Source organism: Lathyrus oleraceus, chromosome 6 (genome assembly GCF_024323335.1).
Source record: "Lathyrus oleraceus cultivar Zhongwan6 chromosome 6, CAAS_Psat_ZW6_1.0, whole genome shotgun sequence".
Taxonomy (NCBI): domain Eukaryota; kingdom Viridiplantae; phylum Streptophyta; class Magnoliopsida; order Fabales; family Fabaceae; genus Lathyrus; species Lathyrus oleraceus.
This window is the reverse complement of record NC_066584.1, coordinates 519,292,621-519,364,709: the sequence shown is the minus strand read 5'-3', so window position 1 is coordinate 519,364,709 and position 72,089 is coordinate 519,292,621. Positions and strand designations below refer to the sequence as shown.

Here is a 72,089-nt window from a genome sequence, read left to right as displayed (position 1 = left end):
CATTCCTAGGTTTTAAAGCTTGCATGAGTTCCATAGGTAAGTACCCTCCCCACTGAAGTTTGGTTGGTTCAACCTGTCCTAAAATAGTAACCGGGTTCTAGAAGGATCTCAAATCATCGACCTTTCTTTAAATCCACTTCAGTGCAACACCAAGTGGTTGACCGAAGCTTCCCTAAAGTCCAATCTCAAAGAGTGTAGTATCGAGTCTCAACCAACTCCAGTCGGAACCGAAGCCAGTTATCTCACTACTTTCTAATGGCCAGGATAAGTCAATTAGGGTTCTAAAGGTCTGGTTAATGCTTTTATGACACCACGCGAATGCCAAATATTTCCTCAACTAACATGAGGAACATCAGGACATCCAAAGTGCCACATTAACCGTAGCCATCATTTTAACCATTCCAGTATACGCCGGATAGTCGCGATGATCTATTGCTACTTACCTAAGGTACACTAGATCCGGGTGTAGGATCTTTCACTCAAGAATACCCAAGCAATCCCTTAAAAGTAAATCAGACAATTTTAAATAAGTGATCTTGTTTTTTAAGGTAACCTCTCTTTTTATACTCCCCAGCAGAGTCGCCAGTTCTGTCATACGGTGAACTGACTTGGGGTGTTTTGCTTTTTATCGCAATGTCGCGGATAGCAAGAGTCGCCACCGACTTTTCTTTTATCCAATAAGGAAAGGTGGAAAAGAACAGGAAAGACCTCAATAGATTTTGGGTTCGGGAGGTACATTATACAGAGGGAAGGTGTTAGCACCCTTTGTATCCATGGTTATCCATGGGCTCTTAATTGCTGGATCACTTATATTTTTGTCTGAAAAAGTGTTGGTGAATTGCTTGAAAATGTTTGAAAGAGAGTTTAACTTTGTAATGATTCTCGTATGAATGTATACAAAGTATTTATCTCGTTTGATTTTGAAAGCGGTTTAGAAAAGGTTTTGAAAAGAGAATTTAACTTTGTAATGATTCTTGTATGAATGTATACAAAGTGGTTATCCCGTTTAGTTTTGCAATTGTTTAGAAAAATAGTTTGGAAAGGTGTGAGGTGCAAAAAATATTTTAGGTTATGATCCAGTAATTGAGAGTTATACCTTCCTAAGGTCGTTTCGAGCATTTCCTATCCTTATGAGGGTAAAACTGTCCTTACTATTGAGAAGTAAGTAATTTTACCCTTTGGATGTTTAAGGGTCATCGTAGGGTCACCGATAGGTCATTGAAGGCAACAGTTGTAAGGATACCTTAGCATTCGAAGGGACGATCATCATTTAACCGTAGGCTACACCGAAGGGTCATCGAGGGACAAAATTGTAGTTCGAAGGCAACATCCGAGGGACTATGATTTATTTTATGATGATTTAACCGAAGGGTCTTTGCTAAGTGTATCCCCACATTCGCGGGACATGACCATTATACCGTAATACCGTAAGGCAGCAAAGAGAGGTCCAAGATCACTTATTTAAAGGTCATATTTTAAAGTCAATTAAATAATTAAGTCCATATTAAGATCAATACATTAAAATTAATACATTAAAATTAATACATTAAAATTAACACATAAAAATTAATTAGGCCACTTAGGATGAGTCTCCACGAGGGTATCCCACAAACAAAGTGGAAGACCTAAACAGCAATCTTTTCCTGGGACATATGAACCTTTGCAAAATTCAGCAAACGGGTTAGAATACCAAATCGGGGTGTAATCGAAGATTACACCAAAGCAGTAATAGTATCAGGTAAGCAAAGCATAGTTATAGTAAAACAGGTCAGGTGGGCAAGGATCAAAACAGAGCGAAGAAACAGCGGCATCCATTATAACAATTCAAAGTATCCAGGCATACTTAAGTCCACATGCAAACCTCAAATATATTTATGAATTAAATTATGATATCACATGCAAGTTAAGAACATAAAGCGATATCGCATGCAAATTGAGAAAATGAAGCTGTAATAATAATGCAAACCTGTTTGCAATCGAATTGCAACCTTGAGTGGGCGAGCCGGATTGAATTGGACGGAGGTAGCTTTGCGGCCGCCGGCTTTTCCTTCAGGGTTTCCTTTAGGGTTACCCGGGGTAAGTTAAACAGTAGTCTTGTAAAACACAATGCCTAAGCTGTTGGAAAAGTAAATGTGCAAAAGCGGAAACGACCACGGAAAAAGGAATCTGAAAAAGCCCCCCTTTTAGGTTTTCAAGGTGGCTATTTATGTTGGTGTCATTAGGTCATGCATGCGGCCCAAAAAGTCTTCAACGTGCGCATGGATATAGTGGATGCAGGGCCCAACATTCCTCAACGGATCTTCAAGTCTCCGAAGCGTTACCTGCGCCTACAAAGTAGGGGAATGGTGTGACGTTCGTCACACCATGTGTGACGCCCGTCACAGGGGTGTGTTGCGTGACGGTCGTCACGCCTTCTGTGACGTCCGTCACAAGGCTGTGTTGCGTGACGCTCGTCACGCCCTCTGTGACGTCCGTCACAGGCACAACATTTGTGTCTTGCGCTTTGGGCTGGGCTTTGCTATTTGGTTCGTTTTTCTCTCCTTTTTGCACCTCTTTCCCTCCATTTTTACTTGTGCTTCCAACTAAGCCACTTAGGCGAGCGTGCAGCGAACAGGCCGGTTTGGGTCATTCGTGAGCTGAGCCTTCGTTCCTTTAAGTGTCATAAAAATGATTCGGAATGCCTTGAAAGATGTCTTGAAATATGAATGGGCAAATTTTGGGGTATGACAATTGCGATTCAAAGCAAAAACACAAAAGTCCAGTTCACCGTATGACAGAACTGGAGACTCTGCTGGGGACGAACAAAGAGAGGTCACCTTAAAAAAAAAAGAAAAAAAAAGATCACTTATTCGGGATTGCTTGGGTATTTTTGAGTGAAAGATCCTACACCCGGATCTAGTGTACCTTAGGTAAGTAGCAATAGATCATCGCGACTATCCGGCGTATACTGGAATGGTTAAAATGATGGCTACGGTTAATGTGACACTTTGGATGTCCTGATGTTCCTCATGTTTACTTGAGGAGAAATTTGGCGTCTGCGTGGTGTCACCAAAGCATTAACCAGACCTTTAGAACCCTAATTGACTCATCCTGGCCATTAGAAAGTAGTGAGATAACTGACTTCGGTTCCGACTGGGGTTGGTTGAGACTCGATACTACACTCTTTGAGATTGGACTTTAGGGAAGCTTTGGTCAACCACTTGGTGTTGCACTGAAGTGGACTTAAAGAAAAGTCGATGATTGGAGATCCTTTTAGAACCCAGTTGCTATTCTAGGACAGGTTGAACCAACCAAACTTCAGTGGGGAGGGTATTTACCTATGGAACTCATGCAAGCCTTAAAACTTAGGGATGATTGTTGTGTGACTTGCTTGTGCTTGTTATTTACTTAACATCATAACATCATAACATCATAACATCATGACATCATGGCATTGTACTAACCATTTCAAGGACTTTAAACATTGAAAACATTTCATACATTGCATAGCATAACATAACATTGCATAACAGGTATTCTAAGGGATCAATGTTCTCACGGTTTTCCTCCAAACAGAAAAATGGTCCTCGAACAAATTGTCAAAGATCTCCAGGCTCAGAATGCTCAACTCCAGGAGATGATCTTGAACTTATCCAAGGGGCAGGAGGAGCTGAAGGCACTCTTGCTCGAGAAGAAGAAAGACAGGAAATCTGTGAGTTACATCAACCCGGGAAGAAGGCAGTTTACGAAGATCAATATGACTTTAGCACAAGCGCTGCAGGGTATGCTAAAGGCAAATTTGATTACCCTCAGAGTTCCTCCTGCAAATCCCAACACTACTTCTCCTAGTTATAATCCCAACGCCAGGTGTGCATATCACTCCGATAGCCCCGGGCATGATACAAACGATTGCTGGTTGTTGAATAACAAGATTCAGGATATGATCGACACTGGGGAATTTGAATTTGATCCTCCAGAGACTCCTAATGTCATCACTACTCCTCTGTCAAATCTTGACAAGACTGTCAATGCTGTAAAAGATGTTGATAGCGATTGTGACTTGGATAGCTGGGTCTTCCCAACAATGGGTGACGGACTCGACAATTGGAAGGCTGAAGACACTATCCCAATTTCCTTTAGTCAGGAGTAATTGTTATTGCTATTTTAGTGTTTTAAAGCATTGTGTCTATGCCCGGGGCACAATAGCTAACTTTTCAAAGGGTTTTGTCATTTTCATGAGCATATTCACATTCAATGAATCAATGGACTTTTTGCATTCAAATATTGCGCTCTTTATCTTTCCTGTCATTTTTCAAACAAGCGATGTTTTCTTACACACACTCACGTAACAAATTGCATATCCATATCCACTCTGGATCCTGTTGATAATAATCCTGCTACTGTTCATTATGACTTTGAAAATCCGATCTACCAAGCCGAGGATGGAAGTGAGGAAGATTGTGAAGTACCTGGATAGTTTGCCAGACTGTTACTGAAAGAAGAAAAGACTATACAGCCGCATGAGGAGTCAATTGAAACTGTCGGTCTGAGTACTAGAGTGGACAAGAAAGAAGTCAGAAGCTTCTTGGGACACTTGAATTACATTGCCCAATTTATCTCCCATTTGACTGCTACCTGCAAACCCATCTTCAAATTACTGAGAACAGTCAAGAGATGATGAATGTCAGGAAGCTTTTGACAAAATCAAGAAGTATCTCCAAGAACCTCCGATGCTGATACCACCAGCTGAAGGAAAACCTCCAATCATGTATTTGACCGTGTTAGAAAATTCAATAGGGTGTGCTGGGGCAACATGACGAGTTTGGTCGAAAAGAGCATGCCATATACTACCTTAGCAAAAGGTACCGACTGTGAAACAAGATACTCACAGCTCGAGAAAGCTTGCTGTGCTTGGGCTTGGGCTGTTCGCCGACTAAGACAGTATATGTTGAATCATACCACTTTATTGATTTCTAAGATGGATCCTATCAGATATCTATTTGAGAAACCGACTGTCTCCTGAAAGAGCTATCACTGATAATGGTGCTAATTTGAACAACAAGATGATTACTGAACTCTGCACGCAGTTCAAAAGGACACACCATAATTCCGAAGTGGCGACTTGGTAATAAAGCGTATCATTCTACCACAAGGTGATTCTAGAGGCAAATGGACTCCCACATACGAAGGGCCATTTGTGGTTAAGAAGGTATTCTCTGGTGGAGCCGTGATGCTTGCTACAATGGATGACGAAGAGTCCCCGCATCCCGTGAACACAACCATAGTTAAAAAAAATACTACGCATGTACACCCGGCAAGTCGAAAACTTGAAAAGGCGGCTTGGGCAAAAAAGGGTATCCTGGTGGACTGAAAACCTGAAAAGGCGGTCCAGGCAAAAATTAGGGATTAAAAGCGTATGACTATGTCCCGTTCTCGGTCAGCTTCATCCAAGTCAAAGGGACTGAACAAGCCAATCACTTCCATCCGACAACAGGAGATGAGATGCTTGAAGACATAATGACAATAGCGGAGCTAATATCAATAGGACTTTTTCTGCATAGCTTTCTCCTTGTTTTCTTGACAATTTCCTCTTACTAGGATTTCTGTCTCCTTGTACTCAAATTGCCTGTTTATAAGCCCTCTTTCAAAATCAATACAATTTTATTTCGGAAAAAAAATGCTGTTGTTTTACTTCCTCTGTTTTGTTTGCGTAAACGTCCATTGATTTAATTTGAATTAATATATGCATTTGAATATGATTGATGTTTACCGAAAATACATGCATAAAATAGCAACAACAGTTACTAAAAGACTTTAGGATCGTGGATAAGGTCTAACCATGCTTTCCGATGAATCCGGCTGCTAATCATATTCCCCAGCCAAGCTCTGTTGAATGTTTCCACCATCAGATAGAAATCAAATACCCCCAGCTAATAAAGGGTCATCAATACAAATATCTCCAACCAGAATATGGGGATTTATTTTTCCCTGGCAAAACTTTTCAGACGCACAATTCATTCATGCATCATTTCACATCATATACATGCATATGATGTTCGCATTTATTCTCGAAAGCATAACACATCCCATGCATCATGACATGGCATGAGGCTAACTTCTTTTTTCAGGTTAATTATCCTCCCGATATAATCAAAATAAAGGTTCAGACAGACATACACCCTCATCGGTTACATTCGAGGTTCAGATACATCTTTCAGATATACTCCATGTCAACATTCATTCTGACATCCTCCTAATGATGGCATCTCTAAGCTCATCCCAGACATTTATTGCGGATACAACATATACAAATATCATCGGGTATAGCCTAACGTACGGCTCATTCTGATTCAGCCTAACGTACGGTTCATTCTGATTCAGCCCAACATATGATTCCTTCAACTATTTCAATACGATCTAGCGTACGACCCATTTGGATGTTCATCCCCTCAGATGCTACCTAGCGTACGGTACATTCTGAAGTGTAGTCTAGCGTATGACTACCCCTTACATCATCAGATGCAGCCTAACGGACGGCTCATTCTGCTGCTCAGAGACGGTCTAGCGTACGACCCATTTGGATGTTCATCCCCTCAGATGCTACCTAGCATACGGTACATTCTGAAGTGTAGTCTAGCGTATGACTACCCCTTACATCATCAGATGCAGCCTAACGGACGGCTCATTCTGCTGCTCAGAGACGGTCTAGCGTACGACCCATTTGGATGTTCATCCCCTCAGATGCTACCTAGCGTACGGTACATTCTGAAGGGTAGTCTAGCATATGACTACCCCTTTCATCATCAGATGCAGCCTAACGGACGACTCATTCTGCTGCTCAGAGACGGTCTAGCGTACGACCCATTTGGATGTTCATCCCCTCAGATGCTACCTAGCGTACGGTACATTCTGAAGGGTAGTCTAGCATATGACTACCCCTTTCATCATCAGATGCAGCCTAACGGACGACTCATTCTGCTGCTCAGAGACGGTCTAGCGTACGACCCATTTGGATGTTCATCCCCTCAGATGCTACCTAGCGTACGGTACATTCTGAAGTGTAGTCTAGCATATGACTACCCCTTTCATCATTAGATGCAGCCTAACGGACGACTCATTCTACTGCTCAGATGCTACCTAGCATACGGTACATTCTGAAGTGTAGTCTGGCGTATGACTACCCCTTTCATCATCAGATGCAGCCTAACGGACGGCTCATTCTGCTGCTCAGATGCTACCTAGCGTACGGTACATTCTGAAGTGTAGTATGGCGTATGACTACCCCTTTCATCATCAGATTCAGCCTAACGGACGGCTCATTCTGCTGCTCAGATGCTACCTAGCGTACGGTACATTCTGAAGTGTAGTCTGGCGTACGACTACCCCTTTCATCATCAGATTCAGCCTAACGGACAGCTCATTCTTCTACTCAGATACGATCTAGCGTACGATCCGGTCTGACCTTTATTTCTCCAGATACAGCCTAACGGACGGCTCCTTCTGCTACTCAGATACGATCTAGCGTACGAACCGGTCTGATCTTCCATCCCCAGTGAAGTCACCCGCTTAATGGACGACTCATTCTGTTACTCAGATACGATCTAGCGTACGATCCATTCTGATCTTTACCTCTCCAGATACCGCCTAAGGGACGGCTCATTCTGCAATTCAGATACGATCCAGCGTATGATCCATTCTGATCCTTTATCCCCAGCAGCGCATGACCCATTCTGATCCTTATCTCATCAGGTTCAGCGCACCTTATTATCACCTAATATATAGTCTAACGTACGACTCGGTATGGCACCTATGTCTTCAAATGTGGTCTGATGTACGACGCACTCTGAAGCTCTCATCATCAAACTTCCTGGATGGCATCTTTGAGCCCATCTCCATCAAGACTAATTGTTGATTAACAAGTGCAAATTTTTGGGGCATTCTAGTGTTCAATAATCTTCCACCTCCAGACCACGAATGGCATACATACCATTCTAACTCTCTCGGTTCAAGAATATTGAACAGGGACAGCTGTCATACCCCAAAATTTGCCCGTTAATATTACAAGGCATTTTTCAAGGCACTCTAACTCATTTTTCAAGGCATTGATCTTAAAGGAACAAAGGCCCAGCACACAGGTGGCCCAATCCAGAAAAAGACTTAAACTGGCTTGCTCGCTAGGCGAGCAAATCCTTCGCCTAGCGAACCCTTCGCTACACCACTCGCCTAGCGAAGCGTGCGAATACCAAAATTTTTGGGCTTCATTCTGAGCCCATTAGGTCACAAAAATTCATTATAAATACCACAACTTCAGTCAGAACCAGGGAGGAAAAAAAAAGAGACGGACGGACGGAGAACAAAAAGGGGGAGAGGCAGACAGACAGAAACCCTAGCCAGGAAACCCTAACAGAAGCAACACAGCAAACCTTGGAGGCTAACCCAAAAAGTTCAGAGCAACCCTAAAGGAAACCCCGAAGGAAACTCATCTGCACCAAGGTTGTCTCCGCCCAACTCAATCCGGCGCCAACCCTCAGAGTGACTTGCCAATTCAAGGTTGCAATTCAATTGCAAACAGGTTTGCATTATTATTACCGCCTTATGTTCTTAATTTGCATATGGCATTATGATTGAATTTATAAAAATATTTCAAGTTTCGCATGTGAACTTAAGTATGTATGATTACCTTGAACATTTAACCTTGTAATTTCTGTGATGGATGCCATAGGGTATAGAGCTTCTTGGAACTGTACTGTTATTAAAACCGGAACCCGCAGCCGCTCGCTAGTACATCGCTAAGCGAGCATGTAGCGAGCATTCGCTAAGCCTTCGCTAGGCGAGGCAGGAGCGAACGCGGCAGTCGCTGATTTTTCTGTTTTGTTCTATGCTTATCTGATCTGTTTTATTCTAACCATGCGTTATTTTGCTTGACATTCCTGCCGCTATGTTCCTTTTGTTTGGTGCAATTCTCGATTGCACCCTGATTTGGTATTCTGACTTGTTTGCTGAATTTTGTAAGGGCTCACGTATTCCCAAAAAGGTAGCTTGCTAGGTATTCCACTTTATTTGTGGGATACCCTCGGGGAGATTCACCCTAATCACCTAATTGATTTTAATGTGGACCTAATTACCTAATTGATTACAACTACCTAATTGATTGTAAAATACTGCCTTTGAATATGTGATCTTGGACCTCTCTTTGTTGCCTTACGGTATCACGGCATTACGGTCATGTCCCGCGAATGTGAGGATACACTTAGCAAAGACCCTTCGAGTAAATCATCATGTCCCTATAAGATAAATCATAGTCCCTCGGATGTTGCCTGCGAATATATGATTTTGTCCCTCGATGACCCGTCGTTGTAGCCTACGGTTAAATGATGATCGTCCCTTCGAATGCTAAGGTATCCTTACAAATGTTGCCTTCAATGACCAATCGATGACCCTACGATGTCCCTTTTACATCCAAAGGATAAAACTACTTGCTTCTCAATAGTAAGGACAGTTTTACCCTCATAAGGATAGGAAATGCCCATAAAGACCTTGGGTAGGTATAACTCCTAAATGCTTGCTCACAATTTAAACTATTTTTCACACCTCACACTTTTCAAAACCTCTATTAAAAAATCACCACTTGGTATACATTCGTACTAGAATCATTGCCAAGTTATATTTTTCTAAATCGCTTTCAAAATTAAACGAGATAAATACTTTGTATACATTCATACAAGAATCATTACAAAGTTAAACTCTCTTTTCAAAATATTTTTAAGCAATTCACAAACGCTTTTTCCAGACAAACATAAGTGATCAAGCAATTAAGAGCCCATGGATAACCATGGATACAAAGGGTGCTAACACCTTCCCTTTATATAATGTACCTCCCGAACCCAAAATCTAATTAAGGTCTTTCCTGTTCTTTTCCGCCTTTCCTTATTGGATAAAAGAAAAGTCGGTGGCGACTCTTGCTATCCGCGACATTGCGATTCAAAGCAAAAACACAAAAGTCCAGTTCACCGTATGACATATGGCAGTGAAGATCAAAGAGGAAGTGAAGAAACATATTGATGCCGGTTTTCTTGTTACCGTCGAGTATCCACATTGGATAGCCAATATTGGGCATGTTTCGAAGAAGGATGGAAAAGTATGTATGTATGTTGATTATAGAGATTTAGACAAAGCTAGTCCGAAAGATGATTTCCCTCTGCCACACATTGATATGTTGGTTGACAATACAACTAAATTCAAAGTCTTTTCATTTATAGATGAATTTTCCGGTTATAATCAAATCAAGATGGCACCTGAAGATATGGAGAAGACCATATTCATTACACCCTGGGGAATATTCTGTTATAGAGTAATGCCTTTCGGTTTAAAGAATGCTAGTGCGACGTACCAGAGAGCTATGACCACTCTTTTTCATGATATGATGAATATAGAGATTGAAGTTTATGTTGATGACATGATTTCCAAATCAAGTGATGAAGAAGGACATGTTGAATATTTGTTGAAGTTATTCCAGCGTTTGAGGACGTACAAACTCCGCCTGAGTCCCAATAAGTGTACTTTTGGTGTTCGTTCTGGTAAGTTGTTGGGCTTTATTGTCAGCGAGAAGGGTATTGAAGTTGATCCTGCCAAGGTCAAAGAAATACAAGAAATGCATGCGCCCAAAACTGAGAAGTAAGTCATAGGTTTCCTCGGCCGCTTGAATTACATCTCAAGATTTATATCGCATATGACTGCCACATGTGCACCTATATTCAAGCTTCTTTAGAAAGACCAGTCTTGTGATTGGACCGAAGATTGCCAGAAAGCTTTTGATAGTATTAAAGAGTATCTATTTGAGCCTCTGATTCTGTCTTCACCTGTTGAAGAAAGACCTTTGATCATGTATTTGACTGTGTTTGATGTATGAGTTGTGTTCTTGGTCAACAAGATGAAACTGGAAAGAAAGAATATTCAATTTACTACCTCAGTAAGAAATTCACCGACTGTGAGACTTGGTATTCTATGCCTGAAAAGACTTGTTGCGCCTTGGCTTGGTCTGCTAAGTGTTTACGCCAATATATGTTGAATCATACTACTTGGTTGATATCCAAAATGGATCCAATCAAGTATATTTTTGAGAAGCTTGCTTTAACTGGGAGGATTTCCTGTTGGCAGATGTTATTATTTGAGTATGATATTGAATACCAATCTCAAAGAGCTATCAAAGGTAGTGTCTTTGCTGATCATTTGACTCACCAACCAATTGAAGATTATCAGTCAGTGCAGTACGATTTTCCTAGTGAAGAGACCTTGTACCTGAAAATGAAAGATTGTGATGAACCATTGCTTGAAGAAGGGCCAGAACCTGGTTTCCATTGGGGCATGGTATTTGATGGAGCTATTAATCAATATGGTAATGGCATTGGGGCAGTGATTATTACTCCTCAAGGCACTCATTTTCTATTTACAGCTAGATTGACTTTCAAATGTACGAACAACATCGCTGAGTATGAAGCTTGCATTATGGGGCTTGAAGAGGCCATTGATCTCAAAATCAAATATCTTGATGTCTATGGAGATTAAGCTTTGGTTGTGAATCAGATCAAAGGTGAATGGGAGACGAATCAACCCAGTTTGATATCATATAGAGATTATGCAAGGAGAATTTCAACTTTCCTTAAAAAGGTTGAGTTTCATCATATCCCTCGAGATGAAAACCGGATGGCAGATGCTCTTGCAACGTTGGCTTCAATGATTATGGTGAAGTTCTGGAATGAAGTCCCTAATCTGACTGTGATGCGTCCTGATAGGCCAACTCATCTGTTTGTTGTTGAAGAGAGCAAAGATGAAAAGTCATGGTATTATGATATTAAATGTTTTCTCTAAAGTCATATTTACCCGTCTGGGGCATTTTTGAAAGATAAGAAGACTGTGAAAAGATTAGTTGGTAACCTCTACCTGAATAGTGATGTGTTGTACAAGAGAAACTTCGATATGATTTTGCTCAGATGCGTGGATAGACACGAAGAAAACTTGTTGATGACTGAAGTCCATGAAGTTTCCTTTGGTACTCATTCCAATAGACATGTTATGGCTAAGAAGATTTTGAGAGCAGGTTACTATTGGCTGACAATGGAATCTAACTATTGCAAGTTTGTGAAGAAATGCCACAAGTGTCAAATATATGCAAATAAGATTCATGTTCCTCCGACACTGTTGAATGTCATTTCCTCTCCATGGTCATTCAACATGTGGAGAATTGATATGATTGACATGATTGAGCTTAAAGCTTCGAACGAATATCATTTCATTCTGGTGGCTATTGATTACTTCACAAAGTGGGACGAAGCAACATCGTATGCGAATGTAACCAAGAAAGTTATTGTAAGGTTTATCAAGAATCAGACTATATGCCGGTATGGTGTGCCAAGTAAGATCATTACTGATAATGGATCAAACTTGAACAATATTATGGTGGAAGCTCTTTGCAAAGACTTCAAGATTGCACATCATAATTCTTCTCCCTACAGACCTAAGATGAATGGGGTTGTTGAAGCTGCGAATAAGAATATTAAGAAGATCATTTAGAAAATGGATGTGACATACAAGGATTGGCATGAGATACTCCCATTTGCCTTGCATGGGCACCGTACATCCATCCGCACTTCAACAAGGGCAACCCCTTTATCACTTGTTTACGGTATGGAAGTTGTACTCCAAGTAGAAGTTGAGATCCCATCATTGCGTGTTTTGATGGAAGCTAAGTTGACAAAAGCTGAAAGGTGTCAGACCAGATATGATATGACCAACTGAATTTGATTGAAGAGAAGAGGTTGACTGCCATGTATCATGGTCAGTTGTACCAGCAGAGAATGAAGAAAGTATTTGATAAGAAGGTCAAGCCTCATGTGTTTAGAGAAGGTGACCTTATGCTCAAGAAGTTTCTATATTTTAAACCAGATGCTAGGGGCAAATGGACTCCTAACTACGAAGGCCCATATGTTGTAAATAGAGCCTTTTTAGGCGGTGCTTTGATTCTTACAACTATGGATGGTGAAGAGTTCACATGTCCTATGAATGTTGATGCAGTCAAGAAATACTTCGCCTAAAAATGAAAGAACAGCTCGCTAAGTTGAAAACTCGAAAGGGCGGCTTAGGCAAAAATGAGTGTCTAGGTGGATTGAAAATCCGAAAGGGCGATCCAGGCAAAAATTAGAGACATAAAACAAAAAAAATTTATCCCGATAGATTGAGTATCCCATCTTAGAGCAATTCATGTAAAAAATTAGGGATTATGGCAATTAACTACACTCGGTTGATCTCCAGTCTTGAGCAGGTCAGTCAAATCGGATTCGTCATTCTCAACCGAAGCCAAGAGCACAATGGATATTGAAATTGGTGAAAGGAATAATGATCATTGTATTCAATGTAGCCATTTTCCATGTAAATTACCATTTTTTAACTTTTGTAAAGATCTATAGAGTCCTGTCATGAACATACTACCATTCTATTAAATGAAGTTAGGCTTTTTATCAAACTGATCCTACTCTTATTTATCTTTCAGCTAAATAGAATTAAATTTTTATGATGATAATTTTAAAATATTTAAATTAATAAAAATCAAAATCATTTTTTTTCTTAAAATAATAAAAGCAAATACTTTTAAAAAGCAATAGATTTCAATAAGGAATATCAACAGTAGTTTGAGAACAGGTAAATCTTGAAAGTGCGGAACATTGTTGGTCTTTCCCAAGCAGTTGGTTTGATCATTTTTTCCTCCCCAACGACAATTCAGTCTCTTCAGCCGAGTTTCGTAATCGCCTCCCCAGCTGAGTTATAGGCGCATATTCTCAACGATATGCATAAATCCAGCAGAAGATTTTATTCCCCTCAGGTCACCAGCGGAGTTCACTCCTGATCCCTGCCAGCACTGATTCTGTAGCAGTATTTTTGGTCCTTTGATATAAAATTCTTCGCAGAGTTGATGAGTCAGATCCTCAGCAGATCTTTTCTCCTTCCTCAGCAGGATTTGGGATATTTAGAGATGGATGATTTATGTTCATCCTTAACTTTTTCTCCAGTTGATGTTGCCATCATGTCGAGATTAGCTGAGTGTTGTAGCGATTATTCAGCTCAGTGACATTTGTATCCTTTGTGATTGTTTTGTCAGCATAATCATCAATCACATATACATATACATATATAGTCATACATCAAATATGTCATTATGCATTATTATCACATTTTTTGATTCCTTATTTTTCTGATCCTCTGCTATGGTGACATTATTCTTCCCCATACAGATTTGGTACGTCTGTCCTCCCTCAATTGTAGAGTGTCATCCCCTTTAGCAGAAAGAATTTAGCCTTTCTCATTCCCCACTGAGTTATTTCCTCGTAGATGGTTATTACTTCAGCTTCCTCCCTAGTTGATTATCTGGATGGAACCACTCCGCCTGAGTTATATCCTCATTGGGTTGAGTCTTTGTTTGACCGTTTCTTTCTAGCTCTTACCTAGATAGATGCTTTGGTACCTTGAGAGCCTATTACCCGACAACTGGTAATATTCTTCTCGATTTGAGAGTACCTTACTCTTGCCCAATACCCGGTAAAAGTAATCTACTTCCTCTTATCTTTCCTAGAAGATTTGTTTTACGTTTTCCCAGAGAGTTAATCCTTGATATGTTCATCCTAACCGATGACAAATTTTCTTCTCTTTGCGGTCTTCTTCCCAGTAACCGATAGTTGTAAATCCTGCTTTCCCCTCTGAGTCTACCCTTGATATGTTCATCCTAACCGGTGACAAATATTCTCTTTTCGGTATTTTATTCAGTAGTTGATAGATATAATTCCTAGTTTTCCCCGATAATATATCCTTGATATGTTCATCCTAATCGATGACGAATATTCTTCCCTCTGAGTCTATCATGTATATGTTCACTTTAACCAGTGATGTATATTCTCTTTCTTTGGTCTTCTGCCCAATAACCGATAGTTGTAAATCATATTTGATATCTACCCTAGCAAGATGTTCTTACCCAGTAGCCGGTGACGAACATACCTTATTTCTTCAGCGAGACATCCTTGATATGTTTACCCTAACCGGTAACAGATGTCTCTCTGTCAGATTATGTTATCCTCATACGCAGTAAGTGGTAATGGATAATATACTTCTAGTACTCCTGTGTTGAAGTTCATTCTTCCTTAGTTGAGTTTAAGTGCACATTTCCTCTGTGAAGTCGCCAATCTCCTGTTTGGTTCGAGTATTTCAGTTTTGTTCTGATGTAACCGTTTCCCCTTCAAATTTTACCTTTATCCCCGACTGAGTATTTCCATTGATTTATTTTTATGGAATTACCCTCGTGTCCCCAGTAGTTTCTAAGCCGTATCTTGGCATATGCACTACTTTTTCCCCCAGAGTCTCTGCCTCCCTAGTGAGTTTTCCTTATGGAATGCGTTATACTCCTGTGGACTTTCAGTCTCTCCGGATTCTTTTCTTTTGTGGAAATATTTTCCCCACAGAGGTTATTTTTAACATTCATATCATATGCATCATGAGGTCTCTTAGGGACCAAAATTTGTTTCTATGTGTTGTTATTTAAGCCCATTCTACTGAGTCGATACAAAGATTTTAACCTTCGCCTCCTCAGCTAGAATGTATTTAAATAGGGGCAGTTGTAAGACCCCAAATTTTGACCCTAAGGTCCCTCATGTTATCCCATCATATGCATTAGCATTGGGATCACACCTTAGCATCCTCCTTACCCCTCATTCATTGGGTTTGTATTAGGAGAGATCACCAAGCACATTTGATTGTATCATACTTTGTTTTTCATTATTTACTAACCAAAATACCAAAAATATGTCAATGTATAGTTTGTTGCTTTTGTAGGTAGTGTGTGTGTTCACCCATGCTCTATCAAGCTTATATCTAGGGTTTGAGACCCTTAATGAAAGAAGTTGAATCAATAAATGGTTCACATTAGCTTTAAGCATCATACATGGATCCCTATGTTCTTCACATATCATTTTGATCAAGAAATCATCAAGAGTTTGGAGTTTGTTTGCCTTGGAAACCCTAATTCATCTGGGTATCTTGTGTGACTTCTTCAACAAGTTTCTTCAACAATTGATCAAATATTTCAAGGTATATTTCATACTAAATTATCTTATGCATATATGTTCCTCCATGAGTACCAAAAGTCAAAATAATGTCAAGCTAGCAAGTTGGTTCATGGTGGTTGACCAGAGAAAGTCAACTGGTCCAAACTGGGGTTCCTTAGACCCTATCTCCTACTTCCCAAGACCATAACTTCCTCAATTTATATGAGATGAAATCCATTGCAATTACATGATCAAATTCAAGAAGTATAATTCAACTTTGATTTTTGGAAGAAGTTCAAATTCAACTTGAAAATGCATGTGCCAAGAGGAAACATTATAGGTCATTTTGGGTCAATACCATTGAACAAGTGATTTTCCTCAACTTCTAAAATGCATAACTCCTTCATGCCAAATCCAAATAAGGTCACATTTATGACCAAATTTAAGCTATTTAAAATATATAAAACTTTTATGAAGGCAATTTTTTCATTTGAAGTCCATAGAAAAAGTTATTCAAGGTGGAAGAAGTGAACATTTGACTTGGGACTTAGAAATTTTCAAATATGTTTGATTTCCCAAACCTCCACCTCAAAATTCATCATGATCCAAGCTTAAAATGAAAACAAATTCAACATGAAAGTTGTTTACCTTGATCTCGCCTTTCCAAAAAGTCCAAAATCACCTCATTTGACAAAATAATGAAGGAGTTGCGCATGGGTGCAATGTGTGGTACCATTTGGATGATTTTCACTTCCACATTTCATACACAAATGCATGGCCACATGACATGATTTCAGCATGATTCTCACACATTTTTGGACCTAAATACATCACTTGATGGGCCTATCACACGCCCATGCAAGAATGCAAATGGAATTACTAAAATTGGCAATTTTTGGAAGTGTGTGGAAATGAATACCTTTGGCTATAAATACAACCCTCATTAAAGGATAATCTTGAAGGTTTTCATTTGAAAATCGAGCTTCAAATCTCCATCTATTTTGAGATTGAAACTCCAAGAGTTCAGGCCATTTCTTGATCCTAATCATTTCCTACAAGCTTCTGAAACAAAGCCAAGCACAATTGGAATCAAGATCAAGCAAGTTTGAAGCTCCCTCGAAGGTAATTTTCCAGAATTTTCATCTCTTCAATTCTCCCTTAATTATTCACTATTCTTTGTGATTTTTCATTGGCTGAAGTCCTACCAATGTAAGCAAGAAGATTAAGTTACTTTAAGGTCAAACCGAAGCAATTCAATTCATGATCCTCAAAATTCAAATCCCTGTATCTTTTTATATACTTGGAATTTGAGAAAATTGAGTCCAGATTCGAGCTCCTGAGAATTTTTTCTTTGAATCAATGTCCTTGTTGTTCATTTTGGTGATGGTTGATGGTGGACCAGTCAGGTGAGGTCCACCGGAGAAGAAGACCGGAGCCCTAGCTCTGGCAGTGTGTTGTCACACCTCTCAACCACATGATCCATTTAAATTGTTTTAATCTTAGCCTTTGGTTGTGATTACCAAGCCTGCAGCGCATTGACTAAGGACCATTGTGGAAAGCGCACGCTTGGCCATCAAATCTGCCACCTCAATTAATGAGGGAGATCTGATGGCCCTTGTTTTTTCTTATTTTCTGATTTTTCATTTAATCCATTTATTTTGATTAATTCATATTAATTTCATTTTAATCCAAAAAATATGGGACTTTTACCAAAAATCTTTAAATATTTTCCTCTTTTATTTTCGGAATTAAAATTATTTTTTGGATTAATTTTGATATTTTTCATGAATTAATTATTTTTGTGCATATTTTTAATTATTTAAAAATACTTCTGACTTTTCAAAAATTATGATTTTTTTTGTCTAAGGTCCTTTGACCCTGTTTGGCCTAGGATAAGTCTCTTGGCCATTTATTTGGGTTTTGAAGAGGATTTAGGTTTTGACCAAATTTAATTTAATTTAAATGCATTTTTAATTGATTAATTGTTAAAAAATTATGTTGATCCATTTTTATTGACTTGTGATGTTTGCCTATGTGTTTGTGCCTTGGTCAAGGTTGATTTAACTTTTGTTAAGTTAAAATCATTGGATTTAGGGGATTGATGAGATGTACATTTCATCTCCCAAAATGAATGAATAATTTTAATTTGATAAAATTCCTCCTATGACCAATTTGTGTTTCTCTCATCTCTCATCCCTCTTCATCTTCAATACCATTCTCTCTCGTCCTTTTTATTGATAAATGAAATCTCAACATCCTAAGGCTAATTAGTTCATCAATAACCTTGTGTTAGATGAACCAATAAAAGTATGGATGAGATAGGTTCATCCTTCCATCTTTTTTTTTCTTTTTGTGTGTGGTATATTTTAGGAGTTTGGTTCATTATATCATATCTCTAATATGCATTAACACCAAAATTTCTATTGCCCAGCCTCAGATAGTTGTGACTTCTACATAAGTCCAATTACAATTGCTTAACATAGAGCTAAATTTTGACCCTAAAGGCATAACATTCTAGTAAGTGAGATTGTAAGTCTCCCCCTTTCATGGTATTATGTTGAAACTTGGCTTTTTTTCCTTCCTTTGGAAGATGTCTTGGTTCAAGGATCCATGCTTGTGAATAGAGGATTGAGTGTTCTCCAAAGAATGACTTAATCAATTGAAAAGAAAAACATCACTAACCTCTAACCAACTAACATTTGACTAACTTGTATTAATATTGATTTTATTTTTCAAGTCATTTACTTTATGCAATTTAAATTCATGTCATTTACCATTTCATTTGTCATTTTACATATCATTTAACTTGTTTATGTTTATGTCATCTTCACTTTGCTCATTTGAGCCATATATTGTGATTTTATATATATATATATATATATATATATATATATATATATATATATATATATATATATATATATATATATATATATATATATATATATATATATATATATATATATATATATATATATATGCTTGTGTATTTTGTTTGTGTTTATGGTCTTAGGACCTTAAATTACTTAATAAACAACAAAAACCCTAAAAAAATATTTGTGTGGATTGTTGGGTTTGATCTGAACTTTCGAACTTAGAATTAGGCAACATTCCATATGCAAAAGGACTTGGCCAATGCCAATATTTCTAAGACCAAGTTATTGTGATTTAAGCTTTCATCTGATGCAAGTATTGGGATCCACATGAATTCATCTGCTACACGGTCTTGATGCAATTGTTACTTTGAAATTATGTCTAATGTCTTATTCTGAGTTAATCAATGAGTATTTTATCTGGTGCATAAGAAGACAAAGGAGACTGTTAGCTATGCGATTTTCTTGCTTGGATGTGACTAAATTTATTTGATGCCTTTCTCTTCATAATGCTAATTGCTTGTTGATTATAGCTTGATCCAATGTCCAGAGGGAAATGGATTTTCTATATGACATTCTTGTCTATTGGATTACATTCCATTGGTCAAATCTTTTCAACTCTTAACTTTTAAATTTTATGCTTAGGATTAGCCTCTTCATTTCCTCCCATTTCTTAAATTTTAAAAGCTCCCCCCCCCCTTTTTAAATCTTCTTTGCTTGTGATTTCAAACTTAGACCTTATTGCATATTAGAAACTTTGGCCTTATGTCATTGCTCTTTTAAACTCTTTTCTTCATCAAACTTGTAAATAAATCTAACCATATTGACTTAAAATTTCAAAAGATAAAAAGAACTAACACACATTCAAACTTTTGGGACCTTTGTGCCTCTTTTAAAGTTCAAACTTTTGTTAAAAGCAATCCACTCACTTTGAAATTGTTACCACGAACTATGAGGTTTTACTCCCTCATTTTTATGTTGGTACGTAGGCACGAGACCGAATGTCTTTTCAAACATAAAAATATAATTAATGAATTATTTTCTCATCCCCATACTCTATTTATTACAAACATCTTTTATACCAAAAACACATACACACATAAAAAAGGGCTCCCCAGGAGTACGTAGGACACTTTGACTGCTAACACCTTCCTTCTGTGTAACCAACCCCCTTACCTATAATCTCTGGCATTTTATTAGTTTTGATTTGAAAACTTCTTATCTTTGGGTTTTGTTCGTACTTTTCCATTTTCCTTTGGAAACAATAAAAACGTGGTGACGACTCTGGTTTTATTGACGTTAAGTTTATCCATAGCTTAAGGGTCATGAATTTACCGCTACACCTAACATACTACTCATATATATTTTAACCGTTAACATACTTTATTAATTTTATTTGCAATTGCTTTCATAATTTCACCAAACTATCCCAAAACCCCCAAGCTTTTGTTTAGTTGAAATTAATCTTGAACTCTCTACTATCAAGCAGTCCTTGAGATCGATACTGGACATTTCCCTTTTTTATTACTATATTGGCAGATTAGTACACTTGCTAATTTACCGATCATGTTTTTGGTGCCGTTGCTGGGGACTGCCAAAGATAATATAGTTCATAGATATATTTCAATTAAATGTTTGTTTCTTTGCAGCTAAAGTTTTTTATTTTTTACCTTTATTTTTGTGGCTATTTTTTGGTTATTACAAATCTTTGTATAATCCTTGTATACGAGGAAAGCCCTCAGCTGATTTTACTTTTGACGCAGAACTAAAAAGAACTTTACACGTCAAGCTCCGAAAAGCTAGGAAAGCGAGGTTGGCCGCCTCTGAAGCAGAATTTTTTTAGCATTCAATACAGAATCTGACAGAGAGAGAAGATCCAATTATGACTGAGCAACAAGAAAGACTTCTTGGGGATTATGGAGGAGTGAATTCCCCCATTGGGACGTTTGACTCTAGTGAACCAACCAGTGAATGTTCCAAATTTTTAGTTGCACCCAACAACTATCCGTCAGCTTGAGAAGAGGCCTTTTACAGGGAAAATAAATGAAGATGCAAATAAAAATTTGCAAAGATTTCTTACAATGAGCACTAATTTGAATATTCAGGGGCATACTGAAGGAGCAAAAAAATTGAGAATGTTCTCGTTCACTCTAGCTGAAGACGCTGAAGAATGGTCTTACTCATTACCATCTGTAAGTATTACAACGTGGGAACAAATGAAAATAACTTTTCTGAATGAGTATTTTCCTACTTTTGTTTATATTCAAAAAAGATATGATATTGTGAATTTTAAGTAGAAGGAAGGGGAATCACTGGGTGATGCTTACAAGAAATTCAAAAGGTTACTGGTTGCATGTACTACTCATAATTTGGATCAGACTGGACATGTGCATATGTTTGTAAATGGTCTCAGAATGAAGACCAAACAACTTATTGATACGATTGTCGGTGGCTCATACAATTTTACAACAGCTAATGGTATCAAGAAGATCATATACTTCATTGCTGCAAATGAAGATTTGGAGTTTTATGATCGGAGTGTGAGTAAACCAGAGGGTGTGATTGATTTGAAACTTACCAATCAGGTTATGAAAATGGAAGACCAAGTTGTTATTGAAGTTGAGAGAAGAGTTAAGGCTATGAATATAAGTACTCAACAAGTAGCCAAAGTTCAACCTATTCAAGCTATTAATTGTAAGATCTATGGAGAGGGGTCCCATTTTTCCATACAGTGTTATGTAACCATGCAATAAATTGAAGAGATAAAATTTCTGAAGTAGAACAACCCTTATTCTAACACTTACAATCCAGGCTGGAAGAATCGTCCAAATTTCTCCTGGAAAGATCAGCAAGGGAATGTTGAAAAGCAGGGTGCCATTCAATATCAGAACCAACCACAACAATATCAACGACAACAATAGTATCCTCAATAACAACATTAGTATCAACAACAAGCACCCAAAAAGGTCGATTGGGAACTTCCCATTCAAAAGATGGCAACTCAAAATTCCGAGTTCCAAGAAGAAACAAGAAATAATCAAAGGAACACTATTTCTTCTTCAAAAATATTAAAGTCCAGATGGGACAGATAACATAACAACTCACAAATCAAGCTCAAGGCACCCTTCCGAGTGCAATAATACAAATCTGAGACATCATGAGAATGTTAATATTCTCACAACAAGACGTCATAAAGTTTCTAAAGATGAAGAAGAGAAGGCAACAAAAGATGACCATGTCATAGAGGTAGATCTGGAAGTGAGGGAAAATAAGAAAGAAGAAGAACTTATACCATCAGTAAAGCCAACTGAAGAGAAAAAAGGCTAAACGAGTGATTAAGCTACCTTACCCTCAGAGAGTGACAAAGAAGGATCCAAAAGAGAAAGACTTTGAGAAATTCATCACAATTCTAAAAAAGTTAGAGGTCAATATTCCTTTCTTTGAAGCACTTGAGCAAATATCCATGTACCAAAAATTCATGAAAGAGGTAATCTCTAGAAAGAGACCAATAGAAGATGGGCTGGTAACCGTTAATGAAAAATGTAGTGCTATATCACCGAGTAGGAGAATCCCAATCAAGCAGAAGGATCATGGATCTGACACAGTCCCATGCACTATAAAAGACATAACTTTTAAGAAGGTACTTATTAATATAGGAGTTAGTGTGAGTTTGATGCCATTGTCAATCTATCAATGGCTTGGTATTGAAAAAGTCAGTGATACAGGGACAAATCTGAAATTTGTAGATCACTCCATAAAGAATGCATATGGGATAGCGAAAGATGTACTTATGACAATAAAGAATAGATTTCCTATTGATTTTGTGATCATGGACATACCTGGAGATAAAGAGACACCTAGCATTCTGGGTCGACCATTCAAGCAGACAAGTCGATGCAATTTCGACAAAGAACATGGTACACTGACTTTAAAAGTTTATGATGATGAAATAACCTTGAATGTGCTTGAAAACAGGAAGCTAGAGGTAGAAAAAGAAAATCACTATCAAGTAGGCATGATCAAGACAAATGTGAAAGGCCAAAGTAACATGTCAACATCAGAAAAACTCTTAAAAGTTCATCTTAACTAGTATCACCTCCATTAGCAACCATGAGCGGAAAACTCCTATTTCCATTCCAAAAGCCATGATAAAGAAGAGAAAGCAATATTGAGGTAATGATATGGATGTTGGAAGTGACTTGTGTCATGAAGTAGCCCATATCTCTAAAAAGGATGGTTTCTTGGTTTTGGAAAAGACAAGCAACAAGGTGTGGAAGTTGAATTACCCCCCATAATAGGTGTAAGACCCCAATTTTGACCCTAAGATCCCTCATGCTATTCTTATCATATGCATTAGCATTGGGATAACACCTTGGCATCCTCTTTACCCCTCATTCATTATGTTTTCATTGGGAGAGATCACCAAGCATATTTGATTGTATCATACTTCATTTTTCCTTTGTTTACTAACCAAAATACCAAAAATATGGCATTGTATAGTTTAACTCTTTTGTAGGTAGTGCACATGCTCACCTATGATCTATCAAGCTCATATCTAGGGTTTGAGACCCTAAATACAAGGAGCTCAATCAAGAATTGGTTTACTATGGCTCTGAGCATCATATATGGATCCCCATGGTATTCACATATCATTTTGATCAAAAATTCATCAAGAGTTTGAAGTTGGTTTGCCTTGGAAACCCTAATTCATCTAGGTATCTTATGTGACTTCTTCAACACGTTTCTTCAACATTTGATCAAATATTTCAAGGGATACTTCACATTTCATCATCTTATGCATATATGATCCTCCATGAGTCCCAAAAGTCAAGAGAATGTCAAGCTAGCAAGTTGGTTCATAGTGGTTGATCAGAGGAATTCAACTGGTCAAAACTGGGGTTCCCTAAACCCTATCTCCTACAATTTTTTTCATATGAAAATTATTCCAAGAGAAAAGTTACTTTAAATGACATTTCAAACAACTTTCATGTTTAATTAAAGAGATGTTTTTTCTTGGAAAGTCATTTTTTATGGTGAAAGATTATAGGTCATTTTGTCTAAACCCTAATTTGGAGGTTAACTTTCCAAGACCATAACTTGCTCATTTTTTATGAGATGAAATCCATTCAAATTGCATGATCAAATTCAAGATGTATACTTCAACTTTTATGTTTGAAGGAAGTGCAAATTAAACTTGACAGTACAACTGATAAGAGGAAACATTATAGGTCATTTTGGGTCAATACCATTGAACAAATGGTTTTCCTCAACTTCTAAAATGCATAACTCCTTCATTATAAATCCAAACAAGGTCAACTTTGTGACCAATTTGAAGGAAATTGGAATATATACAACTTTGATGTAGGAACTCTTCTCATTTGAAGTCCATAAAAAAAGTTACTCAAGGTGGAAGAAGTGAACATATGGCTTGACACTTAGAAAATGTTTTGATATGTTTAATTTTCCAAACTTCCACCTCAAAATTAATCATGATTCAAGATTCAAATGAAAACGTGTTTAACATGAAAGTTGTTCCTCTTGATATAACCTTTCCAAAAAGTCTAAATTCATCTCATTTGGACAAAGTATGAATGACTTTCACATGTCTTAAAGTTGAAGGATAGTTTGGATAATTTGAAGTTCCACTTTCCATACACGAATGCATGGCTTGTTAACATGATTTCAGCATTGCTTACATACAATTTTGGACATAAGTGCATCATTTGATGGGCCTGTCACACGCCAATGCAAGCATTCAAGTGAGATTTTCAACTTTGGCCAAAAATTAAAGTGCACAATTATCAATCTCCTTGGCTATAAATAGAAGCTCCCTTGCTCAGAATTAAGGACCCCTGGCATGCAAGCTTTGAATCAGCAACCTTAAACCCTCACATCCAAAGGATAAACTTGAAGATTTTCTTTGAAAGTCGAGTTTGAATCTCCCACTGTTTTTGAGATTGAAAGTCCAAGAGTCCATCCCTTTCCTTGATTCATTTCTACTCTATCAAGCATCTGAAGCAAGGCCAAGCATAATTGAGAGCAAGATCGTGCCAATCTGAAGCTACACTGAAAGTGATTTTCAGAATTTTTCATCTCTTTGATTCTCACTCAATTCTCCATTATTCTTGTTAATTTTTGGTTGTCTGAAGTCCTACCAATGTAGGCAACAAGATTGAGTTGCTTAGAGGTCAAATCGAAGCTACTCATATCATGATCCTCAAAATTCAACTCCCTGTATCTTCCTATATACATGGAGTTAGACAAAATTGAAGCCAAATTCGAGCTCTTGAGAATTTTTTCTTTAAATTCATGTCCTCCTTTTTTATTTTGGTGATGGTTGAAGGTGGACCAGTCCGGTGAGATCCACCGGAGAAGAAGACCGGAGCTCTGGCTCCAGCGGTGTGTTGGCACGCTTCTGAACCACACGATCCTTTCAAATTGTTTTAATCTGGAACGTTGGAACTGATCACCACACGTGCAGTGCGCTTGACTTGGTGTATGGTGGAATGCACGTTGTGGACCATTTGATCTGCCACCTCAATTAATGAGGGAGATCAGATGGTCCACGTATTTTTGTAATTTCTGATTTTCATTTTAATTGCTTTATTTTCATTAATTCATATCAATTTAAATATTGATCCAAAAAATATGAGACTTTCACCAAAAATTTCCAAATATTGTTCTCTTTCATTTTCTGAATTAAAATTATTTTTTGGATCAATATTAATATTTTTTTATGATTTAATTGTTTTTGTGCATACTTTTAATTGTTTAAAAATACTTTTAAGTCTCCAAAAATATTTAAAAAAATTCTCCAAGGTCCTTTGACCTTATTTTACCTACGATAAATTTCTTGATCATTTATTTGGTGTTTTGAAGATATTTTAGGTTTTTGACCAACCATAATTTAATTTAGTACATTATAATTGATTTTTTAATTTGTTTAATTGTGAATAAATTGTGTTGAGCTATTTTTATTGACTTGTTGAGTTTGACTATTGTGTTTGGGCCTTGGTCAAGGTTGATTTGACTTTGTTTGATTAAAATCATTATATTTAGGGGATTGATAAGATGTACATTTCATCTCCCAAAATGAATGAATGATTTTAATTTGATAAAAGTCCTTCCATGATCAATTTATGTTTGTCTCATTTCCCCTTCCTCTTCATCTTCAATCCCTTTCTATCTCATCCATTCCATTGATCTATGATATCTTCGTGTTCTAAGGCTAATTGGTTGATAAACCAATATAAGTATGGATGAAATTAGGTCCACCCTTTTGCCATTTTCTTCTTAAGTGCGATATGTCTTAGGAGTATGGTTCATTATACCATATCTCTAACATGCATTAAAACTAAAATTTCTATTTCCCGGCCTCAAATTGTTGTGACTTCTACATAAGTCCAATATGATTGCTTAACGTAGCGCTAAATTTTGAGCCCAAAAGCATAACATTCTAGTAAGTGAGATTGTAAGTCTCCCCCCTTTCATGGTATTATGTGGAAACTTTACCTTTTTTCCTTCCTTTGAAAGATGCCTTGGTTCAAGGATCCATGCTTGTGAATAGAGGGTTGAGTGTTCTCCAAAGAATGACTTAAAACAATAAAAAAGCAAAACTCTACTAACTTCTAATCAACTAACATTTGACTAACTTTTAATTTCAAGCCATTTACTTTTATGCACTTTAAATTTAAGCCATTTATGATTTGTCATTATCATACCATTTAACTTGTTTATTTTAATGTCATTTTCACTTTGCTCACTTGAGTCATACCTTGTGATTATATTGTGATTGTATATACTTGTTTGTGTATTTTGTTTGTGTTTGTGGTCTTTTGCCTGTAATGTACATAATAATAACAAAAACTCTTAAAAAATGTTTGTGTGGACTGTTGGATTTGATCTGAGACTTGGACTTAGAATTAGGCAGCACTCCCTATGCAAAAGGACTTGGCCAATGCCAACTTTTCTGAAGCCAAGTCATTGTGAATTGAACGTTCATCTGGTGCAAGCATTGAGATCCCTTTTGAGTTCATATGATACATTGTCTTGATGCAGATGTTACTTTGAACCTGTGTCTAATGCCTTATTCTAAGCCATTCAAGGAGTATGTCATATGATACATGGGGAAGATTATGAAGAAGACTGTGGTGTTGCTAGCTTGGATGTGGCTATCTTTATTTGATGCCTTGCTCTTCATCTTGCTATTTGTGTATTGATATTTCTTGATTCTAAAGTCCAAGGGAAAATTTAGTTTCTATATGACATTCTTGTCTATTGGATTGCATCTCATTGGTCAGATCTTTTCAACTCTTAACTTTTAATTTTTGCTTAGGATTGGTCTCTTCATCTTCTCCCACTTCTTAAATTTCAAATCTCTCCCTCCTTTCAAAAATCTTCTTTGTTTGTGATTTATAAACTTAGACTTTATTGCAAATTAGAAACTCTGGCCTTATGCCATTGCATTTTCAAACTCTTTTTCTTAATCAAACTTGTAAATGAATTTAACCATACTTGACTTAAATTTTCAAAAGACAAAAAATAACTAACACTCATTCAAACTCTTTAAGGCCTTTCGTGCCTTTTTCAAACTTAAATTTTTGTTAAAATTAATCCACTCACTTTGAAATTGATACCACGAACTACGAGGTTTTGATCCCTCATTTTTATGTTGGTACGTAGGCACAAGTTCGAAGGTCTTGTCAAACACAAAAATATGATTAATGAATTCTTTTTATCATCCCCACACTCTATTTATTGCAAATATCTTTTCCTGCCAAAACACGTGTACACACAAAAAAGGGCTCCCCAGGAGTACATAGGACACTTTGGGTGCTAACACCTTCCCTCTGTGTAACCGACCCCCTTACCTGTAATCTCTGGCATTTTATTAGTTTTGATTTGAAAAATTCTTATCTTTGAGTTTTGTTCGTACTTTTCCCTTTTCCTTTAGAAACAATAAAAGTGCGGTGGCGACTCTGGTTTTATTGACGTTAAGTTTATCCATAACTTAATGGTCATGAATTTACCGCTACAACAGGGAAAAGAGACGTCAAGCTAATGACGATAAACGAGCGTTGCTTGGGAGGCAACCCAATGAAAGTATTCATAATTTTTATGTTATAGTTTCAATTTATATTAATTTCTGAGTTTTGTTTGCTTCAAGTTGGTTTATTTACGGTTATTTACTTTCATCTATTAATGTGATAATTGTAGCTTTAATGGTTGTGCGAAAAGTACCCAAACTGAAGGCATGTGTGTCCTCTATTCATGTTAACTCCCCAAAATATTTTTTTTATATACTTCTAGATGATCTGATTGGTTTAATTGAGTTGGACTAAAACTTGAGCAGGTTTACCACAACTGATTGAGAAGCCACATCAAGCAAGAGGTACTATGAAGGTTGTCAGCTCTACCCAACATGGTGAGAGCAAAAAAAGCCAACCACAGTGTACATCATAAGAGAGCATGCAGGTATGTATTTATCATTCAGAACTTGCATACGTTCTTTTCTGATTTCAGTTGCATGATTACATACACCGAGGCGCACTTTTTCCTACCCTTGACCCTTTCTCGCCATCCTTTTTATTATTATCCAATGTTAACCCCATTTGAGCCATTACCCATTTGTTTGTTTAAAAAAACAAATAATATTAACCCATGGCCCAAATACTCCCCCATCATGTTTAGAGTATTTATGTGAGTTATCGGATCCATGTTCATTCTAAGTTTGGGGTTGTTGTTGGGATATCAACTTTTAACTTTGGGGTAGCTGTGCAACATTAGTACAAATAAGGGTACATGATGATTGAATATATATATATATATATATATATATATATATATATATATATATATATATATATATATATATATATATATATATATATATATATATATATATATATATATATATATATATATATATATATATATATATATATATATATATATATATATATATATATATATATATATATATATATATATATATATATATAAGATAAGATAAGAAAAAGAAAAGATGAAAATTTGAAAAATCAAATTGAAATGAATAATAGAAAAATAATTATCATGACACTTGAAAGAAGGAGAAGTCATTGGATATTGAAAATAAAGAGAAATTCAAAAGTTGAATCCTCGGTAATAGTTAATCCATCAGAATGAGCATAGAGAAGATAACTATCGTATTGACTCTGAACCTTAGCCCACTTTTCCCAAATTATCTCACCTTAACCCTAGCCCTGTTACAACCATAAAGACCTCAAAGAGTGAGTGTGTCATGCACCTTTACATCAAAAGAGAAGTTATTCAAGCCTATGGTATGGTATTGCATACTATGAATTTTGAGTGTAAAACACATTAACACCTGAGAGATTTGGTGAAAGTGTGAATTGATTTGATAGGTGAAGCAGTACTTTTAAGTGAAGGTGTGGTCAATCAATCGACCTCGATAATCCAACAAAAACCAAAGGTATAAATAAATGTGGCTCATGGAAGATCTTAGAGGTATAATGGTACGTGAAAAGTTTTTATTTCATTTGGGAATGACATGAGTCTTTGTACTTAAAGTTGCTTGAGGACAAGCAACAAGATAAGTTTGACGCTGTGATTAGTCACCATTTGTGTTATAGTTATTATCATTTTAACAAGTGAAAGTAGACGAGTCATTTGCACTTTTCATATAGTTTAAGTGGTTTTTACACATTCTTTTATCGTTAATGTCATTTAATCATTTAAATGTTTTTCATTATTTATTTCCATTTTTCGCGTTTTATGCTAGGGTTGTATGTGTTTACTGTTTTCAAGTTCAAATAGATCTTCAAGTCCGATCAGATGCAGAAACCAAGGAGAATCACTACAAAATTAGACAAGTTTTCCCATGCTCTAGTAGGTTTGCTACGGCCACCCGTAGCACCTGCTATGGGCCGTAGCAGAGAGGTTTGGAACAAAAGCCAAAATCCATAAGAAATAATAGTCTGCTAAGGCCACCCGTAGCACCTGCTACTGGTCGTAGCAGACATAACCCACATAACCAGTGGCCTGCTAGGGCCACCTGTAGCACCTGCTATTGGTCGTAGCAAACATAACCCCCCAGAACTAGTGGCCTGCTACGACCACCCGTAGCACCTGCTACTGGCCAAAGCAGACACAACGCCTAGAACTAGTGGCTTGTTACGACCACCCATAGCATCTGCTACTGGTCGTAGCAGATAAAAACCTCCAGCTTTAGTTGACAAGTCAAGTCCAGTGGTCTGCTATGGCCACCTGTAGCACCTGTTACAGCTATAACAGGCATACATGTGATTTTCAAAAACTTTCCTTTTTATGCCAGATTTGGAAATTATTGTGGATTGGGCTATTTTCAGACATGATCTTATAGTCCAAAAATATTTGATTGACTTGGAGAATTCGAAAAGGGGTATTTCTCTATTTAAAGGAGATTACTATCACATTTGACGGGACTTCTTTTTGAACATCAAAAATACAGACAGAAATATTAAAGAACACATAAGCTTTGGTGGAAGGCGGATTTTCATGAACGGAAGCGATTGAAGATTCAAATCAGGGACACCCCCTAGCATTTGGGGGTTTAGCTACTCACCATTATGCGATTAATCTTCAAACCCTTTTCATAGACATAAGATATTATGTCTTGTGACGATGCAAAACATTTCTTCGTCCAAAACCAATTGAGTTGAGATAAGTTTCGTTTTTCCAGTGAATGTTGATATGTGGAAATCCATTGAATATGATGCGAATGTCTGCTCCTCACCGGTTTTTGGTAAAACAGTGTTTTCTGTCGTATGCGACTAAGTATATTTTGCTAAAATCGACCAACAAACAAGCATTTTATACCCAGAACTACGTAGCTTTGAATTCTATGTTGAACCTGGAGATACGTAGGAGCGAGATTCAAAGTCTCGTCAAACACCCTAATAAAAAATAAACCTTTTTGTCCCTTTCTTTTCCCTTTTAATAATTCGAAAAGCCTAACATTTCTAAGATGACATTAACACACACAACTAACCAAATGATTCTCGTTGAGTACAATGAACGTGGGGGGTGCTAATACCTCCCCCCTTACGTAATCGACTTCTGAACCCTAATTTGGTTGCGATGATCATATCATATCCTTTCATTTAGGAGTTTTATTGATATTTTCCCTTTCCTTATTTGGGAATAAATAAAGTTCAGTGGTGACTCTATTAAGTCCATCCCGTGAGTGTGTGATTCTGCTTCGCGAAGTCGTTCTTATTTTTCGAAGTACGACACTCATGTGGCGGGAGATGGGAGGCTTAAGGCTAGGATAAAGACATGATTCTCCTAAACCTACTCCAGGCTCAATAGTTGTTGATACACCTTTGCACTTGCCTTGAAACATGGAAATAACTTGTACCTTCGTAGCCTATCTCTGCCCTAGTCTGTCGGGTATCTGCATAGATTGCCCCAGTCGCAAGTTATGAAGCAGTCTTGTCATGTGACGATCTCGATATGACTTTCCCCAATGTCTTTAAATTGTACGCCCCTGGTTAACCGTCTCTTGGAGCGGTTGACTTCTTGTGCTCTTGAGGTGTTATGCCTTAGTACGAGCCTTAAAGTGATTTTGCCCCTAGCTGGATAACCTTTGACTCATCAGTCGAAATTAGTTTTATGTGGATCTATATCAATGCATCGGTTGAGAATGATCTTTTACCTCCATCAACCCATTGGTTAAAGACGAGTATTACGAAAATTTCATATATCTCTGGTCCGTCCGGAACTTCTTCGTAATCTCTAGTTTATCCAGAACCTTTTTCAGTGTTTGGCTTGTCCGGAATTCCTCTATTATATCTGGTTCGTCCAAAACATTTCAATCATTATCTCTGGTCCATTCGGAACCTTTTCATATCTGGTCCGTCCAAAAATCTTTCCATTATCTAGTCCGTCCAGAAACCTTCCCATTAAATCTAGTCCTTTTGGAAATCATTTCATCACCTTTGGTTCGTCAAAAACCCTTCGATGATATATGACCTCGCCCATAATCATTTTATCACCTCTTGTCCGTTTGGAATCCTTCGATTATATCTCACCTCATTCAAAATCATTCCATCACCTCTGGTCCGTTTGGAACCCTTCGATTATATCTGTCTCATCCCGAATCATTTCATCACCTCTGGTCCGTCCAGAAACCTTCGATTATATCTAGCCTCATCCAGAATCATTTCATCATCTTTGGGTTGTCCGAAACGATTCGATTATATATGGCTTCAGTCATCCTCGCAGTCGAGTTCCAATAAGTAGTCCCTTGCACCAAAGGAAAACAAAAAGAGGAGTTAGAAGGAATTCGAGGCAGAAAGAGGAAAGAGAAAAAATTGTACCTTTGCTCAAACCAAGAAAATCCTCCTCCTTGTAGGTTGGTCCTCCATTCCTTTTTGCATAAAATTTTGTTGTTGTTGCGCCTTGTTGTCTTAATCTATTTGTATGATACTTGTGTGCTTTTGATGTATGTTAGTACTAAGCAATAACCTGTTTCAAAAAACATAACTATTTTCTAATCAAATTCAAACAAAAATCATATCTTTTTTTAAACTAAAATCATAAAGCAATTTAAAAAAAAAAACAATTTTTTAAACAATTTTTTAAACTAATATCATAAATCATAAATCAAAATTTTCAAAACTAATATCATAATTTTTTTTTCAAAACTAGTATCATAAATCATTTTTTTAAACTAGTATCATAAATCAAATTTCTCAAAACAAATATCATGAATGATTTTTTTAAACAAGTATCGTGAATCAAATCTTTCAAAATAAATACACATCAAAATAATACTCAATTTCAAATCAATTCAAATCATGATAATAATCAAGTTTCAAATCCTAATAATACTACTTTTCAAATCAAGAACCAATACCCATGTGAAAAATCAAAAGGATACTTTATTCACATTCCAACAATGACAAATTCAAATCAAATACAATGTTTTTTTTTTTCAAATCAAAACCCTATTAATATTCATTTTATTTTTATACTTTTTTTCCTTATGTAGTTAAATTTAGAATTAGGGTTTTCTAGACCATGGGTCATCGGGCCTTGTTCAATTTCTTTTTACACCCTCTGGTTTTTTACTAACACAACTAATAATACACACCCTTTGATTTTAACCCACTTACCATTTAATTAATTAATTTAGTTTAGTTACTCAAATTTTGATCTTATTTGGCCATCTACTTATTTTACTGGCAATTCAATTTTAACTTAACTTGATCCTTTTAGTTAATGTTTTTTCAAAATAATTCTATTTAATATTAGAAATGCAAAATACTTCTTTCTTATTTAAATTAAATAGCCAAAAACATTTTTCTTTTTTTAATAAAAAAAATATCAAGAATAAATCTTTTTTCTTATAAATAATTCTTATTTTTATCCATCATCAAATCACTTTTCACAATCAAATTAACTTAACCTTTTTCACAATTCAAAACACCTTAAAGCAATTCAACGCATCAAATGTTTTCTTTTTTCACTTCGTGCGACAAATCATTCCCTCTTCGCTCCGTGCGACAAACTAATCAACTTTTTTTTGCCCCGTGCATTCAATTCTAAATAAAGACAAATCATTTTCATAAACTAAAAACAACCAACCAACAAAACTACAACCTACGATGACTCTGATTTTCTCATTTCTCGATGAGAATACATAGGAACAAGGTTGTGAAACCAAGGCGAGACCCTTAATTTAAAACTAAGTATTTTCCCATTTTATCATTTTGTACATGCCTTTCTCTTTGTAAATAAATAAAAGCAATTAAAAATAATACATGCAAATATACCCTTTAGCAAACAATCAACCCTAGAATTAGAGAAGGTTATCATTGAGTACAACAGAGGTGAGGGGTGCCTAATAACTGCTCTCACTACGCCAAATAAGGGAAAAGAGGGCGCTTTTTTTGGCCTATAACAGCGCTTTAAAGCGCCCTCTAATCTGGCGCTGACATAGGTAAAGACAACGCTTTTTTTCCTAGTGAAAGCGCTGTCTAAAGTGGCTCTTTAAGACCTTTAAGGGCCACTTTAGAGGGCGCTTTTTCAAAAAAGCGCCCTCTAAAGTGGAAACATTTAAGGGGTTTAGAGGGCGCTTTTACTGGAAAGCGCCCTCTAAAGTGGAAACTTTTAAGGGTTTAGAGGGCGCTTTCCAGTAAAAGCGCCCTCTAAACCCTTAAATGTTTCCACTTTAGAGGGCGCTTTCAGTAAAAGTGCCCTCTAAAGTGGGTGGTTATTTAATTTTTTTTTTTAAAAAGCGCTATATTTTTTTATTTATTTTAGACAACCTGTATATTGAAGTAGTACACCCAAAACTATATAATTTGAAGTCCTTTTTCACACATTGCATTCAACAAGCCTTATATACAACAATCCATACATATACAACAATCCACTGATATATAATCGTTTAACTTCTAAAGATTCTATATACAACAAATTCATAACTTAAAAAGAAATAAAACTAAGTAGCAAAAGCATCTCTGAGATGTATGTTTTTTTTGGTAGCAGCAGTCTTCTTAGCAACAACCTCTTTTTGTTCAATATCAATAGCATGAACCTAAAATATCATAAAATTAGTTAGGTGATGTATAAGATCAAGAATTAACATTTTCTATGCATAAATATCATATAATTGTGTTTATACCTTTTTCTTTTTATGCAACTGACTCGATTTGCTGCGTAATCCCCTTATATTTTTGGTCCCTTATCTTTTGAAGATAGAATTGATATATGTTTAGATGGACATGTTCCATTGTCGTAGAGGGATACTTTCAAATATCCAGCATCATCATCTACGCGAATGAGGCTTGACGAGAATAAAGCATCTCCATCTAAACAAATATCAATTGATACTTTCGAGCATCCCTTGCCCCTTGCACGAATGATTGACTTCATAATAGCCATTTTACCTGTAAAAAAGAAAACAATTAAAATCAGATGACAAATGTAAAAACAATTAAAATCATAAATATCATATAATTGTGTTTATACCTTTTTCTTTTTATGCAACTCACTCGATTTGCTGCGTAATCCCCTTATATTTTTGGTCCCTTATCTTTTGAAGATAGAATTGATATATGTTTAGATGGACATGTTCCATTGTCGTAGAGGGATACTTTCAAATATCCAGCATCATCATCTACGCGAATGAGGCTTGACGACAATAGAGCATCTCCATCTAAACAAATATCAATTGATACTTTCGAGCATCCCTTGCCCCTTGCACGAATGATTGACTTCATAATAGCCATTTTACCTGTAAAAAAGAAAACAATTAAAATCAGATGACAAATGTAAAAACAATTAAAATCATAAAAGTCATTTTACCTGTAATAAAGAAAACAATTAAAATAAACAAAAAACAATTTCAGAAGAGTTCAAACACATTCGGACCTAGGTTTCTAATGATACTGGTGTTGACACAAAAGCATATGTTCATAGGTCGTATAACCCTAACTACTGGGTAATGTAGTCCCATTGCATGCGCTATCATGGTCACTAAAAACCAACCGTCAATTTCCTAATAAACCCAAACTATTTAAATGACTATGAATATTGAAACTTTACAGGTCGAAACAAACGTAGCATAGACAACAATAACATAAAACAGAAATTGGGCAAAGCTAAAACAAAGCAATAACATAAAACAGAAATTGGGCAAAGCGTGTACCTTTGATGGGTAGAAGGAGGAAACGCGCAGTAATAATGTAGATCTAACAGAGGTGGAAGGAAAACGCCTTAGAACCCTAACGTGAAAAAGAACGAAAATAACAGATAGTGAAATAACAAAACGCGCAGTATGTTATAATTTTAATGTTTACTAAAGGGGACATTAGAGGGCGCTTGTGGAAAAAAAGCGCCCTCTAAAGGGGGCCTAAGAGGGCGCTTATGGAAGCGCTCTCTAAGGCTTTCCAGAAGCGCTTTATAAGCTGGAAATGCACATGGACTTATAACAGCGCTTTATTCAAAGCGCCCTCTAAGGGTAACCTTAGAGGGCGCTTTATAAAAAGCGCCATGTATTGTTGTCCCTCTATCTCCTCCTTATTTTTTCGCTTCACCTTAGAGGGCGCTTTATTACAAAAGCGCCCTCTAAAGTGCGCTGTCTATTGCTCCTTATTTTTCGCTTCACTTTAGAGAGCGCTTTTGTAATAAAGCGCCCTCTAAGGTGCGCTGTCTATTCCAGTTTTTGGCGTAGTGTCTTCACTTAACCGACTCCTGAACCCTTCGATGACCACCTTATCCTTTTCCTTTAGGCTTTTATTATTATTTCTCATATTTCTTATGAATGAATAAAATATGATAGCGACTCTGTGATTTTTCCCGTTTCGACAACACTTTGGATTGGTTCAAGAACATATGACTTCCCAAGACACCAACTTCAACAACTTTGTCACATATGCCACCAATCAGTTTACTCGTATTTGTCAAGACATGGCGTTTCACCATGGTTCCACTACAATCAGAATCAACAATATGATTCGTTTTCAAAATGATAATCACCATCATTATTAACAATTTTACCGGGAGTTGTGTGACTTTCTAGATGCCGAGAATGGTAACGAAGGTGCAGCTTGGTACCGGGGTAGGAGACCATAACCCATGGGAAGAAATGAGCTAAATAGGGGTCGTAAGCATTAGTCGTATTGATTGTGGATCAAGTCTTTGGAAACTTCTTTGCATGCATTTCATTTTTTGTCTTTCATGTTATTATGTATCGTCCTTATGTTTTTCTATTATTAATAATGTTATGTGGTGTTTGTAATGAGCTCCTTATAATTGTTTTCGAACTGAATGCTTATAAATGTTTAGGCATTCTTAACTTTAACGTCATTCTAATGAAATTTGAGTTCAAGTTATTGTTGTATAATATATTTTTGCAACGCCTCTCGGTGTTATATATGTTTTTGTAAGATTCACATGATGCTTCTCACATTTTGTAGCTTTGTCTCTTTTTGATGTTATCAAAGGGGGAGAAGTTCTTACAAGAACGAAGTTTCTAAGGTGCACATATTCAGGGAGAGTTATTATCAAGACATCAAATACTTTGTACATTTTGTCATCATCAAAAAGGGGGAGTATATGAGTGCACTTTCCTTTCAGAAATATTTTGAATGATGTCAAAACTAGGACACTTAGTATTTATGTATATTGGACCTTATCCTCTATGTCTAGATGCGCATTTTCATCTTATGATACTTAAAACCAAGTTAGATATATTTTTACAAGTTAAAATTAAATTTTTATGTGAAAAATGGTCTTTAAGTCGACAAATTATAGCTTGAGGTCAACACATACTCAAAATTTTGTAAGAACCAAGGTTTTGTCCAGTATGTGTCGATGCATATGACCTTCAGGTCGACTCACGAGACCTTTAGGTCGACTGATGCATGCTAGAGGTCGACGTGTGTTAAGCCTTTGGCAAAGCCAAAGTCTCTGTCTATTTGTGGTCAATGCCTAGGTTGTCCTAGGTAGACACACAGAAGCTAAAATGCTTATATGGGTCGACACAAATAGATCTTAGGTCGACACATATTATTTTGGAAAATCCAAATACTTGTAAAATTTAAAAGTCATGTTTGTCTATTATCTCTCTCTCTCTCTCTCTCTCTCTCTCTCTCTCTCTCTCTCGCGCGCGCATGCACGCACGCACGCACACACACACACACACATACACCAATGCATGCACGTACACACACACGCACACACACACATACGCGGACGCGTTTACACACACATACACCAATGCATGCACGTACACACACGCACACGCACACATACGCGCACGCTTACACACACACACACACACACACACACACACACACACATATATATATATATATATATATATATATATATATATATATATATATATATATATATATATATATATTTCATGCATCTTTTTCACAACTTAAACCAAAGAACACACAAAGCAATGTTCATCATCTTCAATCTTTTTCTATGCATACACACAACAATTACTCATAATCAATTTTGTCGGGTGCCATCCAGAGATAAGTTTTATAAGGTCCAATTTAGGATTTGTAAATCAAATTGGGTTGAGATTACTTTGGGGGTTTCATTGATAAAACAAGTTAAGAACTTCCCTCCAAGATCAATGGTGATTTTGGGATTTTTGACTCAACATTTTGCAACGAGGATTCAACCAAGTAAACACTTTGAAGAAAGGGGTTCTTGTCAAAGAAGTAACAATATCGGAGGATTGAGTTGAAAATCTTGGGACACTTGATCTTTTATATATATATATATATATATATATATATATATATATATATATATATATATATATATATATATATATATATATATATATATATCATTCATGCATCTTTTTCACAAATGAAACCAAAGAACATATAAAGCAATGTTCATCATCTTCAATATTTTTCTATGCATACACACAACAATTACTCATAATCATTTTTGTTGGGTGCCATCTGTAACACCCTTCTAAAATACCTCAATTATTTAATTAAATATCAAAATACAACATCAGAGTAATTATGCAGTTAAGGGTGTCACACAATCACTTCACACCATGTTCCAAAATAACAGTCATGCTCTTTATTTAATCAAATAAACATTTGCATAAATCGCAGCGGATATAAATCAAATCAATCAAAACAGGTAACACATTACATGTAAAATGGTTCACAACCAACAGTAAAACATTTAAAACATCCCTTCCCGATGTTACATCTATCAGAGCATGACCCACTAAGGAACTACTCTAGACTCCAAGTACTAGCTCCTACTCAATCACTGCTCGTTACCTGAAAAACAGTTGTAAGGGTGAGTTCCTCAATCGATATAATAAGTATTATAAAATATCATGTCATGTTAAGTAATTTAACACACTTCATCACCCAAATCAAACATATATTCAGTAACGACACATCAACTCAACATAATACTCAACACCAACACAAACACACGTATAATATTGGAATACATCCATTCATATTATATGCCATACATATATTATGCAATGAGACTCCATGCATGCGGTACCGACTATTTGTGAACATATAGTTCAACCTCACCGTCCAAATCCAGGCACGGCTACCAAGCTCACTAGTCCCACTCATTTGAGACATAGTGACTCACTCACTAATTCCTCACCATGGGAATTAGCTACCACCCCAAGGGCTATGCTATGCACGCTAATCACCTAGCATGCAAACATCAACAACAATCAAAATGATTTACTCACTAATTCCTCACCATGGGAATTAGCTACCACCATAAAGGCCACAATATGCATGCTAATCACCTAGCAATGCAACAACAACAACAATTCAAGAATAGACATATGCTCACACTCTAAGCCATAAAACAGTCTATTCACAAATGCATACATAACTGATACATTCACAGCATCATGCATACCATCACACATCATCAACACATTTTATCACAAAAGCATATCATATCATGCCACATAATCAAACACAGTATTAGCACACTCTACTAATACCTATACTACTCAAAACAACGGGAAATGATCCCTACTACGTCATACATCAGCTAAGTTACATCACTCAGCCTAAACAACCAAAAACTGCACAACAACAGTTCAGAAAAACCACAAGTCTGCCCATACGCGTATTGCCTATGCCCATACGCGTATTGCCCATTCCTGACCAAGTCCATACGCGTATTGCCCACGCCCATACGCGTATTGCCCAGCGTACCACATCCTCATACGCGTACCAACAGAGACAATTTCACGTTCAAAACATCATCTCTTTCACTCATACGCGTATTGTAACACCCTTCTACCCAAACGACATATTTAAATAGATTATCAGAGTACAACATGTAGAAGAGTTTACATTTCTTACAACATAACACTTATCGCATCACAACATAAAACATATTATTTATTTTATTAAAACTTCGCAGCGGACAACAACACAAATATTATCATTCATCATATAACAATTCATAATAATGTTTCAACATTATCTCAACAAAGCATCTCAACATATTAGTCATCATAAACAACATAAATAATAACCAATTATCTATCGAATCCCATAACCCCGGTGTCACATGACCAGAGCATTTGACTCGACTCTGTAGAATAACTCTACACTTATTCTTCAAACCTCAACAATAGCTACTCCTCTTTATCTGCACATTGCTCATCATAGATGAACATAAACACATGCAGAAGGGGTGAGAATTACATTATTAAATAATAATATAACGACAGAAATATAAACATAAATCTATTTCACATATGCCAACACAGCTCATCATAATCATCATAATCAACATACTCATGAACATCAACAAAACAACATATCAAATGCAATGCACACACCCATGCATGACTCAACACGACTCGGTATACCCATTTTGTGACCAACTACAGGATCACCACTCCCAGATTCATCACCATAGAATCCGAGTTCCCCGCAAGGAACCAAGCCTCTCAACAAGCCCGGAGTCAACAACATCATTGGAACTCAGTCCGTTCATCACTAGGCATCGGCCTTTCATGAATGCATGCACACCAAACATGCATCATAATCAACATAGCAACAACAGCATCATATAGTCATGTTATCATCATCATTAATAGCATGACATACAACTCAACAAAACAACAACAACATTACAACGATATCACATCGTTACATAACACATTTATAACTAAACACGTAAATTCAACATCTCATCATCATAAACACCTCATACACAATCATATAATCATTGTTAATTGTTTATAATACAATTACAGCGACTTACTAAGAGTCTCGCAACTCAACGTACTCAAAAACTCACCAACATTAGCTTCACAGCACAGTTCGCGCCGCCAACATAGGGACGCGCCGCGAACTCCTCCATTACTCCAGAACGCGCCGCGAACGAAGGATCGCGTCGCGAACAATTAATTCGCTTCAGTACGCGCCGCGCAGCAGGGTTCGCGCCGCGAACGATGCGTTACAAAACTCCTATGAATCCTGCCCAGTTCGCGCCGCGAACTGGGCTTCGCGTCGCGAATCGCGCGCGAACAGAAGCCATCTGCTACGGAAACCAGCGCAGCTTTGCTTCTCTACTCGCCATAACTCATACCCCACAGCTAACAACCCAATATCAACATTTAACAGTCATATATACACAACATACTTCGATTATAATGCATATAACTCAACAAAACTCACAGATCGGAGAATTTCCATCAAAATCCCAACTTTCCCAATCTCCCTAAAATCCCCAAAATCCATCAACAATCCAACATATATCATGAATTTGCTCGCATATTATCGTTTAATAAGGTTCAGACCCCTTACCTCTTTGGATTGAAGGAAGTTCTGAGCAATCTTTGGCCTTTTCCTCTTCCTTCTCTTTCTCTTCAGCGTTTTTCCCCTTTCTCTGACTCTGAGGCAAAAATACGTGAAAAACACTCTGAGTTCTCACTTTGGCCTCTTTTATCAAATTCCACTTTTACCCTTCCACTCTTCATATTCCATTTATTTTATTTATTTAATTATTATTAAAATAAATAACATCTATAATAATAATAATAATTCCCAATATTATTTAATAATTCATTTTACCTTCAAATAATCATATTAAAATAATATTTAAATTAATCTAACAATATTCGGGGTGTTACAACTCTCCCCCACTTTAGAAGTTTTCGTCCTCGAAAACATACCTCAAGCAAATAGAGCCGGATACGACTCCTTCATCTGATCTTCACGCTCCCAAGTCAAGCTCTCACCAGCTGGACCTCCCCAAACAACTTTCACTAGAGCAATCTTCTTACCTCTCAGGGTCTTCTCTTCTCGGTCATCTATCCGAATTGGCAACACCTCAACAGTCAAATTATCCCTTACCTGGATATCATCCAACTGAACAACATGCGAAGGATCCGCAATATATTTTCTCAACTGAGATACATGAAACACATCATGCAGATTAGAAAGCGACGACGGTAAAGCTATCCGATACGCCACTTCCCCAACCCTCTTCAAAATCTGATACGGACCCACAAACCTCGGAGTAAGCTTTTTAGACTTTAAAGCTCTACCCACACCTGTCGTCGGAGTAACTCTCAAGAACACATGATCTCCCTCTTGGAACTCAAGTGCCTTTCTCCTCTTATCATGATAACTCTTCTGACGACTCTGAGAAACCTTCATTTTCTCCTGAATCATCTTAACCCTTTCAGTCGTCTGCTGCACAATCTCAGGTCCGAGTACAACACTCTCACCTGATTCATACCAACACAATGGAGTTCTACACCTCCTACCATACAATGCTTCATATGGAGTCATACCGATACTAGCATGAAAACTATTATTATAAGTAAACTCCACCAACGGCAAATAACTATCCCAAGAACCACTCTGCTCCAACACACAAGCTCTCAACAAATCCTCCAAGGATTGGATAGTTCTTTCAGTCTGACCATCAGTCTGAGGATGATAAGCTGAACTCAACCTCAACTTAGTCCCCAACGCTTTCTGCAAACTTTCCCAAAATCTAGAAGTAAATCTGGGATCTCTATCAGACACAATACTGGATGGAATACCATGCAGCCTCACTATCTCCTCAATATACAACTCTGCCAACTTCTCTAAAGAGTGATTAATCTTCATCGGCAAGAAATGCGCCGACTTAGTCAATCGATCCACAATCACCCAAATAGAATCATTACCTTTCACCGTCCTCGGCAATCCCGTCACAAAATCCATGGAAATGCTATCCCACTTCCATTCAGGAATCTTCAAAGGTTGCATCATACCTGCCGGTTTCTGATGTTCAATCTTTGACTTCTGACAAGTCAAACAGGCATACACAAACTTAGCAACATCTCTTTTCATACCAGCCCACCAAAACAACTTCTTCAAATCTTGATACATTTTAGTTGCACCTGGATGGATACTCAATCCACTCCTATGTGTCGCACCTCAAAAAAATGTGATAATGCGATCCCTCGCGATAGGACGCGGAAAAAAATGTTCGAAACAGAGTCGCCACCGAACTTTATTTACTCCAATGAAGGAATAGGAAAATATCGATAAAACCTTTGAAAAATAGAATAATGGTCATCGCAACCATATTCGGGTTCGGGAGTCGATTACGCAAGGGGAAGGTATTAGCACCCCTCACGTCCGTTGTACTCAACGGGAACCTTTTAGTCTAATTTGCTATTTGAATGTTAGTTAAATGTTATTTGCTTTCTTCGAGTAATTTAAAATTGATAATAAATATGGATGAAGACCTCAGGAGGGAAAAGGGGAGGTTTTTTATTAGTGTGCTCGCGAAGATACAGCAATCTCCTGCCTACGTATCCTTATGGTATAATAAGGAAATCAGAGCATTCGTAGTTCGGGAAACTACGGTTTTTGTTGGTGTCTTTTAATGAACGACTGTGGAGATCGCGTTCTAAAGGCTAAACGCTGGCTTGTATACTCTCGGCGGAGGCTTAAGCATTGGTTTGTTATGCGCGTTAGAAAGGATTAACAGTGTTCTTTTGAAAAGAATTTTTAAGTTGTTGGTCGCACGGGGGCGAGGAATTAAGTTTGATTTGTGAAGGTGTTTTGAATTTATCGATTGGTTTTGATTGGATGACGAAGATTCGAGCAATGTGGCGTACGCCAATTATTCGAATAATCGAGAGATAATGAAGCGGATGCTCACTATTTTCCTTTTCATTCAAAGATTAATTATTAAAAAAAATGGCTTTTAAAATCAATAAATAATTTGGAGGAGTGATTTTAATCTCATAGAATTTTTACAGTTTAAATTGAATGACGAAGATCCGAGCAATGTGGCGTACGCCAATTATTCGAATAATCGAGAGATAATGAAGCGGATGCTCACTATTCTCCTTTTCATTCAAAGATTAATTATTAGAATAAAGCTTTTAGAATTCATAATTAATTGAGGGAGTAATTTTAGTTTTAAGGAGTTTTGGGGTTTTAATTAAATGACAAAAATTCGAGCAATATGGCGTACGCCAATTATTCGAATAATCGAGAGATAATGGAGCGGATGCTCATTAATCTCCTTTTCATTTAAAGATTAATTTAAATAGTGCTTTTAGAATTTGTAATTAATTTGAGAAAATAATCTTAATTTTATAGAATTTTTAGGGTTTTAATTAAATGACGACAATTCGAGCAATATGGCGTACGCCAATTATTCGAATAGTCGAGAGGTAGTAAAGCGGAAGCTTACTATTCTCCTTTTCATTCAAAATTAAATTATTAAATAATTTTAAGAGAATATTAGAATAATTAAATTGGGAAAATGATTTTAATTTTATAGAGTTTTTTAAGGTTTTAATTAAATGACGACAATTCGAGCAATATGGCGTACGCCAATTATTCGAATAGTCGAGAGGTAGTAAAGCGGAAGCTTACTATTCTCCTTTTCATTCAAAATTAAATTATTAAATAATTTTAAGAGAATATTATTTAAGTATGGTGAATTAGGAGTAATATGTTTTGAGAAAGATTATTCGGTATTGGACCAACATCAAATTTATTTATTAAAAAAAATAAAGAAAATTATTTGTTGACATTAACCATTAATCCACCACTTGATTAATTAATGAGATAAAAATGAATTGACAATAATAACCAAAACCAAACTATGAACATTTCTACTATCACTATTTAGAACTAGTCATCTTAATTTTAATTAAAACATTCAAGAATAGCACATAAACCAAGTAAATCAAATTGGGATGTTGAAAAACTAAAAAAAGTGAGGCCCTAAAACGTTGGGTCAGGAAAGGCCCAAGAGAGGTTTAAGGCAATGTTATTTTCGGGATGGGCCATAAGGCCCAAACCCTCTCCTAATCAAGCCATGTTGAAACGCCAGGAAGAAGAAAAGGTTGGCATTCATTTCGGTTCTTTAAGGCCACGTATATGATGCTGTACACATGAGAAACTTAAAAGGAAATGGCAATAAGTGGCCTTAACAAACGTTATCCTAGGAAAATCCAAAGGCCCACCGCCCACTTAATTAATGCAGATCCTTATTATTAATTTTATTATTACTATTAAATAAATTTAATTATGATTAATGGCGTTGAATGAAAAGAAAAGACTAAAAGCAAATGTGACACTGATCACTTATTACTATCTGCTCCTCTCCAACGATTTCTCCTTTCTCTTTCTCGCTGAATTTTCAAAAGAAAACACACATGAAACCTCGATTTCGTCCAACCATGGCCAAACCAGAACCCAAAACATACATATTCAAATATACATACTGATTCTAAAAGAAAGTCATCATCAACCTCACGGATAAGCCAAAACAACTTCTATAGATATACAGTATCAATCGATTCTCAGTTCAAGAAATTACCCTAAATCAGCGACGAAACATTCACCAACATAATCAACAAGAAAGCAAGCGGAAAATAAACCCAGCTACAATGCATTCGAAAGTTTGAATCAGACGGTAAACAAAAATCTCGTCGGAGCATTGAAACTCCGGCCAGATTCCGGCAACCAATATTACCTCAGGTATGTGTTCTTCTCTGGTTGTATGGTAATTCCTTTTTGCTTCTTTTTCGAGTTCTCTTCCCTTTCTTCTCAAACCTCTCGCGCTCTTTGCCCTTTGTTCCGTCTCCTTTCCGTCCTCTCGCGCTCCTTGCTTCCTCTTTAACGATTTGGGTTCGTTTCGGTTTTGACAGGGGGCTTAGCTCGAGCTTGTTGAGCTTCGGTGTGAAAATCTCAACAAGTTCAAAACGGAGCTTTTTTAACTAGGGTTTTGGAGTGATTTTTCCAGAGTAACGGTGCAGAAATTCGGATGCTTACCCTAACAATGGAGGGTCCTTATATAGAGCTTTGGATGTACGAGGTTTTGAATTCCTCTCTCATGAGCTTGGCAAATTAGTGGGAGAATCATTCCGTTAGGTAGCAGAATTTCTCAGAGTTAGTGGTGCTTCAAATCGGTGTGGTCCTTCAAATGGTAAGGTTTTGTCTGTAGTGAACTTACAATAACCCTCTCTTTTTACTTTTCACTGCAGTAATTGTTCTATTTTAACCACGTATGATATCCTTATGACAAGTTTTTTACTGGTTTGAATTTTGCAGCTTTACTCTTCTCAATCTCCCACCAACGGTTCATGATGACTTGTGCATCACACTTCTGAAATGGTTATCAAGGTTGTTTCCATATCATGGGAAAGGAATTTGGTCACGTGTTGCCTATGCCCAGATTGGATCCACTGTAAATTATGTTGATTTCGCTCTTTCTTACAATTTGTGGTTGTTTTGCAGGTTGGCACATCGCATCGGTTTCATTCACTGCAGTTAGCTTAATTAATCCATAGAGTGGAGGTGAATGACCCCATGACAGGGATACCGCCATGCTATTTTTATACCATTTGTCTGCAATATTTTGGCTTGATGTAGGCTAGTATTGGCTTCTGCAGGTTTACAATATTCACGTATCGATGCGGTTTTGGCCAATGGTTGTAGGCTTGTGCTCCGTGATTCTATTACCATGAGGTTAGTCATATGCTGAAAAACCTGTTAACTTGAAATGTGATGTTGTTAGCTGTTGTGTTAGAATTTGAATGAAATTTTGCTATGGTAATGATTATTTTTGTTTTGGGTACTGAAATGAATTTCACTTTTGTAGGTTGGTGCTTTTGTAAGGATGCATTTGTGATATGCAGGTTTGGATATTGATTCCCATATCCTTGCTTGGAAATCTAATTTGACAGTCTTATTAGCCTCAAAAACTGTTTCCAATGAATTTCCCTGGAAAGCAACCAATCAACAGAGCAACACAGAAGCGCTTCAGCACTCCCAATATCAACCTTCTCAGAGTGTTTGCCCGACAATACTTCGGGGCAACCTATGCAGGGCTTTCAGCCAATCCAGTCAAGTTTTGACCTTCCCAAATTCTCATATTGAGTTCAAAATCTGTAGGCTTTAACTTTCTTGATTTTTCAGGTTTGATATCTCTGTGCACGACTCTTGCGAGTCTTTGTTGCTGCTGATGCATTGCTGGATGTTTGTTATGATGTATTTCGGCTAGTGGTTGTGGTATGCAGGTTTTTCCATGTGCGATTCTGATGAAAACCAGGTGGTTCTGCATCAAATTCTTCCTGCATTGCTTGCCGGTTATGCGCGACTAAGGACTTGTTGGCGAGGTTGCAGACCTTCACTTTTGATGTCCATTCGCCATGTTCAGAACAATTCTCACCCTATCACATTTGCTTGTAATACATAGTGCCTTAGGGTAGGTCATTCATCTGTGCTCAACCGTGTATGTACTTCATAATTCGAGGCATATACGGACTGCCCATAATTGGAATAACTGTATGCCACACTTGTTGATTTGTGAATGTAATTGTAATTTTAGCACGTGATCATGTTTTGCCACTGCATTGTTATTATAGCTTCCACCGTGAATTACAGTGGGCCAAAAGGTGAAATATGGAGGAATATCAAGAGACTTTTGGATGGTAACATGATTGTCTTGACTTTGGCTTTTGGTAACTCATTTCTTTTTAAAACTTTCATGTGTGTGGTCATAGTATTTGTAGCTCGGATCAAACGTGCATCGCATGAAATTTTTTGTAAATAAGAAGTCTTGGATTTTAACTGTATTGATGAATTTTAGTCTCTCGTGAGTCATGTGTGAGTGAAGGTACCTCTTTATTTGGGCAATACCACCATAATCTAAATGGACATTTTATGGACCAAGTACTTATGGTAATAACAATGACAAGAAGTGGATCTGAATAATCTTGAATACTCTAAACCAAATGAAAACATGCAAACACGGATCATGTGTCCTCCCTTCTTTTTAAAAACAAATGGACTAGTTCAATTATGTATTCGGAATCAAACGAAAGGACCTAATCACGTGGTACACATGTGGTAGCATGAGGTTTATACAATTAATATCAAGAAAAATCCACCAATAAGGACTTTTGTACAACAGGTTGAGCGTCACCTTCCCAAGTCACAACACTAAGTCACAATGTTGTGAAGGAAGGAATTTTTGGGCCTTTAAGAAGGCATGGAACATGATTAGGGTTTATGGACATTTGATCAAGTGAAGATCCTCTTATGGGAATTTATGCATCATGCTGTCTGGTTGTGAAATGCTAAAATCTTTTTATCATACCCGGACAAAATTGGGGTATGACAGCTGCCCCTATTTAATTACAGTGAACTAGAAAGCAGAAATGATAGTAGTCTTCATGCGTTCATAGTGAAGGGTAATTAAATACAAGAAGACCCGAATTTTGTCCTTCGAAATGGAAAGAATAAATTCATAAAGAATCGTCAGCATAGTATCTTGGATGATTACAACCAAGGTATCCCATTAATGGAATAATATCCTCACTGTATCCAAAACTGCCTGATAATAAGCATGACAATGTTTCCTAAAACTGAATGAGACTCTTCATGTTGATGAAGCAGCATCTCAAACGGTAAAGAAAAAAATATGACCCTTTGTATCGAGTCGAAGCAGCATCTCATATGATGGAACTAAGGTATTCCGAACAAGGGAGTGATACCTTAATTGAATCTGAGACTCTCCGAGGATACTAGAGTGGTATTTTAAACGAAAAACTAAAATGAGACTCCTCATATTGATGAGACAGCATCTCAAACAGCAAAAGATAAGATTCTCTGTATCGAGTCGAAGCAGCATCTCATATGATCGAATCAAGATATTCCGAACAAGGGAATGATACCTTGATTGAATCTGAGACTCTCCGAGGATACTAGAGCAGTATCTCAAAAGAAAAACTGGAATGAGACTCCTCATATTGATGAGACAGCATCTCAGACAGCAAAAGATGAGATTCTCTGTATCGAGTCGAAGCAGCATCTCATATGATCGAATCAAGATATTCCGAACAAGGGAATGATACCTTGATTGAATCTGAGACTCTCTGAGGATACTAGAGCAGTATCTCAAAAGAAAAACTGGAATGAGACTCCTCATATTGATGAGACAGCATCTCAGACAGCAAAAGATGAGATTCTCTGTATCGAGTCGAAGCAGCATCTCATATGATCGAATCAAGATATTCCGAACAAGGGAATGATACCTTGATTGAATCTGAGACTCTCCGAGGATACTAGAGCAGTATCTCAAAAGAAAAACTGGAATGAGACTCCTCATATTGATGAGACAGCATCTCAAACAGCGAAAGATGAGATTCTCTGTATCGAGTCGAAGCAGCATCTCATATGATCGAATCAAGATATTCCGAACAAGGGAATGACACCTTGATTGAATCTGAGACTCTCCGAGGATACTAGAGCAGTATCTCAAAAGAAAAACTGGAATGAGACTCCTCATATTGATGAGACAGCATCTCAAACAGCAAAAGATGAGATTCTCGGTATCGAGTCGAAGCAGCATCTCATATGATCGAATCAAGATATTCCGAACAAGGGAATGATACCTTGATTGAATCTGAGACTCTCCGAGGATACTAGAGCAGTATCTCAAAAGAAAAAATTGGAATGAGACTCCTCATATTGATGAGACAGCATCTCAAACAGCAAAAGATGAGATTCTCGGTATCGAGTCGAAGCAGCATCTCATATGATCGAATCAAGATATTCCGAACAAGGGAATGATACCTTGATTGAATCTGAGACTCTCCGAGGATACTAGAGCAGTATCTCAAAAGAAAAAATTGGAATGAGACTCCTCATATTGATGAGACAACATCTCAAACAGCAAAAGATGAGATTCTCGGTATCGAGTCGAAGCAGCATCTCATATGATCGAATCAAGATATTCCGAACAAGGGAATGATACCTTGATTGAATCTGAGACTCTCCGAGGATACTAGAGCAGTATCTCAAAAGAAAAAATTGGAATGAGACTCCTCATATTGATGAGACAACATCTCAAACAGTAACGAAAACGAGATTCTCCATATAAATGAAGTAGTATCTTAAAGAATGAAAGTCTGTTGGGGGATATTCTTAGAAAAGATTCCTTTCGAAGGAAATATGCTGAAGAAGCTCTGCAGGGGAGAAGCTCATAAGAGATTTTTATGGTAACCTCTGCTTGGGGAGCAATGGTAGTAAAGAAAATGCTGGGAATATCACTATCAACCACGAAGTTGAGAGAAATGACTGGCCAGGAAGTGATTCCATGAGCGTATGTAGGGTAATAACTTTATTTGGGAAATGAGGAAACTCTAGGATAGATGCGAATGACCTTAGATCCTTATCATATTATGTTTGATTTTCGTATGATGTTCCACTTTGGGTGGAAATGCCATGCATGGGAGGATGCCTGGGGTGTATGCGTTATGTATTTGCTGGGGATATTTAACTGTGCATATAGGAATGCGAATCGTATAAGGTTATGCATATGGATGCCAATGATTGATATGATTACTTAATGGTGAATCTTCCTATTTGGTAGGAAAATTATGTATGTACTTGATGCATATGGCGCATGTGATGCAAGCGGGTATGTGAATGGATGATTGGGATTTGCCCTGGTTAGGGCGTTTTTGCTTTAGGTGATGGTGCCAGTGGTGTGGACTTTTTGTTATGATGGAGATCAAAAATTGATGCCCCACTGGGTGATTTTGGGAATATATCTGGGGTGCCCCAAACCACTGAAGGGTTCAGACTTCTCAACACGCGATACTCCAACTACGATTTAATGTTTCTGCTGGAAAAGCATTAGAGACTTGCCCCGGTTTGGCTATACCATGAGTATATCTTTGAGAGGTGTTGATTAGCACTTGGAATGAACATAGGTGCCTACACAGTCCTACACCTTTATGAAAAACAAGAGCAAACTTGGAGACCAAGAAGTTTATCCTTTTACTATTTCAAAAGCAATTTTATTACTTCATTCAATTATGTGTTTTTTATTTATTTTTTCCAAAATTTTAAGAATGATGTTTATCAAAAATAAAGGTGCTTTGCAAACAAACAGAAAAAATGCAAAATAATTTGGGCACAACTTTTGTCGAGAAAATTTTCTCTTTTATTGATTTGACCCTTGAATGGGCGATTGTACATAAAGATGCAATTCCTTAATGAGGTAATTGCTGTGTGTAGAAACAAAATGGCAATAAGATTGAGTTCCTATTGAGTCTCCACACTGCTATGATCCTTATGTCTTTGATAGTCCGAGCACCTCGCCTTTGAGAAAAGTCGGGTAGATTGACTCTTTTGTTTTCGAGGGATATGTTAGATGCCTGAGAGTATAGTTCTTTGCCTTGGAATTAATCCCTAACTTTTGCCTAGATCGCCCTTTCGGGTTTTCGATCCACCGGGACACCCATTTTTGCCTGAGCCGCTGTTCGCTGTGAAATTTGGCGAACAACCTCTGGTTTACCAAAACTTGTAGAATTGGGTCACTTGCAGGATCAACCACACAAATCCTAGGACATGTGCAGATCTAGATGGTCTTGAAGATGTCTAAAATCACTTTCATATCTTTCATTTCTGTTCTCTAAGTGTTTTACGTCGAAATATGTTGATTACAATGTTAAGTAGATGTAAATTTGACAAGATAAAGTAAATGGCAGAAATTAACTGATGAAATGTAAAGTGTCGAAAAGTAGAAAGTGCAGAAAGATAAATGACTGGAAAACATAAAAGGAATTTGTAAAGAACTTTGAACTTTATAAAATAAACTTTGAAAGGATTGGTGTTTGTTTACACATACATTTTCCAAATATGACTCTTTTCTCTCACACGGGTACTTTGAGTGTTTTCAGGAATTTTGTATAAGTAATTTTTCACACCCTTTTTTAGATAATAGCTATCCTATTTATACATAAATAACATAACTGTCATTAACGACTAAATCCTAAAACTATGACACATGGCTCTCCTCCTTTCGCCAGATGCTTCCACGCGTCTTCTGCCAAACGTCACAACCCTTTAAAATTCAAATTTACTTTTAAGTCGAAATGACGTCTTCCCTCAGGATTTTTGTCGAATTATCAACATACTGCAATGTCTTCCGTGTCTTGTCGAAAGTGCTTTTCCTAGGTGCAAACATCTTTGTCGAAATGACGAAACCTACCTCTTGTCGAAGTGTCGAACCATACTAATCAAATCGTTCCAACCCATGTCATCATTTGTCGAAAACATCATTTCTTACACCAAATCTCATGGCGTCGAAAACGCACGTATACAAATTGCCCCCCAGCAAAGACGTTTCGACTGTTTGTTCTAGGAGAAACAGTCATTTGTTGTCAATCAGTGCTTTGATGCCATGTCATTTAAACCTCATTAAATGCAAGTCTGATAATCTCAATTTCCAATGCAGATTCATCATTACACTTTCTCCACAATGTCACGTCTAGCCCACGTTCACAGTCTACTTCCATCATTTCCTCACATCATGGTTTCTTTTCAACTTCTACCTCTTTGTCATTCCATCAGAAATGGCCACGTGTCCCACTAACACCATTACCATCTAAAACGTTTCAACATCTTCTTCCTATAAATACCCATAGACCTTTTCTTTAAACCCTTTTACGTTTCAGATTTCCTTCTTCATACCCATTTCTCTAGCTTTTCACATTTTCTGAGAAATCTTCTTCAGCTTTCTTTCAACAATGGCGCCTCAAAAACCCTCAAGCAGTAAACACTCCAAGAAGAAACAAGACTCATCTTTTCCTCCTGTGCATGATTTAAAAGGGCCAATGACCATTGGAAATCAACAGTACGTTCCGGAACCTCCAAATGAAAAGGAAAAAGACTGCATCTATAAATCTCAGGTACTAATCCCTGTTCTTATTTCTGGAAATTGTCACGCTATGTTAGGTCCCCTTCCAAACCCAGAGATTAAACCAGAGCGTTTAAGAGAGTTTTTTCCATCTTACTTTCACACAAAACCCATAGGCGCTGGAAGAAAACCTCAGCCTAAAGAGAAAGTTGTAGAACAGAAAGATTCATCGAGTTCGACGGATATTGGAGAGTTGGACTTAACCTATTTGAATTTTCCCAGGATATTTAGAACCTGCCCATGGTCGAAAGATCCTTCTGACTACGTATCTTGGTTAGACAAAATCGAAAAAGTTAAGGGGTCTTTTTGGAAAGAAGTAGGCATTTTCGACCTTATCCAGTTGTCGAGAGTAGGACCCAATATCTGTCCAAATATGCTTTTGGCTTCTCTCTACTTTTGGGATAGTACTTACAACACCTTTCACCTTCCTTGTGGGATGGTTACGCCTACTCTTTTCGACGCAGCAGCCATTGTTGGTCTTCACCCCAATGGTATAGATTTCGACCCTACTGTCTTAAGTGAAGATACCATTGCCTTCGAGACTAGCCTTGCACCCTACTCCTTATTCATGTCCTATTATCACGATAAGAGTACCACTGAAGTTTTAGATGTCGAACATATAGCCTTTCTGACACTATGGCTGTCCAAATATGTGTTCTGCTCCCGTTCTCTTCAAGTTGCCAAGAGATTTATCACCATAGCCAATCAGCTTCATGCAGGCACGAAACTATGCTTGAGCGAAATGATTCTGGCGAATCTCTATGAATCCCTGAGTGAGAGTGTACATTTCTTAAAGAACACCAAAACCCAAGGAAAAATCAACTTGTCAGGACCTTTTTGGCTCTTGCAACTATGGCTCAATGCCACCTTTGAAGCCAATCTGCCTGTAGCACCAGAAATAGATGAAGAAGAAGTAAGCGATAGGACTGTCGAATGGCCAAGATTAGTGCTACTAACGCCAACTGACGAAGGAATCAGCCTTCGACAAGCTTTTAAAAGCTATGTTATGATGTTTGCTAAAAGTCATCAATTTACTTCGACCATGGCACCTTTTGCTGATAGAAAGATTGGACCTAAGTGGTTTACCCAACAACTGCCTCTGGAGATGCAAAAGGATGAAAATACATTTCTGAATGTTTGGGAATCATTCTTAACCCCTAGGCTCCTTTTTTCTTATCGTAACACCACCAAAAACCAAATTGCTTTGATAGTTTATCAACCCAACCTTGTTTCTAGACAATTTGGTCTAATCCAAATCAAACCTCAACCTATATTTCCCAAAAAGGGATCCATCATTTTTTATAACTCCCTTCACACTGAAGACGAAGGCAAAGAGCTGTCGAAGAAACTAGCTGATGCTTCTCTCGACATTCGACCAGTTATTTTTCGACCATCATTCCTATGCACTCCTGAGTTTGATGAATGGTGGAAGGATTATTATTCCAACAAATTTTTCGACGTAGCTGCTTTTGCTACACATTTGACAAATGCTTTCGCTTTTGTGCAGGATCGGACCAAAAAAGGTATTCAACGACATATTAAGGAAATACAGAAATTTCAAAAATATTTTGAAACTGCGTATAGACCTGATGATCTTAGTCGAACCATATGCGAAGCAGCGGCTGAATTAAAACGCAAATTGACAGAGAAATTTAAAAAACTGTCATTGCCTTCCAATCTTTCACCAGAGGCGCGCTATGACCTTGCTTTCAATTGTCATCCACCAAAGTTTCCTCCCTTGCCAACTGCTGACTTTGGGGTGGCGTTTGGTTTTCCACTTCCAGACTGGTTCCTTTGTGGGGATTTTATGAAAATTCTTCGTCAAAAGTATCAAAAACCTGCTGAGCGTGTGGTTCCGACTAAGTATCATCTGGGCGAATATCCGGGACACCTTCATATTGGAATAGAACACGTTCGCGTGGAAGATACCATTCTTGAAGGTGTTCACAGAAAAATATGATTTTTCTTTCTGTTATTCTAACTGTCTTATCATGTATCTCTTATATTTGTTTCTGAATTTTATTTCTTTCCTTAGCCGTGAAGATCCCTGCTAAGAAAGTTGTTGTCGAAGCGTCGCCCAGTACTGCTAAAAAGCCTTCGACAAAGGTACAAAACTTTTTCTCTTCTTGTTATTTTCCTTCCATTATTTGGAACTAACTGGCTTTGGCCTGCATGACTAGGTAAGTCGAAAACCCCCAACAATCCAAAAGAAAAAGAATGAAGAGGAGAAAGAAGAGGATAAAGTCCCTAATGAAGAGTCTGGTGATGAATCTCCAGAGTTAATCCCTCCCCCTCAGAAGAAAAAGAAACTCACGAAGGTCTCTTCCCAAAGGTCCATTGCTAACCCAATCAGGAAGGATCCTGCCAGTGCTTCTCCTGCCAAGCCTCAGTCGAAAGATATGGGGAGTGGGAAGTCCAGTTTTAATACTGAAATTCCTGAGGTAATTTTTATTTCGACAGCATATGTTTTACCTTTCCTACATCTTTCCTTCTAAATCTTAGAATTTATTTTCAGGAACAAGTGGTTGTCGAAAAAACGCCTGAGAAAATTCTGGAGGAAATAGCCCCAGAGGAAGATGTCTCCATAAGTGACCATGATATGCAAACCGTAGGAGAGTTCGACACCACAGTGGGTGAAGCCTCTGAAGACGAATCTCCTCCTCATCCAGGATTACATGCTGCACCTCAGGGTGATGACATTGAAATGGAGGTTGTGGTCGAAGATACTCCTGAAGATGAAGCTGTCAGAGATGGGGACAATCAGTCGAAACGAACAGAGGTCGAGCATACTTCGACGCGAAACACTCCACCTGCTCCTGACCAGGTCCAAGGGAGTAGCAAATCAACTGGTTCGACCAGTTTCTCTCGCGAGGAGCTTGAAAATCTCAAAGTGCAAAGACCTTTGGAGTATCTGAAAGCCATGCTTAGCACCCGTTTCAATTTCCAGGATTCTTCTCAGAGTAGTTCGACCACTTCTGGGGCAACTTCTGAAGCACCATCACTTGGCAGCCTCCTGACCAAGATCAAAACGAAAATCCTTGATGTCGATTTGTTTAAAGTCTTGGAAGAGAATTCCCTTGCTCAAATTGGTCTTAAGAAACTCTTGAAGCAAGTGAATGTTTTGGAAACTTCTGCTGAGATTGGAAGTTTTGTGATGGAGTTGATGACTCTCATTGACTTGGCCACTGCAGATCTCCATCGTCAAAGGGATCTTACCGCTCAAATCTCCTCCAAGTCTGAAACTCAAACTGCTGAATGGGATGCCGTTTCGACTTCGAATGACAAAGTTTCAAAATTGCAAAAGCTTTCGGAAACGTATGTCGAAGAAGTTGCTGCTTGCAATGACAATATTCAAAAATGGAAAACACAGATAGCAGCACTTCAAGAAAAGATCTCTCAAGAGGAGAAACGTAAGGCATCCATTCAACAACCCAAGCAGAGCGAGATTGACGAAGAATTGAGGGTGGGTATTCGACATGCAGAGAAAGCCCATCAACTTAGTCAGGAGATTGAGACTCTCTCTACTCACAAAAGTCTTTGTGATCATCGACTCCAACTCCAAAGGCAGAAGTTCGCCACTTTGAAGGATACTTTTGCCAATTTTAATTTTTAGTCGAATTTATTTTAGCAACTCTCAGCCCTGTGAGGCTTTCTTTGTAATAACTTTTGAATGCCATTTTTATTTGGCCCATCTTATCACAATTATGTTTTGCACTTATTCTGTTACTATTTTTATTTCCTGCAATATAGGCTTATATTTTTTCAAATACTTGCCATTTATTCTTAGGATTCTCTTATCCTTCTCTATTTCTTCTATTTCATATGCGCCGTTTGAGAATGTTCTCAAAACCTGGAAAGGTCCTTCCCATTTAGGAGACCACTTTCCCATTAATTTATCTTTTCGATCCATAGGAAGGATTACTTTCCACACAAGATCACCTATTAAGAAGGTCTTGGATCTCACTCTCTTGTTGTAAAATCTTTCGACTCTCCTCTTTTGTCTTCTTATTAGGTCTAGCGCGCGCAGCCTTTCTTCGTCTAAGTCAACTAGTTCGTCCATCATCATGCTCCAATATGTATCTGATGGGATTTCATGATGCCTTTGCACTCTAACTAACTGCAGATATATTTCGACTGGCAAAACTGCATCATGTCCGTAAGTCAACTTGAATGGGGTCGAATTCGTTGCCTCTTTGGGGGACGTTCGACAAGCCCACAAGGCTTGATCCAAAGTTTTATGCCAATTTCTAGGCTTTTTCCCCACATGCTTCTTAATCAAGTTTATCACTACCTTGTTGGCTGCTTCAACCTGCCCATTTGCTTGAGCGTAGTAAGGTGTCGAAGTAAGGAGCTTAAAACCTGTTTCTTGTGCAAACTTCTGCATGTTTTTACCAGTGAACACAGATCCTTGATCTGTTGTTATTGTCTCAGGTATCCCAAATCTGTAAATTATGTATTTTTGGATAAAGTCTATGACTGCTTCTTGATCCACATTCACCAATGGTATGGCTTCGGTCCATTTTGTGAAATAATCTATCCCAACCAAAATGTACCTTTGCCCTTTTGAGGAAGCTGGTTGAATCTCCCCGATCAAGTCCAACGCCCATCCTCTGAATGGCCAAGGTTTTATAATTGAGTGCAACTCACTTGCAGGGACATGAGGTATGCCTGCATGTACTTGACATTCCTGACAACCTTTTGCGAATTCGACACAATCTTTCAGCATTGTTGGCCAATACATTCCTTGTCGAAATAAAAGCCACTTCATTTTGTGACCTGCTTGGTGCGCGCCACACGCTCCACTGTGTACATTCGACAAGGCTATGTAGGCTTCATCCTCACTCAGGCATTTCAACAAAACTCCTTCTGCAGTCTTTTTGAACAATTCATTTCCCAAAAGTACGTAACTCAAGGCTCTGTATTTTACCTTTCTTTCTGCTTTCTGATTTGGGTCTTGTAGATAATCCTTGACAGGCTTTCTCCAGTCTGTTATTCCTGAATCATCTATGTTGAATATCTCGAAGTTTTCTTCGTCACCGTATCCTAATCTTATTGACTCTAGGTCTGATGGGGACAACCTGGTGGATACGACTCTTCTTCTGACTTCGATGGCTTCTTCTAACTTTTCCTTCGACACCTTGTATCCGGACGCTAGTTGAGCAAGATCATTCGCTTCTTGATTCTCCAACCTAGGAATGTGTCTGAAGACGACATTGTCGAACGCCTTGAGAAGTCTATTGGCTATTACAAAGTACATGATCAAATTTTCTTTCACGCACTTATACTCTTTCGTCAACTGCTTTATTACCAGTTCGGAATCACCCATTATTTCGACTCTTGTTGCCCCCAATTTCAACAAGATTTCAAGTCCAGCGATCAAAGCTTCGTATTCTGCTTCATTATTTGAACACAGACTTTCAACTTTGTACTTGAATTTTGTTGGAATTTTTTCAGGAGAAATAATCAACATCCCAACGCCAGTTCCGTTTTTATGGCTGGAACCGTCGAAGTACAGTTTCCAAGGTTCCAGTTCGACGTATTCTACGTCTTCGTTTATAGAGTGGTCCGCTATGAAATCGGCGACCACTTGTCCTTTCACTGCTTTTAAAGGCAGATATTTCAAGGAGTATTCTGTTAAAGCTAAAGCCCATTTTCCAATTCGACTATGTAAAATAGATTTAGATAACATATACTTTATTACGTCGAAATGGGAAGAAATATATACATCGACAGGTTTTATATAATGCTTTAGTTTAATACAAGAGAAATATACACACAGGCATAACTTTTCTATAATGCTATATCTAGTTTCGGCATCGTTCAGGACTCTACTGAGATAATAAATGGCCCTTTCGACGCCATTCTCATCTTCTTGACACAACATACTTCCTAATGTTTTGTCTGATGCCGAAATGTACAATCTCATATTTCTTTTTCTGCAAGGAGACATCAGGATTGGGGGATTAGCCAGGTACTCCTTGATTTTGTCGAAAGCCGCTTGCTGTTCTTGCCCCCATGCGAAGTCTTCTTTCTTTAGTCGAAGTAGAGGAGAGAAAGCTTGTGTCTTCCCACTGAGGTTGGAGATGAATCTTCTGAGAAAGTTGATTTTCCCTAGCAGAGACTGCAACCCCTTTTTGGTTGATGGCGCTTTCGCTTCCATTATGGCCTTGGCTTTATTTTCGTTTATTTCGATCCCCTTCTTATGGACCACAAAGCCTAAGAAATCACCCGCCTGCACACCAAAAGCACATTTAAGTGGGTTCATTTTCAAACCAAACTTCCTCATCCTTTCAAAGGATTGTCGAAGATGATCTATATGATTTTTCCCTGAAACAGACTTAATCACAATGTCGTCAATATACACTTGCATGAAAGTTTCGATGAAATCATGAAAGATGGAATTCATGGCACGTTGGTAAGTCGCTCCAGCGTTCTTTAAACCAAAAGGCATTACTACCCATTCGTACGTTCCTATGGCTCCAGGGCAACGGAAAGCCGTTTTAGGAACGTCTTCTTCAGCGATAAAAATTTGGTTATAGCCAGAGTATCCGTCTAACATACTTAAGTACTCATGGCCGGCTGCGGAATCTATGAGCATTTCTGCCACTGGCATAGGATATTCATCCTTTGGGGTAGCCGAGTTTAAGTCTCGAAAATCAATACATACCCTTAGTTTGCCATTTTTCTTAATTACCGGAACAATATTTGCAATCCATTCGACATACCTGGTTGTGCGGATGAACTTGCATCTTAGAAGTCTTTCGACCTCTTCTTTTATCTTCGACAGGATTTCTGGTGCGAAGCGTCTCGGAGTCTGCTTTACTGGCTTCTTCCCTTCCATTATTGGCAACTGCATTTCGACCAGATTTCTGTCGAGACCAGGCATTTCGTCATAATCCCATGCGAAGCAATCTTTGAATTCTTTCAGCAACTGGACTATTTCGACCTTGAACTGGGGGTTCATTTTTGCGCTTATGTACGTTGGTCTCTGTTCTGCCCCCACTCCTAAGTTTATTTCTTCTAAAGGATCCTGCGCCACCATCTTCTCGTTTGTTGACACTGGATCTTTTTCGAACCCCAGGGGTTCGTCGTCGTAAATGGCGTCAAGCTTTTGGTGTTGCCATCCGCCCATTTGGTTGGTGACATGATCTTCCGCAACGTCCTCTTGGGGACATTGTTTGTTGGAGTTCTCTTGGTTGGCTTCGACAGCCATATTTTTTACTTCAGCCTCAAGGGCCTCTTTTAGTTTGTTTTCGGCTATGTAAGCCGTAATCTTTTCCATCGCTGATTGTTCACTCGTCATTGTCAAATTCACTCCCCCATCCCGTCGGCGCTATATGAGTGGTACCCCATATGTAAGTCTCGCCAATCACTTCTTTATCCCATTGGAATCCATGCGTTGGATGCAGGTACATGGAACAATAGGCATTGTCTGTCGTCTTCAAGTCGAATCCTGCCGGACTGCAAGGAGGTATATGAGCCAGGTTTTTGTCGAAGCTTTGGCTGTTGACGGTGTTTACCTCGGTCATGAAGTAGCTTTGGTCAGCCTCGATGTTTTCGACGATTCCATCTGGCCTCCATATGGCTATCCGCTGGTGCATTGAAGAGGGCACCGCTCCTACGCCGTGAATCCATTCCCTACCAAGCAGCAGGTTGTAGTTGGCTTTTGAAGCGATGACTATGAACATCGTAGGTCTTGTTATGGTTCCTACAGTTAAGTTCACTTGGATGACTCCCATAGTTGTTCCTATCTTCCCTTCGTAATTTGACAGCACCATGTTGTGGGGCTTCGCGTCCGAATCGTCTTTTCCAATCTTCTTCAGCATGTAGTGGGGCATCAAATTCACTGCCGCTCCCCCGTCCACCAGTATCTTATTCACGCCGACATTTTCCACCTTTCCTTTTATAAACAGAGGTTTCAAATGCGCTTTCATGGAGTCGTCTGGTCTTTCGAAAAAAGCGTTCTGCTCTTCGACGCATCCGTTGTTCATCACATAGTAGCAGACGGGCTTATGTGCCATTGTTTCTTCCTCCATTTCGTCTCCTTCATCCTCAATTTCCATGACTCTATCGTAGTCTCTAGGGAGAACAGAGACAACGTTGCAAATCACGTTGAAGGATGCCTCTGAGTCAGAGTTAAAACTGTCGGTTACTTCATCATCTTCCTGCATCTTCTCTTTCGACGCCACTGATTCGACAACTCTGCTAGGATTGATCTGGAGGGGAGTCTCTTTCCTGCTCCTTGTCTGACGATTGTTGCTAGATTCTGCTTCGTTTGGACCATTCATGTTCTTTTTCGCCATCTCCGTTTCTGCCCTCTTTTGCCTTTGGAACCTCCTCCATTGGGACCTGGACATGGGATTTTTGCCTTTGTAATTCTCTGATGGGTATGGTCTTGGCTTGTGTTTTTCCATTTCCTTCTTGCCCTCCATCGACGCGCCTCTCTGAACCTCGAACTTTCCCCATTTCTTCTGCCCCTGGGCGTCCCTAATGGGTTGAACCCATTTGTCGTCTGTGGCTTTGTCAGATGGTTTATAGGTGTTCTGGCGTCTCTCTCCGTGCCTCCACTGGTGGTGATTACTTCTCCTTGGGTCGTATCTCACTGTTCCCCAACTTTCTTTCCTTTTGGTCTTATCCACCGCTTCCAGGTTGGTTGCTGCCTTCCTGTCGAAGACTGCGCTGCAGCGTGGGCACAACATCACTTCGGTTTTCATCCTTTGGCACCTCTTGATGAATTCCATTAAGTTTTCCTCCTCTCTAGGGTACGCCAGCCTTTGGTACTCTTTTCGACGGCGATCTTCGCCCTCTTCGACCTGGTCCTTCTGAGATATTTCTACCATATTTACCCCAACATTTCGTTCGTCGGCGATGCTTAATTCGTTCATCTTCCTAATTAGTCTCTCTTCTTCGCCTTCGACGCCTTTTGGTGTTTGGTCGAATTCTTTCTCTGGGCAGCAGCACCAAGATATGGTCCTGGGACCATGTTTGCAACAGCATTTGTTCCAGTTTCTTCTGGGGTCTTCCATTGTCCTACGCAGAATCCCACTGATCACGGGCTTCGAAGGACCGTTATTGGCTTCCGCTTTGATTTTTGTGACTTCTTTACTGAAAGGCCCCATAGTGTTGACGCAGTTGGCTACATCACCTTTCTTCATTTTGTCAGAACCAAGGCCTTCAGCAGCCTTGTTTTCAATCGCAAGGTCTTCAGTAACCTCCTCCTTCGTATTAGGGGAATGCTCAGTTGCGTCGACTATTTCCTCATTGTTTTCTGAAGAAGCATCTCCCCAGCCGCTTGGTTGGATTGTGTCGATGTCGATCTGAGAGCTTGCCGGCGCGTTGTACTTCATAAGATAATCATATTTCCCACTTGGCTGTCCCAAGCGGTCCCAATTTTCCTCTTGTCGAAACTCCACATTCTCGACAGCATTGTCACCGTCCTTCTTGTCGAAACCTTCAGTAGTTTCTATTCTTTTCTGGCTTGCGAGATCATCAGTAATCTCGACCATGTTGACATTTGCGTCGAAGCTTCCAGGGGCTTCCACCATTTCCGAATTGCCATCAGGAGCAACTTCGGCCTCCACCATGTTTACGACGGATGGTTCAGCGTAGTGGGCTTCGACTGCTTGCATAGGATTCGAGTCGATCTTCATTTGTTGTTTTGGTTTGTCCCCAAACTTGAGCCTTCCGTCACGGATAGCATTCTGCACGAGATCCCTGAAAAGGAAACAACGAGACGTCTTATGGCCCAGAAAATTATGGTATTTACAAAAACCTCTCTTTTTCTGTTGTTCCACAGGCGGTTCTTTAGCGCCTGGTGGTTTTATTAATTGACCATCTTTTACCAACAGATCGAAGATTTCGTCACATTTGGTGATGTCGAACGTATAAGTCCTTTTGGGGAACTTATCGTTGGCTTCGACTGGGTTCCCGTTCGACGGCGTTAGTACTTTGCACGAATAAGGTGGGCCTTGCTTTAGTTCTGCTAGGTCGATCTCTTGTTCGTCGAAGTTACTTGGTTCGTCTACGTCGAACTCATCATCTTGGCGAACCCCTACGTAGGCTACCCTCTCTTTTTTATTCTTATTTGCCCTGAATTTTTCGTCCCTTAACCTTTCGACCTGTCTCACTCTATCCGCTAATTGTGCCATATCCCTCAGATACTGGGTATCTAGTTTCTTCCTTATCGAATAGTCTAGTCCTCCTGCGGCCATTTCGACCAACTCATGTTCTGGCACTGGGGTGAAACATCTAGCCTTTAACAGTCTGAACCTATTTAAATAATCATCTATTGGTTCGGAGTGTTTTCTCTTGACACTGGCTAATTCTTTCAAACTTATTTTCGTTTGTCCCATGTAGAATTGTTCATGGAACAGCCTTTCTAATTGGGTCCACGTGTATACTGAGTTTGCAGGCAAAGATGTAAACCAAGTAAACGCGTTTTTTGTTAAGGAACTAGGGAAATATTTTATTTTCAAATTTTCGTTACGGGCTATCTCCCCTGCCTCGATCAGATAACGTGCCACATGTTCTATAGTGGACTCACTAGTGTCCCCTGAGAACTTTGTGAACTTAGGGACTTTCCACCTTGGTGGCAGTTCTTCTTGCAGAATGTATTCTGATAGTGGGGATGCGTAACTAGGCCTTTGTAAACCCATGTTCATCCCATTTTGCGCCATTATCGTTTCGACCATGGCTGCCAAGTTGTTTTCGACAGGCGGATTATTATACCGTATCCGTTGTTGCAATACAGCATCCGCGTCCTGGCCTCTCTGGATTACTATCCTTCTAGGCTCTTGTGGAATGGGGATTTCGACACGAGGCTGTTCGACTACATCCTCTTGGTTTCTGACGTTCGTTTGAGGATTGTCTAACGGTATCTGGTTTATCGTAGGCTCTTCCTGGACCGCTACCGCTGGGTTATGAATCACTTGTTCTCTGTGTCGGGTTTGAGGGACTCCAAAGAAATCAGCAATGCGCGTCATTTGCGCTGCCAACACTTGGTTTGTTTGAGTGGTGTTCTGTATCAGTGGATTAAACACCGCTCCCATTTGTTGCGTCAACATTTGGACCATATCATGATTACTCTCGTCCATCTGCTGTCTAATCACTTGCGCCGAATTATTTGTTATCGGCGGCACGTAAAATGGTTGTTGATTCAATCTACTCACGTTTCCACCATATCCTGACCCTTGTAAGGGTGAAGACACATTGGCCATCGAGTCTGAATATATTAACGGGGAGTTATGTAAATTTGCCATCACCGAAGTTGGCATTCCGAAGGGTTGTTCCCTACCAGGCGGAGGCATAGTGAAATTCGTTACAAAAGGCCTGGAAGTGTTTCCCGCAGGGGGGGGTGTCCCAATGGGCATTTGTTGTGCCCTGAAGGACGAACTAGGCACGTTTTGTGACATCGAAACCGCTGGTATCGACCCTGCTGACGAAGGTACAGCCTCTGACACAGGGACCGACCCTATATTGCCTTCTGTCGAAGGGACAGGGTTAGATACTGGGATGGATTCGTTAGGATTATTTGGCTGGTTCGCCATTTTCCTTACTCTTGTTCTTTTAGGTATTTCTACTTCGGACACGGCTAATTTACCGCTTCTCAGTCTCATACAATGAAGAACAAATTTTGATTAGTGATTATCTAACTTTCTAAATTTCTGCACAGTCCCACTGGGCGTGCCAATTTGTTCGCTGTGAAATTTGGCGAACAACCTCTGGTTTACCAAAACTTGTAGAATTGGGTCACTTGCAGGATCAACCACACAAATCCTAGGACATGTGCAGATCTAGATGGTCTTGAAGATGTCTAAAATCACTTTCATATCTTTCATTTCTGTTCTCTAAGTGTTTTACGTCGAAATATGTTGATTACAATGTTAAGTAGATGTAAATTTGACAAGATAAAGTAAATGGCAGAAATTAACTGATGAAATGTAAAGTGTCGAAAAGTAGAAAGTGCAGAAAGATAAATGACTGGAAAACATAAAAGGAATTTGTAAAGAACTTTGAACTTTATAAAATAAACTTTGAAAGGATTGGTGTTTGTTTACACATACATTTTCCAAATATGACTCTTTTCTCTCACACGGGTACTTTGAGTGTTTTCAGGAATTTTGTATAAGTAATTTTTCACACCCTTTTTTAGATAATAGCTATCCTATTTATACATAAATAACATAACTGTCATTAACGACTAAATCCTAAAACTATGACACATGGCTCTCCTCCTTTCGCCAGATGCTTCCACGCGTCTTCTGCCAAACGTCACAACCCTTTAAAATTCAAATTTACTTTTAAGTCGAAATGACGTCTTCCCTCAGGATTTTTGTCGAATTATCAACATACTGCAATGTCTTCCGTGTCTTGTCGAAAGTGCTTTTCCTAGGTGCAAACATCTTTGTCGAAATGACGAAACCTACCTCTTGTCGAAGTGTCGAACCATACTAATCAAATCGTTCCAACCCATGTCATCATTTGTCGAAAACATCATTTCTTACACCAAATCTCATGGCGTCGAAAACGCACGTATACAGCCGCCCTTTCGGGTTTTCAACTCAGCGGGTTAATTCTTTTATTTTTATCCCTAATTTTTGCCTGGATCGCCCTTACGGGTTTTCGATCCACCGGGATAGCCATTTTTGCCTAAATCGCCTTTTCAGGTTTTCGATTTAGCGGCTTTTTATCATTCCACTTTTCTAGGCAAAGTACTTTTTAACAGCATCAGCATTAGTAGGAAGTGGCAATTCATCACCATCCATAGTTGCCAGGATTAGAGCGCCTCCGGAAAAGGCTCTAACCACCACAAATGGACCTTCATAATTTGGTGTCCACTTCCCCCTAGAGTCCTTGTGAATGGGCAAGATTTTCTTCAGCACCAAATCACCCTCTTGAAACACCCTGGGACGAACTTTCTTGTCGAATGCCTTCTTAAGACGCCTCTGATAGAGTTGACCGTGACTTAACGCTTTCAAGCGTTTCTCCTCAATAAGGTTGAGCTCGTCGTACCTTGATTGAACCCATTCTGCCTCGTCTAACTTAGCCTCCATTAAGACTCTCATCGAGGGAATCTCCAGTTCTATGGGAAGAACCGCTTCCATGCCATATACTAAGGAGTACGGGGTTGCCCCTGTTGAAGTTCGTACTGACGTACGATAACCATGTAACGCAAAGGGTAGCATCTCATGCCAATCCTTATACGTGACTACCATCTTCTGGATGATTTTCTTGATATTTTTGTTCGCGGCTTCAACAGCCCCATTCATCTTAGGTCGATATGGTGACGAGTTGTGATGCTCGATCTTGAACGTTGTGCATAACTCCTCCATAGTCTTGTTGTTGAGATTGGACCCATTATCAGTGATGATTTTGTTGGGAACCCCATATCGGCATATGATGTTGTTCTTTAAGAAACGGGCGACTACATGCTTTGTGACATTCGCATAAGATGCGGCTTCCACCCATTTGGTAAAGTAGTCTATGGCCACCAAGATAAATCTATGCCCATTAGACGCTTTAGGTTCTATCATCCCGATCATGTCGATGCCCCACATGGAGAAAGGCCAAGGTGATGCTATAACATTCAGCGGGGTAGGCGGTACATGTATTTTGTCAGCAAAAATCTGGCATTTGTGGCATGCTCTGGTGTAATGATAACAGTCAGCTTCCATCGTTAACCAGTAGTAACCTGCCCTCAGGATTTTCTTCGCCATGGAGTGCCCATTTGCATGTGTGCCGAAAGACCCTTCGTGTATGTCCTTCATAAGCTGATTAGCTTCTTGTTCGTCCACACACCTCAACAAAACCATGTCATAATTCTGCTTGTACAATACCTCCCCATTCAAGAGGAACTTCGATGCCAGTCTCCGGAGGGTCCTTTTGTCAAGGCTAGAGGCCTCTGCCGGGTATTCCTGCTTCTCTAGATATCGTTTAATGTCAAAGAACCAGGGTTTACCATCTGGCCCTTCTGTTGTCGTCAGGCAATGCGCGGGTTCATCAAAACGCCTAATTTCAATGTGAGGCTGATGGTTGGGCCATATCAACTTGTACATGGAAGCCAAGGTTGCCAAAGCATCTGCCATTTGATTCTCTTCTCGAGGAATATGAGAGAAAGTGATTTTGTCGAATTTCGGGAGTAACTTCAGCACGTAATCCCGGTATGGAATTAGGTTAGCATGTCTTGTTTCCCAATCACCTCTGATCTGATGTATCACCAAGGCGGAATCCCCAAATACTTCTAGCACCTTAATCTTCAATTCAATAGCTTCTTCCAACCCTAGTATGCAAGCTTCATACTCAGCCATGTTATTTGTGCATGTAAAACAGAGCTTTGCAGTGAATGGTAGATGGAAATTCTTGGGAGACATCAACACTGCCCCAATTCCATGGCCTATTGCATTTGAGGCGCCGTCGAACATGAGAGTCCAGCCTGCTTTTGGCTCAAGATTCTCCTCTTGTTCAGAGTCTTCAACATCCTTGACAACCATAATGTCCTCATCTGGGAAGTCAAACTTCAAAGGTTGGTACTCCTCCAATGGTTGGTGAGCAAGATGGTCTGCCAGTATGCTTCCTTTTATTGCCTTTTGTGCAACATATTGAATATCGTACTCTGATAACAACATCTGCCATCGAGCAATCCTACCGGTAAGAGCTGGTTTCTCGAATATGTACTTGATGGGATCCATTTTAGATACCAACCAAGTCGTGTGAGTTAACATGTACTGTCTGAGACGCTTAGCGGCCCATGCGAGTGCACAACAAGTCTTCTCGAGTAAGGAATATCTGGTCTCGCAATCATTAAACTTCTTGCTCAGATAGTAGATGGCATGCTCCTTTCTACCAGTCTCATCTTGTTGCCCCAATACACAACCCATGGATTCGTCGAGCACTGTTAAGTACATGATGAGGGGTCTCCCTTCTGCAGGGGGTATCAGAATCGGCGGCTCTTGTAAGTATTCTTTAATTTTGTCGAAGGCTATTTGGCAGTCATCGTTCCACTCCACGCCTTGATTCTTCCTTAAAAGCTTGAATATCGGTTTACATGTGGCAGTAAGATGAGAGATAAACCGAGCGATGTAATTTAGTCTTCCCAAGAAACCACGGACTTCCTTCTCATTCCTTGGTGCAGGCATGTTCTGAATGGCTTGAACCTTGTCGGGATCTACTTCAATTCCCTTTTGGCTTACAATAAAGCCTAAAAGCTTCCCAGATCGAACCCCAAATGTGCATTTATTAGGATTAAGTCTCAGACGAAATTTCCTCAAACGAGCAAACAGTTTCTCCAGATTAATGACATGTTCCTCCTCTGTCTGGGATTTGGCAATCATGTCGTCAACATACACCTCGATCTCTTTATGAATCATTTCATGAAAGAGAGTCACCATAGCGCGTTGATATGTTGCCCCAGCGTTCTTTAATCCAAACGGCATTACCTTGTAACAAAAGGTGCCCCAAGGGGTAATGAACGTGGTCTTCTCCATGTCCTCGGGATCCATTTTAATTTGGTTATATCCAGAGAATCCATCCATAAAGGAAAATACAGAGAACTGGGCTGTGTTATCTACCAATACATCGATGTGAGGTAATGGGAAATCGTCTTTGGGACTAGCTCTATTCAAGTCTCGGTAATCTACGCACATGCGGACCTTCCCATCTTTCTTTGGTACCGGTACAATGTTGGCAACCCATTGTGGGTACTTTGCGACTTCTAGGAAACCAGCGTCAAACTGCTTTCTCACCTCTTCTCTGATCTTGAGAGCCATATCCGGTCGAGTTCTTCTTAGCTTCTGTTTGACGGCAGAGCATTCTTCTTTAAGGGGAAGCTTGTGGGTCACGATATCAGTGTCTAATCCGGGCATATCTTGGTAAGACCATGCAAACACATCGTTATATTCACGGAGGATCTCTATCAATCTAGTCTTCACTGCATCTTGAAGCGCGGCGCCTACCCTTACTTCTCTTTTGTCTTCTTCTGTTCCCAGGTTGATAACTTCGATGTCCTCCTGGTGTGGTTGAATGACCTTCTCTTCTTGTCTGAGTAATCTGGCCAACTCTTCAGGGAGTTCGCACTCTTCACCCACTTCCTCTTCAGCTTGGTAAATCGGACAATCAAAGTCATGCCAGACCCTAGCAGTGTCGTTATCAATGGTCTCGGTGGTGTTTCTGCATGTTATGATTTATGCAGTTTATTTAGAAAGTGCGTGCATAAAAATTGATGCCATTTTTTTGTAAAAAACGAAAGGAAAGGAACAAAAAATTGAATGCAAATCTCCATTTATTATTGATAGAAAAATTCTTAAAAAAGATAAAGGGGGCCCTACAACATGCCACTGTGCCTTGGGCAGAGCACAGGGTTTTGTCTAAAATAATAAAATTACTTTTGAAAAATTTGAGGGACTTCCACAGCCTTCCAGTTTGTCAGTTCTTCATTAGGCGCGGCTTGTCGTATCCAGCTAGACGCTCCTTCCTCATGATCTTCAACATTGATCATGGCCACCTGGTTTCCAAAAATGTGGCCAGCGCTGATGAACGTTTCTTTTACAGGAGGAATCTGCTCTTCATCGTGTTGGTTACTAGCTTCAATCGACGACGGGTCATACCCTAACCCAAACTTGTCTCGCTTCTGGTTCACTTCCACCACTTTGCCCCAGTCCTGAGCGTTTTCACTTTCTATCACAGCCTTAGCTCCTTGCCACGAGGCCATTGACGGTCCTGACTTCGGAGTCTCCAATGTCTTTTGGACAGCCATCATATTTACCACTTCCAAGGACTGGAATGGTGTCTCGGTTATCTCGCCATCCACTTCGATATATCGGAAAGATGTTAAGTGGCTAACCAAGATATCCTCCTCTCCTCCAATCACAATCATCTTATCATTGGTAATGAATTTTAGCTTTTGGTGTAAAGTGGAGGTGACGGCACCTGCAGAGTGGATCCATGGTCTTCCAAGTAGGCAACTATAGCCTGGATGTATGTCCATAACTTGGAATGTGATATTGAAGAAAGTTGGGCCTATTTTGATTGGTAGGTCAACCTCTCCTATCACTGCTCGTCTTGAGCCATCGAATGCTTTTACAATCAGGGTACTGGGCTTCATATTCATCCCCTCCATTGGCAGCTTTATCAAAGTGGTTTTTGGCATGACGTTCAGTGAGGAACCTGTGTCCACTAATACCCTTGATAGTATAGTATCTATACACTTCAAGGAGATATGTAGGGCCTTGTTATGGTTCTTTCCCTCAACTGGTAGTTCATCATCATTAAACCCCAAAAAATTTCCAGTGGTTACGCAAGCTATCACATCGTCAAACTGTTCTATTGTTATGTCTTTCGTGATATGTGCTGCGCTTAACACTTTCAACAATGAATTCCTGTGTGCTTCTGAGTTGAGCAACAGAGATAACATGGAGATTTTTGAAGGTGTTTGATTCAACTGATCTACCACTTTATAATCACTTTTCTTGATTATCCTTAAAAATTCCTCAGCCTCCTCTCGAGTGACCGCAGCTTTAGGCGACAGATGCATGTCTTGCATTTCTCGACTAGGGACAGGAATTTGGACAGGAGTAGCAATTTCTTTCCCTTTGGCTTTTGTAGAAGCATCAACAGCCCTTGGTGCAAACACTCGGCCACTACGTGTTATGCCGGCTGGCCCCACAATTGAGGTAACATTTGGTTCGTTGATTACCACAGGTTGGTCTTCCTGCCCTTGCTTAAAAGCTCTGGGCTGATATATCCATGGTACCGCCTTCTCATCCTCATATGCGAACGGCGCTGGAAACTCTATCACCAAAGGGTTTATGGGGATTTCCACATTAACCTCATCATAAGGGATGGCCACATTAACCTCATCGAAAGGGATGTCCACGTTAACCTCATCGAAAGGGATGTCCATGTTAACCTCGTCGAAAGGGATGTCCACGTTAACCTCATCGTAAAGGATATCCACCACAACGGCTATCTCTTTCTCTTCTTTGTTCTTAGCACGGCGATTTATCTGTAACTCGCCTCGATCCAGCATTTGTTGTATAAAATTCCTCAACCCTTTATCATTCTCATCATTGACTAGCTCCTCTGGGACTAGACCACTTTTTAGCAGTTGTGCCCCTATCATGGTGATAGGGGTTTGAATGTCTTCAACCTTAAGAATCAGTTCTCCCTGATCACTCTCCTCTATGGCACTGACGGAAGCACCTCCATGTGTTGGCATGGGATTAGTGTTCACGTTCGGGCGTCTTGGAGTGAAGGTAACAACTTTTGCTTCAATCAGGTCTTGTACCCTATTTTGGAATGCAAAACAATTCCCCAGGGTATGGCCGGGCGCTCCCATGTGAAATTCACAATGGGCGTTAGCATCATATCCTGGTGGATATGGAAAAACAGCCGGTTTCAGCTCCCTCAATGTCAGAAGACCCTCCTTTTGCAAATATGGGAATATTTGGCTATAAGGTACTGGTAGAGGGTCAAGTTGCCTTCTTGGAGGCTTTGGCTTGAATTGTCTTGGTGGTGCTGTGTTCTGTTGTTGACGAGGTTGTTGATGTTGTGGTTGATACATTGGTTGTTGTTGTGTGGGTTGCTGATAAGGTATGGGTACCACGGCAGCGACTTGGCCATATGAAGCCTGTTGCTTCCCCTTATAGCCTCTAGATACAGCATTCGTTTCACCCTCTTTTTTCTTCTGGAAGCCTCCAGAATACTTTTTCGGTGCGCTAGAGGTGGCCACAGCTCCTGAAATCTTTCCATCCCTCAGACCCTTTTCTATACGATCTCCGATTGTGACCAGATGTGCAAAATCGGATGCTGCACTACTCACCAATCTATCAAAGAATGGGTCCTTCAGCGTGTCCACAAATATTCCAGTCATTTCCTTCTCAGACAAAGGTGGCTCTACCTGAGCAGCCAACTCTCTCCATCGCTGGGCGTATTCTTTAAAGGACTCATTTTCTTTCATTGCCATCCCTTGCAACTGCATTCGGTCGGGTGCCATATCCAAATTATATTTGTACTGACGGAGAAATGCGTCAGCCAAATCTTCCCAGCTTTGAATCCGCCCTTGCTCTAAACTCATATACCATCTCAGAGATGCTCCACTCAAACTATCTTGGAAACAGTGTATAAGCAGTTTGTCATTTTCGGTATGAGCAGCCATTTTCCTGAAGTACATCACTAGGTGACTTCTTGGGCAAGTCTGGCCTTGGTATTTTTCGAAATCAGGAGTTTTAAATTTAGCCGGAATGACTAAATTTGATACCAAGCGCATGTTCATGTTAGAGGCACCGAAGATATTATTCCCTTCGATAGCCTTGACCTTCTTTTCCAAGGCACGAAGCCTATCTGCAGATGGATCTGGAAGTGTTTTAGGCTTTGG

The 72,089-nt window shown here is 38.8% G+C and overlaps 1 protein-coding gene and 1 long non-coding RNA gene across 2 annotated transcripts; both read left to right on the top strand.

Annotated features, from left to right (window-relative positions):
- Positions 1-22,400: 22,400 nt before the first annotated feature.
- LOC127096535 (uncharacterized) lies at positions 22,401-23,027 on the top strand. Its single transcript, XM_051035093.1, has one exon. It carries the CDS (start codon positions 22,401-22,403, stop codon positions 23,025-23,027), a length of 627 nt encoding a protein of 208 aa, XP_050891050.1.
- A 23,320-nt stretch (positions 23,028-46,347) lies between these two features.
- LOC127097797 (uncharacterized) lies at positions 46,348-47,340 on the top strand. Its single transcript, XR_007793178.1, has 2 exons — positions 46,348-46,476; positions 46,610-47,340. It is a non-coding gene; the product is annotated as an uncharacterized LOC127097797 (long non-coding RNA).
- Positions 47,341-72,089: the final 24,749 nt, after the last annotated feature.

What these genes read in the sequence shown, in the direction of transcription:
- LOC127096535 (XM_051035093.1), top strand. Translation starts at nt 22,401, where the DNA reads ATGTACCAAAAATTCATGAAAGAGGTAATCTCTAGAAAGAGACCAATA.